Source organism: Dipodomys merriami, unplaced genomic scaffold (assembly GCF_024711535.1).
Source record: "Dipodomys merriami isolate MVZ:Mamm:240054 unplaced genomic scaffold, mDipMer1.0.p SCAF_19, whole genome shotgun sequence".
NCBI lineage: Eukaryota > Metazoa > Chordata > Mammalia > Rodentia > Heteromyidae > Dipodomys > Dipodomys merriami.
In genome coordinates, this window is record NW_027203270.1 from 31938759 (window position 1) to 32007318 (window position 68560).

Here is a 68560-nt window from a genome sequence, read left to right on the forward strand (position 1 = left end):
AAAATTCCAGGAGCGACTGGGTGCCAGTGGCTCACACCAGTAATCGTAGTTCAGGAAGCTGAGATCTGATGATCACAGTTCAAAGCCAGCCTGGGCAGAAAAGTCACCGTAAGACTCTTATCTCCAATAAACTACTCAGAAAAAGCCAAAGTGGTACCATGGTTCAAATGGTAGAGTGCTAGCCTTGAGTACAAAGAGGCTCAGAGACAGTGCCCAGGCCCTGAGTTCAAGCCCCAGGAAAAAATAAAAAATAAAAACAAATCCAGGAGCTAGGAATACAGTTGAGTAGTAAAGTATTTGTCTAAAGTGTATAAGCCCCTGAGTTCAATTCCCAGCATTGCAAAAGAAAAGAAAAAAAAAAATTTTTTTTTGGGTGGGGGGTCAGTCTGGGCCTGAGCACTGTCCCTGAGCTCTTCAGCTCAAGGCTCCACCACTTGAACCACAGTGCCACTTCCAGTTTTCTGGTAGTTAACTGGACATAAGAGTCTCACAGACTTTCCTGCCTGGGCTGGCTTCAAACCATGATCTTCAGATCTCAGCCTCCTGAGTATCTAGGATTACAGGCATGAGCCACCGGCAACCAGCTAAGAAAAGAAATTCTAACACACACACACACACACACACACACACACACACAAAACACATGGAACAGATTACAAAAGTAGGAGAGATATTTTACTTTTCTTTTTATATCCTTTGTTCTTGTTGTGCTGGGTGGGTTTTTTGTTTGTTTGTTTGTTTTTGTCTTTTGGTCAGTTGTGGGGCTTAAACTCAGGGCCTGGGCACTGTCTCTAAGCTTGTTCACTCAAGGTTAACACTCTACCACTTTGAGCCACAACACCAACTGTGGTTTTCTAGTGGTTAATTGGAGATAAAGAGTTTCACAGGGACTTTTCTGCCCAGGCTGGCTTCAAACTGCAATCCTCAGATCTCAGCTTCTTGAGTAGCTAGGATTACAGGTGTGAGCCACTGGTGTCTGGCTTTTAAAAAAAAATATCATATACAGGGTTGGGATGGTGGCTCAGTGGTAGAGTGCTTGCCTTGCATGCATGAGGCCCTAAGTTCCATTCCTCAGCACCACATAAGCAGAAAAAGCTGGAAGTGGCACTGTGACTCAAATGGTACAGGATTAGCCTTGAGCTGAAAAGCTGAGGGACAGTGCCCAGGCCCAGAGTTCAGGCCCCACGACAAACAAACAAACAAAAAAATCATACACACACACACATATGTATATATACACACTTATATATACACACTTCCACTTCTGGCTTTTTGGTGGTTAATTGATGTAGCAGTCTCAGCAACTATTCTGCCCAGGTTGGCTTTGAACTTCAATCCTCAGATTTCAGGCTCTTGACTAGCTAGGATTATAGGAGTAAGCACCAGAGTCTGGCTTTATTTTATAATTTTAAAACAGGTTTAAGTTAGGAAGGAAGTGATAAATAAGGTTCTTAGAGGCAAGTGAGAACAAAATAACAAAGAACCTAAATTAAAATGAGCTCTGATTTCTCACAAATATCCAAAGAAGTAAATGTCAATTTTATTTTTATACTGACTCATCCTTAGAAATACTTTTCTCTATAGCCTATTTATATATTTTCTAAGAAGGATAAAGAACATAAAAGAAACAAAATGTCCCCTTTTCCAAGCATCTTTAGATATTCACGATGCAGAACGTGTCCTTACTACACAGGGTACATGCTAGTATTTTCTACTCTTGTCTGTACTGTGTTATGTTTTAAAATTCAGTCCCAATTCATTAAATAGACTAGGTTGTGGCTGCAGTTCCACGTACACCAATCTAGAAAAAACTTGAGAAGCCATATTGTTATTCATGTATGAAGACAACAAGAAACCTCAGGTGTGGAAGTTGCTTAAAAATTAATCCCTCCTGAATACTCTAAATCACTTGAAGAGGCAAGCTAGAAAACAAGGGGAAAAATTAGATGCAAGAATGAAAAAAAAAAACAAACAAAAAACGCCAAAACCTCAAGAATGAGCTAGAGGGTGGTAAAACACTCCTATAATCCAGGCACTTGAAAATCTGAGGCCTGAGAATAGAGAGTTTGAGGTCAGCCAAGCTACATAGTGAGATTCTGTCTCAAAAAAAAAACTTAAGAATGAAAAAACAAAATCCATCTTGAAGCACCTGCTTAAGGTTTAGGAGAATACACCTCCTGTATGTATGTATGTATGTATGTATGTATGTATGTATGTATGTATGTATGTATGTATGTATTTATTTTGCCAGTCCTGGGACTTGAACTCGAGGTTTGGGTTCTATGCTTGAGCTTCTTTTTACTCAAGGCTAGCACTCTAACATTTGAGCCACAGCAACACTTCAGATTTTTTCTGAGTAGTTTATTGGAGATAAGAGTCTCACGGACTTTCCTGTCCAGGCTGGCTTCAAACCACAATCCTCAGTTTTCAGCTTTCTGAGTACCTAGGATTACAGGCATGAGCCACCAGCAGCCATTTCCTTCCTGTATTCTTTTTTTTTTTTTTTGGAGGGGGGTCCAGTCGTGGGGCCTGAACTCTGGGCCTGGGCACTGTCCCTCAGCTCTTCAGCTCAAGGCTAGGGCTCTACCACTTGAACCACAGTGCCACTTCCGGCTTTTTTTGTTTTTGCTTATGTGGTGCTGAGGAATCGAACCCAGGGCCTCATGCATGCAAAGCAAGCGCTCCACCACTGAGCCACCTTCCCAGCCCCATTCCTGTATTCTTGAAAGAATTGGAATTGTTGGTACCTCCTTGCAATCTCCTGGGAATATCTTTTAAAACTGAGGATGACAAAAAAAAGTCTACATAATATTAAAAATAAAGTCAACAGTGTGAAAGGCCTAAAACTCAGTACCAGTCTTTGGTTGATTTGGTTTTGCTTGTTTGTTTGTTTTTTTGTGCCAGTCCTGGGGCTTGAACTCAGGGCCTGGGTACTGTCCCTGAGTTCAAGGCTAGTGCTCTACCACTTGAACCACAGATCTACTTTTGACTCTTTGCTAATTAATTGGAGAAAAGTCTCATGGACTTTTCTTCCTTGGGGCTGGCTTTGAACTGCGATCTTCAGATGTCAGCCCCCTGCATACCTAGGGTTATAAGTATGAGCTCCCAGTGCATGATTGTGTGTGTGTGTGTGTGTGTGTGTGTGTGTGTGTGTGTGTGTGTTTAAGAAAGGGAGTTACTATGTATCTTAGGATAGCCTTAAACTTGTAATCCTCCAGCCTCTTCCTCCCAAGTGCTTTGATCACCATACCCAGCCCCTGGCCCAGTGCTAAATATTGACAGAGTGCAGCTGAAAGGCCTCAAGCTCTCCTCCAGCAGAGTGGGGACTCTGCTTCTCTAGAGAAGTTTCCCTGGTAAGCAGCCTCTATATTAAGGGACCAGGCATCCATCCTGCTTATTCATGGGCAGCAGGCTTGGATTCCCTGCTGGCCTGAAGCCTGAGAAACTATTCAAATGGGTCCCTCGCAACTTCCTGTGGCAACACCATCCTTTTGTACTCGCTTCTTCACTCTCTTCTCAAGTGCAATGCAATATGGCTCTGCTTCGTGTGTGGTTCATAGTGTCACTGCCCCTGAGGCAGTGAGCATTTGGAACTAATACACTTTTTAAATCTCATGTGCTTACAATCAAGTCTAGTGTCTTTAGCCCTCCCCAGATCCCAGGATAGGAACACCTCTCACAATGGGGTGAGGAGAAGGGGATTCAAATATAAGACAATATTAAACAGAGGGCATTAAAGAAATTGTGCCAGTCCTGGTACTGTTGAGAAATGTAATATTTTACCAGTTCAACAGAGGAAAGGAAAGGAGAAAAAAGTAAAAGGACTATGAGCAGACAATATAGAACTATAGTAACAGCCAGGCACCAGTGTCTCCTACCTGTAATCCTACATAAACAGCCTGAGGTCCAAAGATTGAGGTTCAAATCAAGTCTAAGCAGGAAAGTCCAAGAGACCCCCATTTCCAGTTAACTAGCACAAAGTCAAGTTGGGGTTGGGTGGTGTAGCTCATACTTGTAATCCTAGATACTCAGGAGGTTGAGATCAGAGGACTGAGGTTCACACCAACTTTAAACAGAAAAGTTCAAGAGATTCTCTTTCCTCCAGCAGAAACAAAGCTAGAAGTGTGGCTCAAGTGGTAGAGTGCCAGCCAAGCAAATGTGAGGCCCTAATATAAAACCACATTATTGAAAAAAAAGGGGGGGTAATAGGGAGGAAAAGCTGTTGATGTAGATCAGCAGTAGAGTGCTTGCCTGACATGTGCAGGGCCCTGGGTTCAACCCTAGCAACACATGTACATACACAGATGTGTGATTGCTGGTAACTAAGAAATAGGATAATTCCTTCACATGAAAAAGGTTTTGTTGGAGCTGGGAAGGTGGCTCAGTGGAAGAGTGCTTGCTTTGCATGCATGAGGCCTTAAGTTCAATTCCTCAGCACCACATAAGCAAAAACGCTGGAAGTGGCACTGTGGCTCTAGTGGTAGAGCACTCTCCTTGAGCTGAAGAGCTGAGGGACAGTGCCCAGGTCCAGAGTTCAGGCCCCACCACTGGCAAAAAAAGAAAAGAAAAGAAAAAGGATTTGTCACCCAGTGCCAGTGGCTCACACCTGTAATCTTAGCTACTCAGGAGGCTGAGATCTGAGGACTGAGATTCAAAGCCAGCCTGGGCAGGAAAGTTCATGAAACTCTTATCTCCAATTAACCACCAGAAAACCGGAAGTGATGCTGTGGCTCATGTGGTAGAATGCTAGCCTTGAGCTGAAGGGCTCAGGGACAGTGCCCAGGCCCAGAGTTTAAGCCCCACAACAGACAAAAACAAAAACAAAAATTTAGAGGCTGGGAATGTGGCTTAGTTGTAGAGTGCTTGCCTATCGTGTGTATGAAGCCCTGGGTTCAATTCCTCAGTTCCACATAAATAGAAAAAGCTAGAAATGGCACTGTGGCTCAGGTGGTAAAGTACTAGCCTTGAGCAAAAGAAGCTCAGCGACAGTGCCCAGACCCTGAGTTCAAACCCCACAACTGGAAAAAAAAAAGTTTTTTTAGAGTAGGCTTAAAAAGCCAAAGTACAATGGTAAGTTCAAAGGAACTTTAAACTTTAGATTTAAAAGATTACAATTGATAAGAAAAGACAATTTAATAGCAACAAATTAATTGTGGAGAGGTGATTCTAGGAAAGAGCAAATCCAGTCAATAAGCCAATTAGCACACAGTGCCCAGCAGAGAACTGCAAATTAAAAAACAATGAGGTCACTTCTCACCTATGAGATTACCAAATTTACAAACAGAATCACACCTGCTGCTGCTGGGGATGCAGAAAAATAAAAACCTCACACATCCTTGACAGAAATGTGAGTATCACAGGACATTCTGGCTCACACCTACCAGCAAAAAAATCCTAGAGACTCATCTCTACAGAAAAACCAGGGCGTGGTGGTGCGTGCCTGTCAGCTCGACTAAAACACAAGGATCAAACTCCAGGCTGGTCCAGGGGGGAAAGTAAGGTATTATCTCAGAAATAACAAAATAAAAAATGGGCTAGTGGTATGGCTCAAGTGGTAGGGGGTCTGCCTAAGGCAAAGCTGAGTTTAAATCCTTCTGTGTGTGTGTGTGTGTGTGTGTGTGTGTGTGTGTGTGTGTGTGTGTGTGTGTGTGTGTGTGTGTGTGTGTGTGTGTGTGTGTGTGAGATGGCATTTTGGAGAAGCAATCTGATAGTATTTATTAAAAATTTTTTAAAATCCCTTTTCCCCAATAACCCCATTCTCAGAAAAACCACCAAAGAAATAAAAACATCCATCATCACGATAGGCACAAAGGCATGTTTATTATAGGCAGTGGCAAAACCTGGAAACTTACTAAACACCCATTCAAGGCGGGAGTAGAATATTATATGGCCATTTAAAAGAATGAATTAGGGCTGACAGTGTAACTCAGGGGTATAGTAAAGCATATGGAAAGCCCTTTATTGGATCCTCAGAAATGCATGTGCATGTATGTGCACATGCACGCGCGCACGCACATGTGCGCACACACACACACACTCTGAATGAGTGAGACTTGTTCCCTTACAGGAACTTCCATTGTATTTCTACATGTACTTACATTAAAAGAAGAAAGTAAGGTGGCTGGGAAGGTGGCTCAGTGGTAGAGCACTTGCCTTGCATGCTCGAGGCCCTGGGTTCGATTCCTCAGCACCACATAAGAAAAAAGCCGGAAGTGGCGCTGTGGCTCAAGTGGTAGAGTGCTAGCCTTGAGCTGAAGAGCTGAGGGACAGTGCCCAGGCCCAGAGTTCAGGCCCCACGACCGGACCCAAAAAAAAAAAAAAAAGAAGAAGAAAGTAAGATGCAGAAACATATATATAATATGACCCAGCTTTTAAAAATTAATGGCATCCCCAAAATAAAATAATTAAATGACTCCCTCCAAGAATAAAAATCTGTGTGAGTGAAAAAGACAAAGAGAGAAATATTTAGACATACTTTTGTATAGAAGCAGAAGCAGAAGCAGAAGCAGAAGAAGAAGAAGAAGAAGAAGAAGAAGAAGAAGAAGAAGAAGAAGAAGGGCTGGGAAGGTGGCTCAGTGGTAGAGCACTTGCCTTGCATGCATGAGGCCCTGGGTTCGATTCCTCAGCACCACATAAGTAAAAAAAAAAAAAAAGCTGGAAGTGGAATTGTGGCTCAAGTGGTAGAGCGCTAGGCTTGAGCTGAAGAGCTGAGGGACAGTGCCCAGGCTCAGAGTTCAGGCCCACGACCAGACCCAAAAAAAAGAAGAAGAAGAAGAGGAGGAGGAAGTGGAAGAAGAGGAGGAGGAGGGGTTGGAGGCAGTAGGTAGAGTGTCAGCCAATGAGCAAAGCATCAGGTACTGAGTTTGAGTCCAAGTCTTGGAATGACAACAACAAACACACACAAAAGGGCTGGGAAGGTGGCTCAGTGGTAGAGCACTTGCCTTGCATGCATGAGGCCCTGGGTTCGATTCCTCAGCCCACATAAGCAAAAAGAAAAAAGCCAGAAGTGGCGCTGTGGCTCAAGTGGTAGAGCTAGCCTTGAGCTGAAGAGCTGAGGGACAGTGCCTAGGCCCAGAGTTCAGGCCCCACGACCGGACCCAAAAAAAAAAAAAAAAACCACACACAAAAAAACCAGGCTGAGCCGGGCGCTGGTGGCTCACGCCTGTAATCCTAGCTACTCAGGAGGCTGAGATCTGAGGATCGCGGTTCAAAGCCAGCCCGGGCAGGAGAGACCGTGAGACTCCTATCTCCAATAAACCACCAGAAAACCGGAAGTGGCGCTGTAGCTCAAGTGGTAGAGCGCTTGCCTTGAGCTGAAGAGCTGAGGGACAGCGCCCAGGCCCAGAGTTCAAGCCCCACGGCCGACAAAAAAAAAAAAAAAAAAACAGGCTGACCCTGGACATCTATAATAGTTCAAAGCCAGCCCAGCCAGATAAACCTGAGAGACTCTTAGCTCCAATTAACCAACAAAAACAAGCTGGGACCAGAGGCACATATGATTCAAGTGGTAAAATGCCAGCCATGAGCAAAAAAGCCAAGCTAGAGCTTCAGGCCCAGATTTCAAGACTCACTACTAATGTATGCACACACACACACAAAGTAAATAAATTTGTCGCTGGTGCCCAAGGTTCATACCTGTCTGTAATCAATCCTAGCTACTCAGGAGGTGGAGATCTGAGGATCACAGCTTGAAGCTAGCAAAGAGGGGCTGGGGAGAAAAGTCCATGAGACTCTTAACTCCCAATAACATATTCAGAAAACACTGGAAGTGTTACTGTGGCTCAAGTGGTAGAGCACTACTGGCCTTGAGCACAAAGAGGCTCAGGGACAGTGCCCAGGCCCCAAGTTCAAGCCCCAGGATTGGCAAAAACAAAAAACAAAACAAAACACAAAAACAGTGCTTGAGCTGTGACCCCCCCATACACACCCATGCAAAATTATGTGTACATAAGAGATGAGGAGAAGAGATAACCGTGGGGGGAGGTGGGGGCTGCAGGTAACCTTTGCTTTTGTCCTTATACTTTTATGTTTAAATGTTATATAGTGGTTATATGCTATTTTTATAATAAAGGGGAAACAAAGCCATTTTCCTTGTTGGGGGAGAACTACCTTGGCAGGTAGAGGTCCCTTGGGGCTCTGATTTAATGAGTACACAAGATCGATATTTAATTAACATATCAATTGCTGGCATGTCAACTGATGTTTTCCCAAATCCTTGAAGTGTAGGCTCTCTTAAGTAGCCTGACTATCATTTGAAACATTGTTTACCATTCTCCTATTGAACTAATGTTGAGGAATGGACTGATTACAGATGCCCAGGTACAGGAGAGGAATAAAGGAAGTTTTATAAAAATGCCTCAAATATGACTGCTATGCTCAGCCCAGTTACAAGTCCTTCACCAAGTAAGTATTGAGAGACCCTTCTGTCCTTTTTGTTTTGTTTTTTGTTTTGGCCAGTCTTAGGGCTTGAACTCAGGGCCTGACCACTGTCCCTGAGCTGCTTTTTGTGCTCAAGGCTAGCACTCTACCACTTGAGCCACAGCACCACTTCTGGCTTTTTCTGTTTATGTGGTACTGAGAAATTGATCCCAGGGATTCATGAAGCATGCTAAGCAAGCACTCTACCACTAAGCCACATTCCCAGCCCACAAGAAACTCTTCTTTAAAAAAAAAAAAGTTTAAAAAAATTACAAATTGCCTGGTGTTAAGTGGCTTGAACCTGTAATCCTAGTTAATCATAAGGCTGAGATCTGAGGATTGCAGTGAAAAGCCAGCTAGGGCAGGAACATCCATCAGACTCCTATCTCCAATTAGAATTAGCCACCCAAAACTCCAGAAGTGGAGCTGTGGTTCAAGTGGTAGAGCACCACTGAGAGGAAAAGGGCAAGGAACCTTGCCTAGGCACTGAGTTCAAACTTGTCTCAGTGCACGTGCATATGTGCGCATGCCTGAACACACACACACACACACACACACACACACACACACACACACAATTTGTAAATCTTTTATCTCAGTTTCACCATATATATCCATTTTGCACTACTTTACCTCTAGGTTCGGGGTGGCCACAGGTATTTAGTCCTTGAACATCATCAGGCTCTGAGGAAGTGTTAGGGTCAGCTGAGTAGGCAGAAAGTTAGGATCCCCTAGTTCTTTCTAGAGTCCTAGGAGAGGATAGAGAGAAAGACGAATTCAGTATGATCCCAGGGAAATCACAACCAGATGTTCAAGTCTCCAGTGCTGGAAATGCACAGGTGAAGATGCGGGTGATGGGGTGTGGGGGAGGGGCGCAGCTGCTAGGTCTGGATGGAGAGAACACCACCCTATGCCACGATCTAGTGCTTCTCCAAGTGTGGTGCCGGCCTGCAGCATCACTATGTCCCAGGACTTGTTGAAAATTCGAATTCTCAGGTTCCATCCTCTACCTAAGAAAACGGAAACTGCTAAGGGCAGGGACCAGCGCTCAGCTACATTAGTTCTCCAGGTGATTCTGACGCACGCTGGAGTTTGGGAACCTCAACTATGGTAGAGGCCTGGGAGGCTGCAGGGGAGGGACAGAGCACCTTCCCTTCTTTGGGAAGGGCCTCCGAGGTCGTCAAGGGGTTGGTTATACTTTGCCCTGAGATGCGGCCTGCGGGATTTAAAGCAGGGCCCTGTGTCATTCACGCAGCCTCTCTAACTGGCGTTTTAGGGGGCTCCGGCATTCTCCGTGATCCTAGGAAGGGGAGCTCCCCGGCGGGCAGGGCTGAGTTCCCCCCCCTCCCCGGAGGCACCAGGCGAAGAGAGAGGCGGGGCTGCAGACCCTTCGCGCCCCAGTCCCACGCACTGGCTGCCCCGAAGGAGGTGAGCTCACACGGGGGCACGCACGGAGACGTGGAAGGCTCGCCCCAGTGCAGACCTGACCCGGGAGGCGAGAGTGGAAGAACTGCGCGCGGCCACCCGCGGGTAGCACGCGGGACGACCACAGGTTTAGCCTCCCAGGTCCCCGCCGCAGCCTGGAAGTCGCCGTGCTCCGGCCCCGCCCCGCGCCCCGCCCCGCGCCCCGCCCCGGCGTGCGCCCGCCCCGCCTCCCTAGGCGGGGAGGGCGGGAGTCTCCGCCCCGCGCCCGTGCGCACGCCCGTGGCCGGGTTGCAGGGCTGGGCGCGCGCCCCGCGTCCGGGGCAGGAAGATGGTGGCGAGCGCGCGGGTGCAGAAGCTGGTGCGGCGCTACAAGCTGGCGATCGCCACCGCGCTGGCCATCCTGCTGCTTCAGGGCCTGGTGGTGTGGAGCTTCAGCGGCCTGGAGGAGGACGAGCCGGGCGAGGTGCTCCGACGGCCGGGCGGGCAGGCGGGCAGGCCAGGCGCGGGGGTGCGAAGGGTCCTGTTGGGGCTGCAGGCGGCCCCGGCCAGGCTCGTGGGGCACCGGCCTCGAGCGTGAGGGGCGCAGGCAGAGACGCCGCGAGCCCGGCATCCGGCCCCTGGCTCTTCCTTCCCAGGCTGGCCTGGCAGGCTGGGCACGGAGGCGGTGCGTGACCCGGAGGCCTGGGCGGCGGGCAGACTGGGAGCCCAGGCGGGAGGAGTGGGTCGTGGTGGGGTGGTCTCCGGTCGGGGGAGCCATGAAGGTCAGGCGCGGGGATTAGGTCTGGAAGGTGGGGCCAGGCCCAAGCCTGCTGCGAGGCGGGGAGCCCCAGGCCAAACTTTCTGAAGTTGGGAGGGGGCGGGGGCGGTGTGCGCCGTGGGCGGAGGAGTGGGGCCCAGGGACCCGGAGCATCGGTGCCCAGCTGCACCTGAGAGGCAGCGACCGGTGGGGAAGTGGAAGTCAGGGGTGGAGTTAGGGCCTACGACAAAGTGCATACCCGGGAACAGTGGGAATAGAGAGTGACCCTGAGGGAGAAACAGGCATGTCCTCAAGGTGTGGCTTTCTCAGCCTTGGGTTGGAAGAACCTGAGCAGGTCTTCGGGAGGGGAAGTAGCTGATGAGTTGGGCTTGGGACATTTAGAAGTGTGGTAGATGGCTCTAAGGAAATGGGGACAGCAGCAGCTGCTTTAGCAGAGCCCCAGCCCCCCCCCCCTCGCCCCAAGGGTCTTTCTCACTTGACTGGTGCCGATTCAGCTGCAAATCCAGCCACAGGATCCCTTGTGTGAATAGGAAGGGTCCAGTGAGGTCTGAGTCCATCCTGGAAGGTGCAGAGGTTGGGCCAAACCATATCCCAAAGTTGTGGCAGAAATCAGGGCTTCCCCGCTCTCAAATGCCCGCTCTCAGAGCCTCCAGGGCTCTGGGCCAGAGGCTTGCTTGGCATGTCTTCCTGGGCTTCTCTACCTGGCAGGGTGAAAGCCAAGGGACCCTGGAGCTACCCTTGCTATGGGGGAGAAGCAAGAGGCTGGTGTGGTGAGGGAAGCAGGAAAGAGTCATGTGAGACCCTGGGAACTGAGGGTTTAAGACCCAAAAGAAGCTGAGGATGGCTATGGAGGTGGCTGGTCTCTGTGACTTCTGAAGGGAAGAAGCTTGTTTTGTGTGGACCAGTGAAGAGGAGAGAGTTTCAGCCCCGAGTCTCTGAAAAGACTGGATATCTAAGATGGAATGGGCTGAAGAGGCACTTAGGCAGCCTTCAGACCCTTGTGGATGGGGGCAAGCATGTCAGAGCACTCCAAGCCTGTTAGAAAGGCCCTGTGCTACATCAGTGGACTGAGTCTCTGCTGCCCCGTCCACAGCCTGAAAACTCAGGCAGCAGAGGGGGCAGGGATGCCTACCCCCGGCCCACCTGCTCCTCAGGCTTCTTAGCTGAGGTGAAAGGAATCCTGGACCAGGATAGGAAAAGATCCCCAGTGACCAAAAGATTGTACAGTTCTGGCAGCCACTGGAGCTTGGACCCCTCACCAGATTGGGGATTTTGCAAGGCCTTATAGTGTTGCGCTTAGGAGGGCAAGGGCTGAAGCAGGATCATCCTCTACATGTGCCTTTTTTTTTTTTAATGTGCCAGGTTGGGTCTTGAACTCAGAACTTGGGCACTGTCCCTTAGTTTTTTCAACTCAAGGCTAGTGCTTTACCACTTGAGCCACAGCTTCACTTTGACTTATTGGTGGTTAATTGCAAATCTCGTCCAGGCTGGCTTCAAACCACAGTCCTCAAATCTCAGCCTCCAGAGTAGCTAAGATTAAAATGTGAGCCACTGGCACCTGACTGGCTATACCTTCTTCTTGGATGATTAAAAAGACAAGTAGAAAAGCTTCTGCCTGTGAGCACTTGCAGGAGTTCTTGGCACAGGATAAGCTGTCAAATACATAACTCTTATTGTCTCAGCACTGAACATTCATTCAGTCAACAAATATTTATTAAGCCCTGTTTGTACCAGACAGTGTGGTAATACTGAGGGCAGAGAAGTAAAGAATGGATGAGGTCCTGGCCCTTGTGGAAAGACAGTCTATTGGGAGAGACAGTGAAGAGGAAACCCACCAGAATAACAAGGAAGCCAGTTTAGATCAGGAGATGGGAAATGGCCTCCTGCAGGAAGAGATGCAAAGGGGAGTTTGGGAAGAAGACCCTAAGGAGAATGGGCTGAGGAATGGATAGGAGGGTGGGGCATTTTCCCAAAGATGGTTCCATTCTGCATGGGCAAAGGGAGCATAGCGCAGGGCTTGGATTTTACTCTAAGTGCAGTGGGGAGAGTGCACAGTGGGACCTAGCTTACATTTATGGCCAGCACTCTGCTGCTTGTGGAGAGGTGAAAGCAAGTACCTGGGATTATCACTAGCCTCCAAAGAGCCCCTTGATAGTTTTCAAAGCTTTCATAAACCATCTCTCATTGCTGTTTTAAAGCTAGTTTGTGAGGTGGGGGAAGGGGAGTGGGGCAGAGTATAGCATTTCTTTGTCTACTATCTCTGTGTCTCAGAGAAAGATTTCAGAGGTTCTCAGTATTCTGAAGTGGTGTAACACTTTTAATGCCTCCTTGCTGGGGCATAAGTGGGTAGGGAGGGGCTGAGGCCAGAATACATCAGGCGGAGGACCAGTGCTTACCTCAGTAATCAGAGGGGATTCTGACCCCAGAAGCTACTCAAGGCAGCTGCTCTAGGGACATAAGCCTCCAGCCCTGCTGGGGCTCTCTATGGACATGACTGGGAAGGATGGGTGGGACTTGCTCATTCTTCACTGCTGCCTTCTCGTCCTGGGCCTCCTCTGGGATTGTCCTTCTCAGGGTCAGCCAGCTCCCTGCTGCAGTGCAGGGCACCAACATGCCCGCCTCCTCCCACATCCTGTCCCCCACCACAGCCAGCCTGGCTCAGTGCCCTCCTGCCCTGCCCTCCTGACCAGCTTCCTGACTTGCTGAAACTGGCTTTGACCCCAAGAACCCACACCTCTCCATCATCTCTATCTATGTAAGCTTGGGCCTGGCTTTCTTTGCTTGCTGTAGGGCCAGGTTAGAAGCCACGAATACCCAGCTCAGTGGGGGCCTGCCCAGCCCAGGGTGCCCTCCCCTATGTAGGTATAGAACAGGTATCTATCTTCCAGATAAGGATGGACACCTTAGCTCTCACAGGATTCCTCTCAAGATATTAGAGGGATGGGTGGGTGCCAGGCACAGAGGGTCTGAATGCCAGGTTATTGGGATAGGGCTCTGTCCTGAAGGTGGCTGTCATGTCCCTGCTAAGTTCTAGTGGGGGACTGAAGAGAAAGTCTTAGGGAGGTAAGGGGTGGGAAGAACTCACTTTGGGCTCTAGATTTGACTCCCTCCCTTCCCAGTAATAATAAGTTTTGTTGTTGTTGTTGTTGTTGGTGGTGGTGGTGGTGGTGGTGGTGGTGGTGGTGGTGGTGGTGGTGGTGGTGGTGGTGGTGGTGGTGGTGGTGGTGGGTGTGTGTGTGTGTGTGTGTGTGTGTGTGTGTGTGTGTGTGTGTGTGTGTGTGTGTGTGTGTGTGTGTGCACGTGCATGCATGTGTGCTAATGCTAGGACTTGAACTCAGGGCCTTAAGCTCTATCACCTTTCTTGCTTGCAGTTGGTGCTCTACCACTTGAGTCATGCCTTCAGTCCTGCATGCATTCTTTCAACCAATACTGATTGTCTAATTCTCTAATACTCTGTCTCCTGAGCATTTCGAATATGCCAGCCAACAAAACAGCCAAAAATCACTGCTCTTGTAGAGTCTGTTATGGCATGAGGGACAGCCTGAGAATAACAATACAAACAGTAGGATGGTAGAAAGTATTGTCCTATTCCTGTGGGGGAAGATAAAGCAGAGGATTAAAGAGGGCTAGAGTTTTAAATACAGTGCCCAGGGCAGGCCTTACTGAGAAGCTGCCATCTGAGCAGAGAATTGAAGGAGGCAAGAAATCAATGATGTTCCAGACCTAGGGCACAGCCAGTGTCAAGCTAGAGCCAGAAGCACCAGGGGAGATGGAGGGACACCAAGCGGGCCATTGTGACTGGAGGAGAATGAGGCCAAAGGGTCCATGGAAGATACTGGAAGGGGCAGCTCAGTTTTTTCTTTTTCTTTTCTGTTTTTTTTTTCTTTTTGCCAATCCTGGGCTTGAACTCAGGGCCTGGATGCTGTCCCTGAGCTTTTTTTGCTCAAGGCTAGCACCCTACCTCTTGAGCCACAGCTGTACTTGTGTCTTTTTGGTGGTTAATTGGAGAGAAGAGTTTCACAGACTTTCCTGCCCAGGCTGGCTTCAAACTACAGTCCTCAGATCTTAGCTTCCTGAGTAGCTAGGATTTCAGGTGTGAGCCACCTGCACCTGGTGGTAGCCTGGTCTTAAGAGGGGAAGCTACAGCAGTTTAGAGCAGAGGAATAGTAGGGTGGGACTTAAATTGTAACAGGAACACTAATGGCTGTGTTGAGAAAAGACTGGGAGAACAGAGCTGGAGCAGGCACCAAAAAGAAGGAGGAGAAGGAGAATGTAATGTGTCTGGTGGAATGAGTGGGTCTCAGTAGAGGCATCTCTGTTTTCTTTAGGCTCTCTGCACCTTTCTCTCTTTTTTTTTTTTTTTTTTGTCGGTCGTGGGGCTTGAACTCTGGTCCCTCAGCTCTTCAGCTCAAGGCAAGCGCTCTACCACTTGAGCTACAGTGCCACTTCCGGTTTTCTGGTGATTTATTGGAGATAGGAGTCTCATGGTCTCTCCTGCCCGGGCTGGCTTTGAACCGTGATCCTCAGATCTCAGCCTCCTGAGTAGCTAGGATTACAGGCGTGAGCCACCAGCGCCCGGCGCTGCACCTTTCTCTTGGAATATGGGTGGGTGCTCATGGCTTAACGCTGCTGAAGGAAAAAGCATTATGTGAATCCAGAGCATAAAAAAGTTCAGTGTGGGACTGAGAATGTGGCTTAGTGGTAGAGTGTTTGCCTAGCATGCACGAAGCCCTGGGTTCGATTCCTCAGTACCACATAAACAGAAAATGCCGGAAGTGGCGCTGTGGACCCAGTTGTAGAGTGCTTGCCTTGAGCTAAAGAAGCTCAGGGACAGTGCCTAGGCCTGAGTTCAAGCCCCAGGACTGCCACCACCACCCCCCAAAAAAAGATAATAAAAAAGTTCAGTGTGGTGTGATCTGAGAGCTTATGGGGTACGTGGGTGCAGTGGGGTGATGCAGGGAGGGCTGAGGCCATGCCACTATCTGATTCAGGGGCAGTACTATTTGCACAGAGTTCTCAGGCAAGCAGGACTTTATTTAGTTGAAGGGTGGGAAGAAGCATCTAGGTCGGAGGGTACCCCTGGGCCAAAAAGGAAGTGAGCAAATGCCCTATGATCTTTGTCTGTGTATCTGTTACAGAAAGGAAGGCAGAGGAAGCCACGGCCACTGGACCCTGGAGAGGGTTCCAAGGACACGGACAGTTCTGCAGGGCGCCGGGGCAGTGCAGGCAGAAGGCATGGACGTTGGCGGGGCCGTGCTGAGAGCCCAGGTGTACCTGTTGCCAAGGTGGTACGGGCAGTAACCACTCGGCACAGAGCCAGCCGGCGAATCCCACCTGCCCCGCCCCCAGAGGCCCCAGGCCGCCAGAACCTGAGTGGGGCAGCAGCTGGAGAGGCACTGGCTGCTGGCTTCCCACCGCATGGAGATACAGGGAGCGTGGAGGGTGCTCCCCAGCCCACGGACAATGGCTTCACCCCTAAGTGTGAGATCGTGGGCAAGGATGCACTGTCTGCACTGGCCCGGGCCAGCACCAAGCAGTGTCAGCAGGAGATCGCCAATGTGGTGTGCCTGCACCAGGCTGGGAACCTCATGCCCAAGGCTGTGCCTCGGCACTGCCAGCTGGCTGGTGAGGGACAAGGGAACCCGGGTTCTTCCTGGGTGTGGAGGTGGGAGATGGCATGGTGCAGATCTTTACCCTCATTTTCCTCATCCTTGTGGTCCACCTTGTTGCCTGAGCTGGTATTAAGTGAATGAAATTGCAGAGAGGGATCTGGGACTCAAGGCTCCAACCCTGGGCTGCCCTTCCTCCCATCGCACCCCTGCTCTGTGGTCTCAGGTGGGTCTCACGATTGCTCCTGTTCATCCTCTCAGGGAAGATGAGTCCTGGCATCCAGTGGGAAGAGATCCGTGCCCAGCAGCCTGTGGAGGGCCCCCCTGTACGCATCGCCTATATGCTGGTCGTTCATGGCCGTGCCATCCGCCAGCTGAAGCGCCTCCTCAAGGCCGTCTATCATAAGCAACACTTCTTTTATATCCATGTGGACAAGGTACTGTTGGTGGGAAAAGCCCAGGGGATGTGGGATGACTCTGAAGGTCTCTTGGCTACTGAGACCTGGCACTGGTATCCTAAAGCCAGGGAAATTAAGACTCAGGCTGGTGGAGCATCAGGTGGCATGGCCCGTGAGACGCCAAGCCCTGTCTTTGCTGTCTCTGCTTCCTGGGCTGGGATGGGGAATTATAATCTGGGGCCTGGCTATGTATGGTGAGTATCCCCTCTTCCATAGCGCTCCGACTACCTGCACCGCGAAGTTGTAGAGCTGGCCAAACAGTACGATAACGTGCGGGTGACACCTTGGCGCATGGTCACCATCTGGGGTGGGGCCAGCCTTCTGAGGATGTACCTGCGGAGCATGCAGGACCTGCTGGAGGTACCTGGCTGGGCCTGGGACTTCTTCATCAACCTCAGTGCCACTGACTACCCAACCAGGTGTGGGGATGGGGCTCTGAACCCTCTGGGTGGGAGTGGGGCTTCATCTGGGAACTTGGGTTTAGAGGGCCCTAATGGGCTCTTTTTCCTCCCCTAAGCCTCATTCTGGGATTCACACAGCCCTCTTGGCCCCAGCTATGTGTCAGTGCAGGGCTGGTAAAGGATGAGCCATGGATTGGGCACGGTAAGAGATGGGGGCAGGGCGGAGGGCCCAAAGGCCCATACCTGGGGTGCTGAGGCAGACAGAAGGAGTGGAGGAAGGATCAAGTCTTGCTTGGGGCTCTCAGGTGCCACCGAGCCAGAGCACCAGCTAAGGGCACATGACGTGTGGAGAGCTCTCAGCAAGTAAGGCATGTCCAAGGGGCAGAGGTGAAAGTGTGCTAACCGGAGTCTACTCTGGGTCAATGACTGAGAAGCTGCCCTGCACACCTCTTCCCTCATCAGGACCAATGAAGAGTTGGTGGCATTCCTGTCCAAGAACCGGGACAAGAATTTCCTCAAGTCGCATGGTCGGGACAACTCCAGGTGAGGGAAGTGGGGAAAGAGGCCCGGGGCTTGTCATTACCCATCACAGATGGAGTAGTAATTGCCCTGTCGGTGAGAGCCTGGATCCTCCTCTGCCACCCACAGGTTCATCAAGAAGCAGGGCCTGGACCGGCTATTCCATGAGTGTGACTCTCACATGTGGCGCCTGGGCGAGCGGCAGATCCCGGCGGGCATTGTGGTGGATGGTGGCTCCGACTGGTTCGTGCTGACACGCAGCTTTGTGGAGTACGTGGTGTACACAGATGACCCACTTGTGGCCCAGCTACGCCAGTTCTACACATACACACTGCTCCCAGCTGAGGTGGGTGACTGGGCAGGTATGAAAGCCGTGTGTGTGTGTGTCATCCGTGGCTCATCACCCTCTCCTGTAACTTTCAGTCCTTCTTCCACACGGTGCTGGAGAATAGCCCAGCCTGTGAGAGTCTTGTGGATAACAACCTGCGTGTCACCAACTGGAACCGCAAGCTGGGCTGCAAGTGCCAGTACAAGCACATTGTGGACTGGTGTGGCTGCTCTCCCAATGACTTCAAGCCACAGGACTTCCTCCGGCTACAGGTGTTTTTCCCAAGCCTCTCCAGCCCAGCTTTCCTCATGAGCAGGATGGGGCAGGGGCCACCTCAGTAAAGTACCCACTACCAAGCACAAGGCCCTGAGTAAGCCCCAGTACCACTACCATTACCAAAAAAAGAAAAAGGCAGGATGGCCATCTGCCTGGAGCACACTGGGGGCTGGAACTACAGCAATAGCTGGAGAATCCCTGGGAGGCTGAGTGCAGGCCCTGCTGAGAGGGGCCAGCCACCTGTCCTGCCTCCAGACCCTTTCACACACATATATACACACACACACACCCTTTCCTTTCCCTCTCCAGCAAGTCTCCAGACCCACCTTCTTTGCTCGGAAGTTTGAGTCAACGGTGAATCAAGAAGTCCTGGAAATCTTGGACTTCCACCTGTATGGCAGCTACCCACCTGGCACCCCAGCCCTTAAGGCCTACTGGGAGAACATCTATGACATGGCCGATGGCCCCAGTGGGCTTAGTGACGTCATGCTGACTGCTTATACAGCCTTCGTACGCCTCAGCCTGCGCCATGCTGCCACAGTTGCACCCCCACAGGCTACCATACTCTGCAGGTAAGACGTCCTTCTGACATAGAAGTCCCCTTATGGGGAGGCAAATCAGGACAAGACAGCCCCCATCCCATAGGAATCCCCAGTCTGAGATAGAGAAAAATGCAAGAAATACTACTGCTATGGCAACTAATAGTAATAGGAACAAAAAGGCAAAAGCCAGGCACATAGGTGATGTAGAGTGTAAGATTTGGGGTCAAGAAGTGCCTGGGGACGGGACTCGCAGTGCCCCCTCCCTGGGACTCCAGGCTGAATCAGGTGTGCTGATGGCATCTCCCTTTCTCCCTGCTGGAACCTTCTTAGGTTTGAGCCCAGGGGTTTGCCGTCCAGTGTGCACCTGTATTTCTATGACGACCATTTCCAGGGCTACCTGGTGACGCAGGCCGTGCAGCCCTCAGCCCAGGGGCCAGCAGAGACGCTTGAGATGTGGGTGATGCCCCAGGGGTCACTGAAGCTGTTGGGGCGCAGTGACCAGGCCAGCCGGCTGCAGAGTTTGGAGGTGGGACAGGTCTTTCCCCTTTGCTTTCTTCTGACCCCTAGCAAGATGCAGGAAATGGGAAGAGAGGGACAGACACCAAGGGAAGGGTAAGGACTTTGTCCCACCTTTATGTGCGGGTCCACTGTGTTCTTCCTTGCCAGGAGTGGCACATGCCCATGTCATCCCTGCATGTGTACACTGAGACATCCTCCCAGATGGAGGACCCAGAGGATGTTCAGTGAGTAGGGAGGGGATTTTTCAGTTCCATTACAAACCCAAACTTATAATCTACAAGGATTCTAGAGACTTGGGCATCCCATTGGGTTATAAAGGTTGAGGGTGGGGGTCTCTTCCCCAAAAGCTTTGGCTTCATAATGGGATTGTCTGCCCTATTCTGGGCATCAGTACTGCAGAGAGAATAGGAGAGAGATTCAACTTCTAGTCTGACCCTCTTTCATTTGTAGCTGGGGAAAGTGAGGCCCAGAAGGAGGCAGTGAGTAGCCTGCATCAGAGTAGAGAGAATATTTCTTCCAGGCTCTTGCCCAACTGCTTCCTTCCCTACAGGTTGGCACTGAGTGGGACCCCAAAGAACGTCTTTTCCGGAACTTTGGGGGGCTTCTGGGACCACTGGATGAGCCTGTAGCCATGCAGCGCTGGGCGCGGGGCCCCAACCTCACAGCTACAGTGGTCTGGATTGACCCAACCTATGTAGTGGCCACATCATACGACATCACGGTAGATGCAGACACTGAGGTCACACAATACAAGCCCCCTCTGAGCCGGCCCCTGCGGCCAGGAGCCTGGACCGTTCGGCTGCTTCAGTTCTGGGAACCTCTGAGTGAGACCCGCTTCCTCGTGCTGCCCTTGACTTTCAACCAAAAACTACCTCTCAGGAAAGGTAAGGATCTAGAGTCAGAAGTGTAACAGAATGGCATTTATCAAGAAGACCCCCAATCTCAGAGAAGAGCGAGGACTGGGGCCTTTGTCTTCTATCCCTAGCATGCTAGGGCCCTACAGTGTGGTAGAGTGGGAAGGAGGCTTTCTTCCCTTCCTCCCTCCTTCCTTCTGTTCCTTCCTTTATTCCTTCCTTCCATGGCTCCCTCCTTCCCTCCCTTCTTTTGCAGTGCTGGGGATGGAAATCAGCCTCATTGCTCTATTACATGAGCCATGTCCCAGTCCTTTTGTCTTTCAGATACTAACTTGGCCTCAGACTGCAGTCCTCCCTCCACCTCCCAAGTAGCAAAGATTTTAAGTGTATGCCCCCTGATCCGTACTGTTATCTTTTTTAAAGTGCCTTGAACCTACTGTTTGACTTAATCCTAAAGTTAGGAGTTAAGAGATTGCTACTTTTGTTTTATATAACTAACCATTTTATAGACACAGGCTGTCTTTTTGATTAACCCAAGGTCACACCACAAGATAGGCTATAGTAGTGGTAGGGTTGGGATAGGAACTGGAGTTTCCAGCTTTGACTTTGGGAATCTAGCCTCCATGAGATACTTACTGCCTGCTCTCTATCCCTAGATGATGCTAGCTGGCTGCATGCAGGACCACCCCACAACGAGTACATGGAACAGAGTTTCCAGGGGCTGAGTGGCATCTTGAACTTGCCTCAGCCAGAGCCTATGGAGGAGGCTGCACGGCGGCACAAAGAGCTCACAGGTCCTGCACTCGAGACCTGGACAGATGGGGAAATGAGTGGCTTCTGGTCTGTGGCGGGACTATGTGCCATGGGCCCCTCCTCCTGCCCTTCCCTGGAGCCCTGCAGACTGACCAGCTGGAGCTCTCTGTCTCCTGACCCCAAATCAGAACTGGGGCCTGTCAAAGCGGATGGGCGACTCAGGTAGCAGGCCCCAACCAACACACCCGGAGGACCCGGGGAATTGCACCTTACAGACAATGGAGGGATGTCCTCTCCCACAGCCAGAACCAGAGGCCTAGGCAGTATACCCATTCAGCCATCAAGAGCCACACCCACAGCAGGGAAAGTGGGCGCACACTCACTACTGCTCATGGCTCTGCTAGGGACCAGAGCTTCAGTGGGAACTCCAGGAGGATGCTCCAGCAGCGCTCCACGCCGGCTCTTCCTCTCCCTCCTAATTTGTACTTGTTTTTTTTATTTAAAATGGGTGGGGGGAGGAACTAGAAACAAAATATGTGCAATAAGGCTCAGAGCAGCCCCCAGGAAGGTGGTCATGGCTGCAGGGAGGAGGGCCTACTTCACCCATCTGCCTCTGCTCTGGGAAGGCTGGGTCTGCCTTGCTCTCTTGGGCCTGTGGTGCTCAGGGCTGTGGCTCTGCTGGTACAAGTGCCCTGCCAGGCTCAGGCCTAGAAACAAGTCATTTGGGGGCCAATGTAGAGCTGGGCTTTAATGGGACAGCCTCTCCTCTGGTAGCCAGGGGGCCCTAGAGCGGGGTGGGGCTGGCTCTCAGGCTTTTCAGCCCACCCTGCCCCATGCCAGGAAAAAGGTGAGGCATCCAGGCCTACTGAGACACGCAGTTTCCCAGGTACTCCTAGGTATGCCCTGCACAGGTGAGCCTCACAAGCAGTATAGGAAGACTGTTAGGGCGCTCAGAAGAACCTGGAGTTCGCATTGTGCCTGAAGTGTGGTGTGGAGTCTGAAATATGCAACAGAGGAAATATATCTCTATCTCTCTAAGCTGGGCCTCTTGTGTTTTTCTACCTGAGTGTTCGTGAACCATTGTTCCTTGGGGCTACATGGGAGTTTTGTGAGTTGGTTTTTTATGCTGGTACTGGGGCTTGAACTCAGGGCCTAGGTACTATCCCTATGCTTCTTTTGCTCAAGGTAAGGACTCTACCACTTGAGCCACACTACCACTTTTGGCTTTTTCTGAGTAGTTTATTGGAGATAAAGAGTCTCACAGACTTTCCTGCCTGGGCTTAGTTTTGTACTGCAATCCTCAGATCTTAGCCTCCTAAATAGCTAGGATTACAGGCATGAGCCACTGGTGCCTGGTAGGTTTTACACTCTTGCTTGGCTTTTTTGCTCAAGGCTGGAGCTCTACCATATGAGCCATAGCTCTACTAGATTTTGCTAGTTAGTTGGAGATAAGAGTCTCTTGGGTTTTTCTGCTTAGGCTAGCTTCAAACTTCAGTCCTCATGTCAGCCTCCTGAGTTGCTAGGATTATAGGCCTGAGCACCCAGCCACCTAGGGATTTTCACTGGTACTATTTTGATAGAAAAACAAATGCAAGCTAGGTGCAAGTGGCTCACACCTGTAATCCTAGCTACTCAGGAAGCTGAGATCTGAGGATCAGGGTTCAAAGCCAGCCTGGGCAAGAAAGCCAGTGAGACTCTTATCTCCAATAAACCATTAGAAAACCAGAAGTGGCGCTGTAGCTCTAGTGGTAGAGTGCTCCCCTTGAGCTAAAGAGCTCAGGGACAGCGCCCAGGCCCCGCGACTAACAAAAAGAAAAGCAAATGCGGAAACAGTTGAGAATCTATCCAGGAATCAGAAGGAATGGAAAACCTCTCAAGAACTGTGACCCTGCCACTGAGCCAGGTTGCTTCCTACCCCAGCCCCACCTTTGAGGTATCCCCAAGAATAGTGACTATCAGACATGGTCTGCTAGTTACCACCAGAACATGTATCGGTAAAGCAGGGATGAGCGCTCTAGTCACTGTCCTGGGACCTGGGAGAGGTAACCCTAAAATGTTTAGCACCTTCTCTCCCTTTCTCAGATCCCTAGCTGCCTCAGAATTTGTTCTGTGTACCTACCTTACATGGTGTGGGAGCAAGAATGAGGTTTGTAGATACCAAAAATTGCCCTATCAGCTAGACACTGGCTTCATTTCAGCTCAACTCAGTTCGGCTAGGGAATAAAAGGCTGCCCCCATCAAGATTTCCAAGTTGCCAGAAGAGGGAGCCCCTGACTTCCACTAACAGCACAAGGTGTTTCATAGCCATTGCTCAGATCTGGCTACCAGTCTCAGTCCTCACAACCCTCAGAGGCAGGCACTTTTAAGATCTTTGTGTAGCTGATCAGAACACACATTAAGAGCTGTGATATGTTGGGGATGGTGAGAGCATGTTTCAGAGGGAGGCAAGAGGAAGAGCCCCTCTCACTGAGCACTCTTCTCAGTGCATGGCTGAACATGTAGCCAGGAAGAACTAAGAGTAAGAGTACCCAAGTGTTTTGGTCCCAAAGTGAAGATGGTTATTTTTCCCCTCATTTAGTGAGTATTTGTGGTTGTACTCTAGTCTACAATGTTGAAGGTTTTGTTTCCCAACATCAACTTTTAGGTCAATAAAAAGAAAAACTGAGCCAGGTATTGGTGGTTTATGCCTGTAACCGTGGCTATTCAAGAGACCTGATTGTGGTTCAAAGCCAGCCTGAACAAGAAAGTTTGTGAGACTCTAATCTCCAACTAACCCTCTAAAAGCCAGAAGTGGGACTGTGGCTTAAGTAGTAGAATGCCAGCCCTGAGTAAGACCAAGTTAAAGTCCCAATATTAGCATACACACACAATTCTTTTAAAATTACTAACTGGGTTCAGTGAATACCAGAACAGGTAGATTACTGGCCCAGAACTCACAAACCAGCAGTTACTCAAGCCATGGCTATGCGGTGTTAGGTACAGTGGTTCTGAGAGCACTGGTTTGCTAATTTAAATGGCTCACACTTTATCTTCCCCTGCCATTCTTCATCGTATCAGATCCATACTGCTGTCACTTGCTGCAACTATTCCAAATTTATGTTCTTGTCTAGCCCATAGATTGCCCTTAGTCTGATTTTGTCAGCTGGAGGCTTCAACCCTGCCATAGTGTGTTTTTAAAGCTTCTTAGGTGATATTTGTTTGCTGACGAGTAGAAGGGAGGATAGCCCCAGCCCCTCTACTCTGGCAAGCTTGTCTTGGCCTTACTAAGTTTTGCAGGACCTGGGATCAGAGTCCGTGTCTCAAATTCAGAGGGAGGCTTCAGTAGGAAGCAAATCTGCAGGATGAGGTCCTCGGCACTGTCCTCTCCCGAGTTCATGTCACTGAGGCACTACTGTGAGAACTCCTGACATTGTTCTTATTTCCTTCCTCTGTGGTTAGCTCAGCCTGCAGCCATAGGCTTTGAAGTTTCTCTGCAATCCCCCAGAAGTCAACACCAGAATTTGGGCCAGGCTGGAGATGGGATGTGAATGGGTTGCAGTACAGGCAAGCAGGCATCAGAGCTACATAATACTTGCCCTGGAGAGCCTGGGCTGAGGCTTTTGTATTTTGTTACCCATGTGCTTGGTTTCTAGGGCAACCATTAGAGGTAGAATCCAGACCAAAGAACAGCCAATTGGCACCAAGAACTCAGTTACCTAGGCCAATGGGAAGTAAGTTAGAAGGCCTTCTGAGACTGAGAACACAGATCGGAGCAGCTGGAACTCCCCTAGTTAGTGATCAGGCTTAACAGAAGCTCAGTCTGTTCCAGCCAAACCCTTTTCCTGGGGGTGGAAGAGAGGCCCTTGTGGCTGCCAGGCACACAGGCTACAGGATACTAGGTCATAGCCTAGTATCAACCAGGACAAGCAGAACAGGAGGGGCGGAGAACCCAGAAAGCTGTACATGGCTGCCTGGCTCTAGAGGTGGTGGACACTCTGGACTGGGATTCCTGGGATGGATATGGTGCCAGTGAGAGGCTAGCCTGAAGTCTTCTGGCTGCCATCAAAGTCAATGTCCTTTCTTGGCCCTACTTCTCCATGTAATGAGCAAAAGCTTCCTGGCCATAGTTGCAGGCACTGGCCAGAACCTACTGCCATTCCAAGCCACAGGGTTCGGGCAAAAGTGCTCTTGGTGTCTCACCGTGGGCTAGACAACCAGCCTCGTCAGTAAAGTCATCTAGAGCACATCTCTCCCAAGCCACTTGAGAAGAATGTGTGTATGGGAGCTCAGTGACTCTGGAGTACCAAGATCTACGCTGCCCATCTTTTTTTTTTTTTTTTAATTGATCATAAGGCTTGAACTCAGGGCATGGGTGCTGTCCCTGAGCTTTGTGCTCTAGGCTGGTGCTGTACTTCTTTAAGCCACTTCCAGTTTTCTGGTGTTTAATTGGAGATGAGTCTCACAGACTTTCCTGCCTGGAGTGGCATCAAACTGGGATACTCGGATCTCGGCCTCCTAACTGGCTAGGATTATAGGCATGAGCCCTTGGCGCCTGGCAGTATTGCCAGCTTTGAATAGCAGAAGGCTGGGTTCCAAATATTCTCATTTGGGCTTTTAAGTCCTCTCCTGCCACCTCAGGCCCATTCCATTCTGTCCTGGGGTGTCTGCTCCTTCCCTTCTCTAAGGTGTCCCTTTGTAAAGTATTCCTTATACATATAGCTCCTTTACTGGGCTAAAGCAGCTCTGCTCTATCCCAGGGAGTTGGTGCAGGAACAAAAGGGGGGGTTGTCTGTGCAAGCCTTGGGCAAAAAAGCTAAGTGACACACCCAGGCCCCAAGTTCCATCCCTAGTACTGGCACAAGGAAAAATTAAGAACTCAGGAGAGATGAAGTGGTCATGGATTAAGGACACCTAGAGGGGCTTCTTGAAAGGGAGAAAGGAGGATGGGACCTCCAGTTTTAGGCTCACAATGCCCTTGGTGAAGATAGGTAAGGGTGCTGCATGATTCTGAGTCTAGGCCCCTTTGATATAGGAAATCCTAGAGGGATGAGGTATTCCGTGTGTGGCTGTCTAGGAATCACCAGCTGCCCTAGTGGCAGTCAGCTTGCCTGTCCTGCTCTGAGTGTTTCATAGAGGGCCCACAACAGAGTTGTCAGCTGATTGTACTACTTAAAGCTTTGGGCCTACAGAGGTGAAAGAACAGCCTTGGGTGCCCTGAAGAATAGAGCTTTTTCGATACAATGGCCCCATTAGAGCCCCCTAGACAGAACAAGCTAATGGCTACTAGTTGAGTTCCCTATGACTCAAGTGAAGGCCCCAATTTACCTCTTTGTATATAGGGAAAGTATAACCTAGCCTAGGAAGGCCTATTGGGCTCCTGCAAGGGGCTTTCCAAGAAGCCGATGGCTCCAGGAACCTCTTGTTTCCTATCGCTGGGGGAAAGGCTCTCTTATCTCTACAGCTGCCACCAAGCTATGAGACTGAAGTACTGCCTGGACCACTATCCAACCATCGCTCTACTCTCTCATTTCAGGAGCAGCTCTGCCCTGCTCAGAAAGACACTTAGGCAGGAGGGAGTAACCACTTGTCCTGCCCCTACCTCTCTTTCCTCAGATGACTGGAAGAACCTCCACTCAGCTAAGCCTAAGCACCTGAGACCCTAAAGGCAAGACATCTAAGTGACCCCCACATATCCAAAGCCATGATTGCCAAGAATCTTCAGGAAAGACAAGAGGGACATAGGCTTATGACACTGAAACGAGTGACATTTTCAAAATACAATGGGCAGGAAACCCTGCCTGCAGGTAGAGCAGTCCTTAGAAGGACTGGAACTGAACACCAGCTTTGGGGTTTAATAAATCATAAATCAAGAGCCAGAAGCCAGGTGCTGGTAAATCACGCCTATAATCACAGCTATTCAGGAGGTTGAAATCTGAGGATCACCGTTCAAAGTCAGCCCAGGCAGGAAAGTCTGTGAGACTTTTACTTCCAATAAATTACTCAGAAAAAGCTGGAAGTGGTGCTGTGGCTCAAGTAGTAGAGCCTTGATCACAAAGAGGTTCCAGTATAGCCTGAGTTTAAGCCCCAGGACCAGGAAAAAAAAAAAAAGATCCAGAAAAGAAAGTAGGTTCAGTATGTCCAGTTGTTCAGGGGCTGGAAGAAGCCATTTACTTCTCAGCCATGGCTGAGGCAATTTGCTACCTCACCAGTGGAAAGACCCTCATTTTCAATCAGATGGGTGCTACATGAGCCTGCTGCTTGAGCCTGCACAGGTGGGGGGGGGAGGGGTACCATGTAGCTATCCTTGCAGGTACAGCCTGCTCCCTCTGCATGTATCATGTGAAGAACATAGGTGTGTTGCTTCCTCTATTGCCCCCTCCTCTCATAGACCAGACCCTGGACTTTTAGGGGATCCTTGAAGGAAGAAGCAATGACACTCTAGAGACCAACTATCCTCTTCCTTCCCTGTAGGGGACAGTGCCAGAGCAACCTCCTATACACAACCACTTCTCATTTCCTCACTGACAGGCCCCCTTCCCACTTTACCCCCTTGATGTACATAAGAGGATAAGACCCAACAAAGCAGTAGGCAGCCCATCTAGGTTTGTCCCCAAAGCACACTGGGGACTCCAGTCAGCTTTATTTAGCTTCAGACCTCCTAGGGTTTCCCTGCACTGCAGAGTCCCCCACAGCCACCATCTGGCAGACCTCTTCCTTGGAGGCCTTGGACTTCTGATGTTACTCTCTCCTGTCACCTGGATTCTAGTCTCTGTCCGAAGGCCCCAGAACTTCACAGCATGTCTACCAGTTTGAAGGTGCCCTCAGGTTTGGCAGGAACCACGTGGACAAAAGTCTTGTAGAGCACAGCACCCTTGGGTAGCCTGGTGACCATATCCACAGCCTCCAAATCATTGGGGTTGGGCACATACACCTCTTTAGTGTAGCGGACTATCCCTTCTTCCAGGGCATACAGGTACTTCTTCTTCCCCAGCCCTACCTGTAACACAGACCTGGTTAGCTGGAGAGACAAGTGGTCCATCCCAGAACCTCCAACTTTGACCTCAGATCAGGATCTGGGGCAGAAGGAGAGGTAGAGATCACCATCTCCAGGTTCCTTTTCCCACTGTTTGGTACTTCTTTGCTTCTACTTATTTACTGACTCCATAACAGAGAGAGAAAAAGAAAACAATCCAGGTGGCTGTTCTATCCCAGAGGGCTAATACTGTAGTCATGTCTCTGCAGCTGGTCAGAGCCACACTGGACAGCTTCTAAAACCAGGCATAGGAGGATGCTGCCAATTCACAGTCCCTAGAAACATGCTTTTAGACTTAAAGCCAGGTTTACACACACCTGTAATCCCAGCACTAGGGATTTTTTTTTTCCAGTAGGTCTCAGGGCCTGGATGCTGGCCTTTAACTATTCTGTTCAAGGCTAATGCTCTACCAATTTGAGCCAGAGTACCACTTCCAGTTTTCTGGTGGTTAATTGGAGATAAGAGTCTCACTGACTTTCTTGCCCGAGCTGGCTCTGTACCGTGATCCTCAGATCTCAGCCTCTTGAGTGGCTAGGAAAATAGGCATGAGCCACTAGCACCCAGCTAGGGAATTTTTTGTTTTGTTTTTTCATCTACAAATGGGGACAATACTTTTATAGGGTTCTCTTAAAGATTAATAGCAATCATAAAGATCTTAGAATACTACTTAGCTCAAAATTCTTTAGCTTATACTATTATTTCAGTAAACTTTGGATCACATATCCAACGTCACATATATAATCAGTTTGTATCCAATTAGCTTCTTTGAAATAATTATAAGTTATAGTAGTCCTTCTTTATTAAATTGCCAAAAAGTAGTTTGGACATGGTGAGTGCTACTTAATGAGAGCACTTGCCTGGCATGAGTGAAGGCTCTGGGTTTTTGATTCCCAGTACAGAGAAAAAAAATTACCGAATGAGGGGGCGAAAACTGGTTACAAAAGGGAAGGGTAGGTGTCTTTTGGAAGGAAAAAAACAAAACTAATACTTACTATGAAGAAGACAGTTCTGTTTTAACGAAGAACTTCTTTACCTTATGAAGAAATCTCTATCTTATAGAGCTCTACTTTTTTTTTTTTTTTTTGGTAATGGGGCTTGAACTCTGGGCCTGGGGGCTGTCCCTGAGCTCTTCAAGCACAAGGTCAGCACTCTACCACTTGAGCCACAGCACCACTTCTGGTTTTCTGGTGGTTTATTAGATATAAGAGTCTCACGGGCTTTCCTGCTCGGGCTGGCTTTGAACCTCAATCCTCAGATCTCAGCCTCCTGTGTAGCTAGGATTACAGGCGTGAGCCACCAGCGCCCAGCTGAGCTCTAATTCTTAATTAAAAATTTTTTTAAAGATAAGGTCTTGAGGCTGGGAAGGTGGCTCAGTGGTAGAGCGCTTGCCTTGCATGCTCAAGGCCCTGGGTTCGATTCCTCAGTACCACATAAGCAAAAAGAAAAAAGCCGGAAGTGGGCGCTGTGGTTCAAGTGGTAGAGTGCTAGCCTTGAGCTGAAGAGCTGAGGGATAGCGCCCAGGCCCAGAGTTCAGGCCCCACGACCGGACCCAAAAAAAAAAAAAAAAAAAGATAAGGTCTTGAGTAGGGATGGGAGGATGGGGGAGGACAAAGGGGTGACACTAACAAAGGAGCACTATACTCATAACCTGACGTAGGGAATTAGACATCCTTTATACAACTACTTAATAACAATTTTTTTTTTTAAGATAAAGTTAGCCAGGCATGGGTGGCTGATGCCTGTCATCCTAGCTACTCTGGAGGCTGAGATCTGAGGATCACAGTTCACCCCAGGCAGGAAAGTCCATGAGACTCATATCTCCAATAAACCACTCAGAAAACCAGAAGTGGCACTATGGCTCAAGAGGTAGAGCACTAGCCTTGAGCTGAAGAGCTGAGAGGCAGTACCCAGGCCCAGAGTTCAAGACCCATGACAAAAAAAAAATGAAATAAAAAAAGACAAGGTTGTGATACTATGTATGCTAGGCTGACTTTCCTTTCTTTTGTTTCTTGTCAGTACTGGGGTTTGAACTCAGGGCTTTATGCTTGCTTGGCTGGAATTCTATCACTTGAGCTATGCTTCTAGGTTGGCCCTAGCTGGCTTCTGTTATACTTCAGATCTTAGCCTCCTGAATAACTATAGACATGAGCCACCAGGGTCCAGCTACACCTGGAATGCTTGATCCTTCAACCCTTCAACCTCTGCCTCCCAAGTGTTGGGACTATAAGTATGAGCTACCATGCCTGTCTGGGTCTTACTTCTGATGCACACACAAAATTTTATTAACCTCAAGCTACCTTTCAACCAACTAAAAAAATTATGCAAAAGAAAAACTCTTAGAAACAATGAAAAGTAAGTATATTACAGTTATTTTCTCAAGACTCAAAAGAATTTCTGAAATTACATCTCATCCTCCAAGAATTGAGAGAAAGGAAAGGTAAAAACAGAAGGCTAACACTACACTAAAGGCAGAATATATATTAAAAAATATATATATATATATATTATATATATACAGACCAAAATCTGTTTTTGTTGTTAATTTTAGTAGAAGAATTTATTGCAATTTAATGCATTTTATTGCATTTAAATTCTAATAGAATTTAAAAATTCCTTTTGAGTTATAAAAAGGGAAATGCTGGCCAAGTACTAGTGGCTCACATCTGTAATCCTAGCTACTCAGAAGCTTAGATCTGAGGACTGCAGTTCAAAACCAGCCAAGGCAAAGAAGTCTAAGAGACTCTTACCCCCAATTGACTAGCAAAAAGAAGCAGAGCTGTGGCTCAAGGGCTAGAATGCTATCCTTGAGCAAAAAAGCAGCTCAGGGACAATTTTAAAAAAAGAGGGGAGGATGCTTATTTTATTAAAATTATTGATTAGCTGGGTGTCTGTGACTTATGCCTATAATCCTATCTACTCAGGAGGCTGAGATCTGAAAACTGTGGCTCAAAGCCAGCCCAAGTAGACAAATCTGACAAAAAGGATTAATAAAAACACTGTAAAATACATAGCATTTTGGTAGTTCACTCTAACTTCAACATATTGCTTCTTAATCCTCAAGCAGCTGCAGTTGCCTCACATGTACATTATTCAACCTACCTCCATTTCCCAATGAAGAGAAAAATGGTCATACAATGTGCAATGATCTAAATCTCAGCTATTATTTTGGCCCTGCAACTCTCTTAAGAGTCTCTAGTGTTTCACCTGTAAAGTGCAGATGTGATAATGAGATAAAGCAGAAATAGCATTTAGCACAATGCTTGGCATATGGTAATTACCTAATAACTGCAACTGTTTCTATTATTACTATGCTTAAAAGTATGAAAAGGTTGCCCTAGAAAAGAGACAAGGGGGGGGTCACAGAGCAACTCACATGAGCACCTGGGTGCCAGCGGAAATGGCGCTGAGTCCCAATGATATTGCCAGCATGAACATAGTGACCTAGAAGAGAAAACGACAGGTATGCTGAGCCCAGATTATAGCTACACAGCCTACTGCTAAGAAAACATGTCCAAATGCTAAGAAAACATGTCCAAGTGCTACAGACAACCTCTAGGCCTGCTCCTGGTCAATAACAATTCTGTGATTGTGTAACACAAGCAACACCCCAATCTCATCTCGGACCTCTTCCCTAACTATGGCTCACTCCTCCTCAGGCACTCTCACACCTCTCAGAGCTTAATGCCCCTTCAATATAGAGCCAGGTACTACGTGAAGAAACCAGCCCAGGTACACTTTCATTGTTCTCTAGCTCTCCTAAGAAATAGTAGGGGCAGGTCTGGGCCTAGCATGCATGAAGCCCTGGGTGTGATTCCTCAGTACCAGACAAACCGGAAAAAAAAGCCAGAAGTGGCACTGTGGCTTAAGTGGTAGAGTGCTAGCCTTGAGCAAAAACAAGCTCAGGGACAGTGCCCAGGCCCTGAGTTGAAGCCCCAGGACTGGAAGAAAGAAAGAAGGAAAGAAGGAAAGAAGGAAAGAAGGAAAGAAAGAAAGAAAGAAAGAAAGAAAGAAAGAAAGAAAGAAAGAAAGAAAGAAAGAAAGAAAAAGAGAGAGGGGGGAGGGAGGGAGGGAGGGAGGGGAGGGAGGGGAGGGAGAGAGAGAGGGGAGGGAAGGGGAGGGAAGGGAAAGAGAGGGAAAAAGAGAAAGAGAAAGAGAAACAGAGAGACAGAGAGACAGAGAGACAGAGAGACAGAGTAGGGGCAGAGCAGGGGGCAGCTGACGCACATACTCACCTTCCATTTTCTTGATGCCAAAGCGTTTGCCTGGTGATTTTCCACCCAGGTTTTTGGAGCTACCACCTGTCTTCTTGGATGCATATCTAACAGCAAGAACTGTAGTTGGACTGGAACTAACCAGAGCTGTAACTACCAAGAAAATAGAGACTGTTCACACAGGCCCCTAAATATATTCTTGACCTCTCTACAGACCTTAGGCTAAATTTACTGGTGGCAAGGGAGAAAGATACGTAAGGGAGACAAAAAATGTGGAAGTACTTCTTCTCTAGAACCTGGCTCAACATTTATTTGAAAAGGAAAATGAACTACAACATTTGCTAACATGGAAGCAGAACACCTAACAGAGATGGCTTGTGGACCAGGGTCTTTAGAGAGGCTTTGAAGGTGTCGGAAGCCTAAATTCAGAGTTCCCATTGCATGGGTTTCTCAAGTTTTCATCAGAACACAAACTGGTTGTAACAAAGGACCAGAGATACCTTACAAAGAACCCAAGCACCAGTAGTAGCTCATATCTTTAATCCTAGCAACTCAGGAGGCTGAGATCTGAAGACTTCAGTTCAAAGCTAGCTAAGGGCAGAAAAATCCCCAAGATTTTTATCTCCAATTAATCAGCAGAAAACAGTAGAATTAACCAATAGAAGTGTGGCTCAAGTGGTAGAACACTAATTTAAGCCAAAAAGCTATGTAAGAATATAAGGATCTGGGCTGGGAATGTGGCTTACTGGTAGAGTGCTTCTTTAGCATTCATGAAACCCTGGGTTCAATTCCTCAGTATCACATACATAGAAAAAGCCAGAGGGGCTGGGAAGGTGGCTCAGTGGTAGAGCACTTGCCTTGCATGCATGAGGCCCTGGGTTTGATTCCCCAGCACCACATAAGAAAAAAGAAAAAAGCCGAAGTGGCACTGTGACTCAAGTGGTAGAGCGTTAGCCTTGAGCTGAAGAGCTGAGGGACAGTGCCCAGGCCCAGAGTTCAGGCCCCACGACTGGACCCCCCCCCCCAAAAGAAAAGAAAAGAAAAGAAAAAGCCGGATGTGGTGCTGTGGCTCAAGTGGTAAAGTGCTAACTTTGAGCAAAAGAAGCTCAGGGACAGCGCCCAGGCACTGAGTTCAAGCCCCAGGACTGGCAAAGGAAAGAAAGAAAGAAAGAAAAAGAAAGAACGAAAGAAAGAAGGAAAGAAGGAAGGAAGGAAGGAAAGAAAGAAAGAAAGAAAGAAAAATATGGCTTGAGTGAGTTCAAGTTGTAGTACTGGGATGGGTACACACACACACACAAATTATTAACCGCTCAGCACCAGGACCTACCTACCTTTTTTTTCTTTTCTTTTTCTTTTTATTCTTTTTTGTTGGTTGTGGAGCTTGAACTCTGGGCTTGGGCACTGTCCCTGCCCTCTTCAGCACAAGGCGAGCGCTTTACCACTTGAGCCACAGTGCCACTTCTGGTTTTCTGAGTGGTTTATTGGAGATAAGAGTCTCACAGACTTTCATGCCCAGGCTGGTTCTGAACTGGAATTCCCCAGATCTCAGCCTCCTGAGTGGCTAGGATTTTAGCCGTGAGCCACCAGCGTCCAGCCCTACCTACCTTTAAACATCTATTCATTCACTTATGAATGAGTGCTTGGGACTTTGATTTTCCTACCTTACCTTCCTACTCCCCATCGTTCCCCTCAGTGTGGATGATCTAACCAGCTGCTATGCAAAAATTAGGTTTTCCATCTGGTTTCATGCATTTATATATTTATTCATTCATTCTGCACTTCTGGGGATAGAACCCAGGGCTTTCTGCATACTAACAGGCACTCTACCACTAACAGGCACTCTACCCCAAGCCTGTTCCCGACCCTCCTTTTTTTTTTTTGGGGGGGGGTCCGGTCTTGGGGCCTGAACTCTGGGCCTGGGCACTGTCCCTCAGCTCTTCAGCTCAAAGCTGGCGCTCTACCACTTGAGCCACAGTGCCACTTCTGGCTTTTTTTCTTTTTGCTTATGTGGTGCTGAGGAATTGAACCCAGGGCCTCATGCATGCAAGGCAAGTGCTCTACCACTGAGCCACCTTCCCAGCCCCTGCCCCTCCTTTTTTATCTAGGCCTGGGGCTTGAACTCAAGGATTGGGCACTGTCCCTGAGCTTCTTTTGCTCAAGGCTAGTACTCTAACACTTGAGCTGCAGCGCCACTTCTGCCTTTTTCTGTTTATGTGGTACTGAGGAATCAAACCCAGAGCCTCATGCGTGCTAGGCAAACACTCTACCACTAAGCCACATTCCCAGCCCCTCCCAACACCTTTTAAATTTATAAAAAGAACAGTTTGCTTCTCAAAAACATAATATTGGGCCATGCACCAGTGGCTCATGCATGTAATCCTAGCTACTTTAGTAGGCTGAGATCTGAGGATCAGGGTTCAAGACCAGCCTGGAAAATCCTTGAGACTCTTACCCTCTCTGGTCAGGGCTAGGCCTCCCAAAATCTTTTCTAGGTTGTAACTCAATTATATCCTCAGAGCCCTTCTTTTACCATTTAGCGGAAAGAGCCACACGCTCATCTTCTCCTTCTTCACAGCACTGTAACTTCCCATTATTTTATTTTTATGTAGCTAATTTCCCAGAAAAGAGCAGACCAGGAGTTAGAGAAGTCTGCAGGATTGGCCCAAAGTCCGTCTTAAATCTTTTAAATGAATTAACTGTTAAAAGTTAAGTCTTCTACATAGATGAAGGAATCCGCATAAACCGAGGCTCCGGCCCCAGCCACCAGGGAAGCCAGCAGTGACCACCCCCGACCCAAGTCGGTCGACCATGGAAACCCCGCCTGGCCCCGCCCCCGCCCCTCCCCTCTCTCCATCCCGCCCCGCCCCCTCCACCCCGCATCCTCCCTCCACCCCCGCCCCGCCCCTCCCCTCCCTCCACCCCGCCCCGCCCCCGCCCTCCACCCCGCCCCGCCCTTCCCTCCACCCCCGCCCAGCCCCCGCCCCGCCCCGCCCCCTCCCTCCACCCCGCCCCCGCCCCGCCCTCCACCCCCGCCCCGCCCCGCCCCGCCCTTCCCTCCACCCCCGCCCCGCCCCCTCCCTCCACCCCCGCCCCCGCCCCCGCCCTTCCCTCCACCCCCGCCCCGCCCCTCCCTCCACCCCCCCCCCCCCGCCCCGCCCCGCCCTTCCCTCCACCCCCGCCCCGCCCCGCCCCCTCCCTCCACCCCGCCCCCCCGCCCTCCACCCCCGCCCCGCCCCGCCCCGCCCTTCCCTCCACCCCCGCCCCGCCCCCGCCCTCCACCCCCCCGCCCTCCACCCCCGCCCCGCCCCCGCCCTTCCCTCCACCCCCGCCCCGCCCCTCCCTCCACCCCCGCCCCGCCCCCGCCCTCCACCCCCGCCCCGCCCCCGCCCTTCCCTCCACCCCCGCCCCGCCCCTCCCTCCACCCCCGCCCTGCGCAGGACGCGGCACGTGCCCAGCCCCAGCGCCCTTCAAACCCCGCTCGTCCACACCCTCCCACTGGGACCAGCTCCCACCCACACCCCCAATCCTGCCTCTCTACTAGTTCGCTCCGTGATTGCTACGGCGTCCGCTTACCAGCTGCTCGCGTCCTCAGCGCCAGCACGGCCGACGCCATGTTTGACCGACACTCACGGCCTGTTTGGAAGTGTACTTCCGCTGCCGGGAGGTCTACTTCCGGGCCGTGCGTGGCTGTTGAAAGAGTGGCGGGAGAAGCTGCAGGTGAGCGCTGTGGACCGCAGCGGTGCGCCGGGGCTTGGTGGCCGGGGCGTCCCGGGACTTAGGCACCGGATCGCCGGCCTCCGAAGGTGGAGCGTGGCTGTCGGCGGTTTGCTTAAAGCTGGCTTTGCTGGCGCCCGCGGAGGCCCAGGGTGGGGTCGGGGGTCCCTTCCACGCTGCTCGGCCGGATAACTGGGTGCCATACTCGGTGCCCAGCGCGGCCGAGGCGTTATTGTTAATTCTCACAGACCTGGAGTGGGTATTGGACTAATGAAACGGAAAGGTTAGGTGGCTTACCAGGGCCACACCCACAGTACCAAAGAAATGATCATCCTTGGTATGACCCAGCGATTCCAGTCCTCCGCATTTACACCAGAGAATTGTGAAAATGTGCCCACCCAAAAGCTTGTGCCGGAATGTTCACAATAACATTATCCATATAGTTAAAAAAAATGGAAGAAAACCAAGTAACAAGTGATGGATGGATAAATGAAATGTGGCATAGCCATGCAAGAGAATATTTTATCCAGCTGGGAATAACAAAAAGGTATTAGTGCATGCTGCTGCTGCAACCCAGATGAACCTTGAAAAACATGAAGCTAGGCATAAAAGACCACATAGTGTATAATTGTGTTTACATGAAATATATATATATATAATTTATAATTATGTTTACATGAAATATCCAGAATAAGCAATAGATGTTTAGTTGAAGAGAAGAGGAGGAATGGGCAATGACTACTGGCTATAGGATTTCTTATTGAAGTGATAATGTTCTGGAATTAGTGGTAATAGTTACACAACATTGAATATACTAAAACTCACCAAACAGTATTTTTTTGCTTTTGTTTTTGTGGGGATTGAGCCTGTAGTCCTGTGCATACCAATCAAGCACTCCACCACTAAGATATACCCCTAGACACTTAGCTGTAAGGTCTTTTTTTGTTGTTGGTCATGGGACATGAACTCACCCTGGGCGCTGTCCCTGAGCTCTTCAACTCAAGGCTAGTGCTCTACCACTTGAGCCACAGCGCCAAGTCCAGTTTTCTGGTGGTTAATTGGAGATAAGAGTCTCACAGAAAGCCAGGCACCAGTGGCTTATGCCTGTAATCCTGGCTACTCAGGGGGCTGAGATCTGAGGATTGAGGTTCAAAGCCAGCCTGGGCAGGAAAGTCCATAAGACTCTTGGTTTTTTGGGGGGGTTCCAGTCATGGGCCTGAACTCTGGGCCTGGGCGCTGTCCCTCAGCTCTTCAGCTCAAGGCTAGTACTCTACCACTTGAGCCACAGCACCACTTCCAGCTTTTTTTTTTCCTGCTTATGTGGTGCTGAGGAATAGAACCCAGGGCCTCATGCATGCAAGGCAAGCACTCTACCACTGAGCCACTTTCCCAGCCCCAAGTCTGTGAGACTCTTATCTCCAATAAACCACCAGAAAACCGGAAGTGGTGCTGTGGCTCAAGTGGTAGAGTGCTAGCCTTGAGCTGAAGAGTTGAGGGACAGTGTCCAGTCCCCAAAGTTCAAGCCCACACTGACAAAAAAAAAGTCTCACAGACTTTCCTGCTCAAGCTGGTCACTGTGATCCTCAGATTTCAGCCTCCTGAGTAGCTAGGATTATGGGTGTAAGCCACCAGCACCCAGCTAGCTGTCGGTCTTTTAAATGATAAATATTATGTGAATTTATGTCAGTTTGAAAAACAAGATTTGTATTGCCTCATATTAATTGTATAAAGGCATTTCATTGTGAGATGTCTTAACAGGCTTCTAATGTGTTTTGGCCAAATTCACCCCATCAATCAGTCTTTCTTCCCTTCTCCCCACCTTTTGTAGAAAAAAAAAAGTTTTTAATAAATTTTACATTATTGGGGGCTGGGAAGGTGGCTCAGTGGTAGAGTGCTTGCCTTGCATGCATGAGGCCCTGGGTTCGATTTCTCAGCACCACTAAGAAAAAAGAAAAAAGCCGGAAGTGGCCCTGTGGCTCAAGTGGTAGAGCGCTAGCCTTGAGCTGAAGAGCTGAGGGACAGTGCCTAGGCCCAGAGTTCAGGCCCCACAACTGAACCCCCCCCAAAAAATTTACATTATTCTGTTTTCATAACATACATTTAAAGTGTGTCAATCGTGTTCACCTCATCACTATCACCTTTCAAAAGGTGACTTTTAAATTTTATATTTCTAGCCAAGTGTTAGTGGCTCATGCCTGTAATTCTAGCTACTCTGGAGGCTGAGATGTAAAGAAATTAGCAAAAAGGTGGAAGTGGAGTTGTAACACAAGCTGGCAGATTGCCAGCCTTGAGTTTGAAAAACCATGCCCCAGTACTGACACACACAGACACACAAAAAATATTTAAGTTTTCTAATAACAATTCTACTATGTTTATACCTTATCTTGACTTAGGATTTGAACAGGCATCATGTTAGAGTAGACTACTAGTTAGACTAGACTACTATATTCAGTCATGTATTTCCTGTTTCTCCAGTCCCTGCCCCCACCCCTCGTAGTTTGTAGCATTGGGTTTGAACTCAGGGCCTTGAGCCTGATAGGCTAGTGCAACCATGGAGCCAGGCCCCCAGCCTTTATTTCTCTAATTCTCTACATGTCATATTTATCTTTATAAAGCTTGGCTAGAAGAAAACATGAATGTTATCCTCTATGTCTCATCTCTCTTCCTTTTAGGCAACTAATTGGATAGCACATATTGATGACTCTATTACAGCCATCCCTCTCAATGGCTTCCACAGAGAGTGATTCTGACGAGTTGCCAACATTTTCCTTTCTGAAAAAAGTACCACCTTTAACAAAGAGGAGTCAGACTGACAGAGTGGAGAAGATTGTAGTGGTTGAGACTTCAGATTCTGAGGCGTCTCTTCCTCCATCGCCAGAGTTGAAAGATCTACCACGTTTCCCAGACACAAATGAAACATTCACTCAAACAAAGCCCATCAGAGTGCTAAGCAGTGGAAGTGAGGATGAAGAGGAAATTATGCCTCTGGCTGAAAGACTAGCCTGTAAATTTTTGGCACACAAGCAGTCAAGCACTGAGGACTCCAGCTTCCCAATTAAAACTGTTTTGGATCAACAAAATGACCAGAAAAAGCAGCCATTTCTAAAGATCCCTGATGTTCCTCTCCATAATACCTCAAAGAGAGCAACAGATAACCAAGACCCTATTTTAGACAGTCCATGTCATCAGCTCCTAGGCTACCAATCTACCTGTCTTGTCCAGAGCAACAGGTTGGCAGAAACCGAAATGAATTCTGACACCTTCCCACCTCAAAAGAGAACCAAGAATAGTCAGAAGGTTCAGAAAAGAGGGTCTCAGAGATGCCAGCCACAGAAACAAGCAAGCTGCAAAGAAAGCACCCTGAGACAACCAGAAAAAAAGAATGCAGCACCAGCTGACAAGCTGAAAGCTTTGAGGCCAGAGGAATGCTTGAAACACATCATTGTGGTGCTGGATCCAGGTCCTCCTAATATCTGTCTCCACCCTGAGCTGAGCTCTCTGCTTCCTGGACCTCTCCACTGACAGGCCCTTTCCCATCTGTTTCAGTGCTTTTACAGATGGAAGGTGGGGGCCAGCTCCTCGGAGCGCTGCAGTCCATGGAGTGCTGCTGTGTGATTGAATCCCAGGCTGTGCCTTGCAGTATCACATGGCGGAGAAGGGCAGGGCTGTCTCAGGTAGGGGTCATAGTTCTAGCCAATAGTTCTCCCCCGACTCTTTAGAGCTACTGGATAGACTTTTATTTTAAAGAATATATATGTAAATTTGGGGCTGCATCAGGAAAACAGATGGTACTTTGGATAATTTGAGGAGGATTTAATAAAGGGACTGTTTTTCAAGGCGTGGGTAGGGTACTAGGGACAGCACAGTAGCTGCATCTTGATAGCATAAGTGAGGGCTTTTCTAACTCAGTACTGGTGAGATTTCAGATCAGGCAATTCTTTGTTAGGAGCTAGTGGGACTGGGGGATAGAGACCGTCTTATGCACAGTAGAATATTTTAGCAGCATCTGTGGTTTTCACCCATTCGATGCTAATAGTGCCCCTCCCAGGTGTGACAAATATGTCCTTTATGGGGGGAAAATGGCCTTTGGTTAAGACCCACCTGCAAAGCTGTTAATCCCTAAGAGATGAAGGGAGGAAGTAGTTAGCAGAATCTAGAAGAATTAGAGAGGACTACCTTCAGAGAAGCTTTGACCTAGGGTAGGGCAGTCTAGCAAATGTACAGTAACCCCATTGGGAAGGGATTTCACTCTCCGCTTTCCCTCCAGTCTCATACTCAGCTTTATGGCTGGGAAGTGGAGGACATGAGGGCTGTGTAATATTGGTAGCAATTGCCTCCTTGCACCGAGTAGGTCAGAGGAAGATAATCCATCTGTGTCTGATGACTAGTTCTCTGACTGGGCTTTAGAAATTGGGGGCTGTGTTTGGATCCCAGCCTCATGGCTTTATTGTGGCAACTCCAGGCAAGTCATCACTTGTCTTGGTGTCTGTTTCCTTGTGTGAGACAGTGTTATATCCCTGTCAGTCTAGTCCCTGTAGTGGGGACCAGCACCTAGTAAGTGCATGGAACCTGTTCCTTCCCTACCCTGCCCAGCCTTCCCAGGCTAGTGCACTTCCAGTACCTATCCAGTACCTATCTGTGACTACAAGTTCTCTTTATTTTCACAGTTAGGATAAGAAACATTAAGATGTTTTTCTCCCCCCCCCTCTAGTGGGAGGAGGGATCTCATAACTTTTTCAGTATGACGCTTTTCCACATTTACATCAGGTGTTAGCAAACTTTGTATTCACAGTACTTTTTATCCTCCCAAAGCATCACCACAATCTCTTGTTTCAGCTGTGGTTATCCTGAAGGAGGAATTCCCCACAAGTCACAGGTGGAGAAATAACAGTCTGGTTCAGGATCACAGCTGAAACTAGAACCAGAGCTCCCAGTATACTTTGCTGTATTGGGAGTCTTGCTCTTGCTTGTAGGGACCAAATCAGAAAACTGGAAGAAGTCCTGCTTCCCAATCACTATGAAATTGTGCTGCTGTAGGATCTTTGGCCCAGAAGCAGCCTAGGCTTTGCATTCTAGCTCTGATGAAGAAAGAGAAGGTGCTCTCACAGATGGAGGTTTGTCCTGGGATTCTTCTTTCTCAAAGGTTTCTATATATTTGTAAGGTCCACCCAGATCTTAGCATCTGAATTAAGAGCCAGAGTTATTTGTTCCCTCCATTCCTCTATTCAAAATGCATAGAACAACTATAGCCAGAATACTCAATGTACATAGGTGATAAAGTGGGAAATGTGAAATGAGTCTGAGGAGAATGGTGGAAGGGATGACTGATCAAAAAGCATTGGACACTTGGATGAACATGCTAAATTGTGGCAGCCCCCCTCCCCCACACCCTTATATAACCCTTTGAAGCTCAGAGGCTTTTTCTTTTTTTTTTTTCAATGCATAGAAAATAGGCTGGGGCTGGAGCTGTACTGTTAGGAGTGACTGCCTAGCAAACTCAAGGGAAAAATACATACAAAAAAAAAAAAAACTTGGTAGTTACTTCACATCTTTCAACTTGCTAATTTTTTCATCCTCTTCATATGTGTGTGTATGTGAGAAGAGAGAGACAGAGAGAGAGGCTAGAGATCAAGCCCAGGACCTATGCAAACTAGGCAAGCCCTCTACCACTGAGCTGTCTTCCCAGCCTTAGTGATCATCTCTTCCATGTCTCTTGAGATACCATGCACCACTGAACAGTTGAAGACTGGGAAGAAACAGGTTCTTGTTACTATGACGTCAGTCAAGAAGAACAGGATGATGCACGCTGGGTGGGGAGTTTTTCATCTGGAACACCTGGGCCACTCGTGGCACCCTTACCCTTGTTGACTTCTCTCACTGTGCTGTGCTCTGGGCCCTTTGGCAGGATACAGAAGAGTGGGTAGAAGAGCCCACAATCCTGGTGTTGCTCACGGCAGAGACTTTTGAGTCTTTGGTTTACAACTTAAAGCAGGTGGGCAGGGCCAGAGGGATAGGGCTGGGCATGGAACTATGCCCACCTCTTACTGGGGAGCAAATGGTAATACCCTTTCTGCCCCTCCATGCAGGGAACTCCCAACAGCGCTGAGAAAGAGAAGGAAACCCTTCGTGGCTTCGTAACTGACATCACAGCAAGGACAGTAGGAAAAGCACTGTCACTGGTGATTGTGGACCGGGAGAAGTGCTTCAGGTTTGAACTTCCTCTGACATTTAGGTGCTAAAGGGACAGCTTTTGAGTCAACAAGAGTGAGTTTATTCACCCCAGCTACGAATCTTCTGCAAGACAGCAACCCTGACAAGCCCTGTGGGATATACTGAACCACTCTTGTGCCTCTTCTGTCCAAGCTCAGCCTGAAGCTCTGTCCTTTGCTTTATCTCTCCTGCTCCAGTACTCAGAAACCACCAAGGAGAAGGATACAGGGAGTGGCAAATAAACAGACCAAAGAAAAGAAGCAACAGAGACGAGAGGCCAGCACAAAGCCCATGGTGTCCAGGGTAGACATAGAAGAGGTAAGAACTTCCTTTGGCCTGAGTCTTTTGGGTGCACACTGGTCATTTAACCAGATTTCCTACTGAGTCAGAATAAAATGCCCTCTAGAAGCAGCTTGCTTCTGTGTTGGACCTGAATAGAAGGGACCAAACAGGAAGCTGAGAAGTTGGGGTGAAGCCACAGTGGACAGTGAACTAGTCTCTACTTTTCTAACCCATTGTTGCCTCGGGGTTTCTAGGCATTGGTGGATCTGCAACTCTACACAGAAGCCCAGGCTCGGGTTGTACAGAGTTGGAAACAGCTATCTGACTTGGCCTGCACGTTCACAAAAGCTGTGGCTGAGGCGCCGTTCAAGTGAGTGTCCCAGTATGACCAGCCTCTGTGCTGGGTCTAGTCTTTTCCCCTGGTTCTTTCAGACAAAGAAAATGACTCGTTCTCCTAAATTCTGCAGCTAGCCTCTTTGGAGGTAGGAGCTAATGTTATGGTGAGGCTATCTGGTAGAACACTTAAATCCTGTCCCTTTGAAACATTCTCTTATGTGCAGGTATGCATTCTGTAGGTGATGCCTTGTTACCAGGATTCTCTATTGGTTAGACTGCTAATAAGCCCTAGCAAGGCAAAACTGTAGTCTACTTAGTTCAAGGAGTTTTCCTAGTCTGAATTTAAAGTTAAGAGTCCTCAGAGACAGTCTTCTTCAAGTCCCATATTTCATATGTGAAACTGGAAGAGACTGAGAGGTCTAGGCTCTAATTAGCAAATGTGGACCAGAAAACTCCAAATCACCGGATACCCAGGCCCTTGAGCAATACCACTCTCAACATAAGTAAAAGAATCTGGTACCTTCTAATGAAGGACAAGATAATACCTGACCATTCAGTTGTTTCTGTGGTGCTGGGGATGGAACCCATGGCTTTGTGCCTGCTAAGCAAGCGATCTACCATTGTGCTATACCCTCAGCCCAAGTTTGTGTGTATGTATGTGTGCTAGTCCTGTGGTTTGAACTCAGAGCCTGGGCCCTGCCCCTGAGCTTTTTAGCTCAAGGCTAGTGCTTTGCCACTTAAGCTGCAGCTCCACTTCTGGCTTCTTGGTGCTTAATTGGAGATGAGTCTCATGACTTTCCTTCCTGGCCTGGCTACTCAGCCCCGAGTAGCTAGGATTATAGGCATGACCAGTGCCCCGCTCAAGATGTCATTTTTAAGGCAGTTGTAACTAACAGTGTACTTGGCTAAAAAGTAATAAATCACTTAAGACTCAAATTGGTTACACCTAACTATAGGCTTTTCAATCTCCAGTTGAGGAGACAATTGTCAGAGTAACAAGTAACCTAGTTCACCCGGGCTGTTTGCAGGAAGCTTAGAGATCAAACTAGCTTCTCCTTCTGCCTGGAGAGCGACTGGGCTGGAGGGGTGAAGGTGGACCGTACTGGCAGAGGACTCACACTGGTCTGGAGGAGGCAGATTCAGCAGCTGAACCGAGTCAGCCTGGAAATGGCCAGTGCCATTGTAGATGCTTATCCATCCCCACGGCTCCTGGTGCAGGTATGCTGCTTTAGGGGTCGCCACCCCCCAGCTTATTTTGTATTCAGTAGGACCAGATGACTTCATGTTGTTGAGGGCCCAAGAATGTCTTGAAGGTGAGCAGTATGTGTTGGACGACTTGGGTGGGGAGAATAGGTTTTCATCCCAAGCATGCCAACTTCCTGGTTCATGGACAAGTGATGACCATGTATGGTGTAGTATAAAGAAATCATTTACCATTTTCAGGCTTATCAGCGGTGTTGTTCAGATCAAGAACGCCAGAATCTGCTGGCAGATATCCAGGTGCGCCGTGGGGAAGGTGTGACTTCCACCTCCCGTCGTGTTGGGCCAGAGCTGTCCCGGCGCATCTACCTTCAGATGACCACTCTACAGCCAGACCTCTCCTTAGACAGTACTGATTGATGCTAGCCCACCCAGACAGGAGGAAGGCTGGAGCTCTGCCTCTCCAGCCTGGAAACCCAACAGCAATGGACCTGAAGTACCTGCTGGGCACAAGCCTGGGTGATACCTGGTGTTTCCTTCACCAGTTCTGTTCCTCTTCTAGCAAAAATCAGTGCCATGGACAAACCATCCTGCCCACCCAGCTCTCAAAACACATAAGGGCAAAGACAGACCACTCAGACATAGATTTAATAATTGTAGAAATCCAAAACAATCAACATCAAATCTCAAAAGTCAGAGTGAACTCTCACCTGCAGGTTGGCCTGACTAGGTTCAGCCACTGAGCTGCCTCAACCAGCCAAGGAACTATGACACTAGGATGAATTCTACATTATCGTATCTCATCATATGTACTACATGTTTAGTTTTAATAAAGCATTTGTATCAATGGCTCTGGAGCTTAGAGTAAGACTAAAAGAATGTGTAGTGATTCTGAGAAAGGTACAGACCTACGTGGCAGAGCTATGGTTGCAGGAGGAGAGAACAAAGTCCTTTCTTCCAGTATCAGACAGTTGTCATAGCAGACCAATCCAGATGGGCCATTAGGGCTAAAAGCTGGACCCTGCCCTCTGTCTTAACTGACAGGTCCTTACTCTCTCCAGGGAGGAGCTTGAAACTGGGAGTTTCTAGCAATGAGCACCGAGACATGGTCACTTCTGATCCCTTCATCCAGCTATTGTGGCAAGAGAATGCTTAGTGTAGCAGCCAGGAGAATAGGCAGCTACCTCATTTGTGCTACTCTTCAGTTATGCAGTACTTTTCTGCTTCATGAGTTAATGTTTCATTCCTTCCTTTCTGTTGCAGATCTAGGACTGAGCAGTTCTAAATCTGTTTCTATGAAATTGCATTTTCAGGCTGCCTTTGAGGTATTTAGTCACACCAAGTAAGATGGCGTGGTCACAAGCAATGCAGCTTTGCAGAGACCTGCCTCCTTACTAACTGGCAATCAGGGAGTTAATGCTCTAAGACTGAGACAAGGAGCCAGGCCAGCTGCCATTTTGTGAAGCCACAAAGTTTGTGGCAGGATGCCACAGAAGCGGCCCAAGACCCTGATCTGACAGCAGGAGAGCTCTGTGTCATGCATCTGTCTACTGATTCTATATATTGGCTAAAACATAATTCTGATGTGAATTCTGTTCTTATGGATACAAAGGAGGTCAAATGGCAGGGAGGAAGGAAAGAACACAGGAGTAGGAGTTGGGTTCTGTCTCAGTCTAGCTGAGGAGACCACAGGCAAGTCAGGGAAGGCCTCAGTTTCTCTGCCTGCAAGTGTTACATGGAATTAACAGTGAAGTCCTTTTCATAGCCAGATTTTTGTACGGCAGCTAAAATGCTTGAATGCCTGAGGTCCTAACTGGTATCCCCCAATTTAGGTTGGGTTTGCTAATATGTTCCTCTTGTTCCCAGTAACACACTGCTTCCTGATCTGCCCTAGTAAACCCAGGAAAAATGAAAGAGTCTGTGACATACAAAAGTATAAATGACAGCTGACCACTGAGTAGAAATAAACCTTGCCTTTACACAGCTTAGTATACCTACAAAAGGTTCTGTTTTCTCCCCAGCACTAAGCCTATTCCTTTAGGCATGCAGGTAACTGTCCCTTCCCACCTCCCATTTCTCCTCATTCCACCAGAGAATCCTGACTAAGGAATAAAGGAGTCTTACACAGGGCAGGTGCCACTCAGCAGCCATTGGGTGATGGCAGGTAGGTCTGATGCTAAAAAGAGGCTGTGTCCAGCAGAACCCAATTCCAGAGGAATCCAAGCTCCAAGGCCAGGAGGCAGCAGGTGTGGAGGACAAGCTCACTGCTGGGAGTCGGTCTGGAGGACCCACTGCAGGATCTCATGGCGGCGCAGGCCCTGGACAGCATTGTCGTAGATGGTGTTTACACTGGTGCAGAGGGGCTGCTGCTGCAGCCCTGTCACCCGGCATGCAACTACCCCACCTGCCACACACAGCACCAGCAGCAGTAGCAGCAGCTTCAGCACTGCCCAGGACCGAGTATGCTTCCGGGGTGGTGGTTTGCGGGGGCGGGACCCAGACTTAGATTCTAGAGAGAGAGAAAGTCAAAGTTGGCAAAACAAATTGGATCCATTTGAGAAAACTATAATCTATGTCTCTTCTACATGACCTACTTCCCCTCCTCAAGCTCTAAACAAAAAATTGCTTTAGGAATGTCAGAGCTCTTAAAACTTTACTTTCCCAGAGACTGAAACAATCTCTCCAAGGTCTCAAGGGACTGTATTTGAAATGGAAACTCATTTTCCATGTCTACTGTAGCTCAGTCTCCAGGGTCTCTTGGTAACAAGGATGATCTGGATCCCTCAGGACTGAGGCAAGAGGAGCTTATCAGAAGCATATAACAAGGACAGACTGCTGCCTACTGGGGAAATGGCCTAGCTTTACTAATATCATAAACATCATCTATTATATGTATAAAAAGAAAACTTGGCCAAGTGTGGTAGCATTATAACTAATTATTCCCAGCAATTAGGAGGCAGAGGTAAAGTGATTGTTGAGTTCAAGGGCCTCCTCCAAAGAAAAACAAACCTTGAAGTTAATATATCACATTGTAAACATCAATTATTACTGGGAATGGAGGACACGTAACTAATACTAGGATATATGATACATGTATTTTAAATCCTTTGCAATAAACATAGACTGGGTTTATAATAAAAAAAAGTTTTGAGGGGTTTTCTTTGTTGGTTGTGGGATTTGAACTCGGGGCCTGGGCTCTTTTGCTCAAGGTTAGCCCTCTACCACTTTGAACCATGGCTCCACTTTTGGTTTTCTTTTTTTTTTTTTGGGTCCGGTTGTGGGGCCTGAACTCTGGGCCTGGGCGCTGTCCCTCAGCTCTTCAGCTCAAGGCTAGCGCTCTATAACTTGAGCCACAGTGCCACTTCCGGCTTTTTTTTTTTTTTTTTGCTTATGTGGTGCTGAGGAATCGAACCCAGGGCCTCATGCATGCAAGGCAAGCACTCTACCACTGGGCCACCTTCCCAGCCCCTCCACTTTTGGTTTTCTGATGGTTAATTGGAGATGAGTCTCATGGACTTTTACTGCCCAGTCTGGCTTTGAACTGCAATCTCAGTCTCCTGAGTAGCTAGGATTACAGGTGTGAGCTGCCAGCACCTGGCTAAGTTTTTTGTTGTTGTTGTTGTTGTTTTTCTTGGGGGGGGGCCCAGTTGTGGGGCCTGAACTCTGGGCCTGGGCGCTGTCCCTCAGCTCTTCAGCTCAAGGCAAGTGCTCTACCACTTGAGCCACAGTTCTACTTCTGGCTTTTTTCTTTTTGCTTATGTGGTGCTGAGGAATCAAACCCAGGGCCTCATGCATGCAAGGCAAGTGCTCTACCACTGAGCCACCTTTCTAGCCCCTGGCTAAGTTTTGAGATTTTTAAGCAAAATTCTTTAAAACTTGACAACACCTACAATGCTAAGAACAACATGATCCTGTTTTCTCTTAATTTTAACCCTATACTAAAATCAGGCATAATTCCCATTAAATTAAAAAGGTGACTTAATCAAGGCAAGTATGAACAAGCCTCCACCTTTGGCAAGAAGCTTCTTCCCTTTCTCCCCTATCTGTACTCTTCAGAGATCCCTTCTGATCCAGAGTATATGATTCTAAAATACAGAGGTAGACACAATACTTAAATGTGCTTTTAGATCAGTGGCTCCCTGGATGCATGCCAAATGACTCCTCTGATGTTCGCAATTTCTTTCAACTTGGATAAAATCACAGTACTACTGGCTTTATGTGGGACGACACCTTCTACTTAAAAGTCCTATCCAGTCAAGCTGGGCACCAGTACCTCATGCCTGTTATCCTAGCTACTTAGGAGGCTGAGATCTGAGGACTGTGGTTTGAAGTCAGCCCAGGCAGGAAAGTCCATGAGATTGTTTATCAGTCATGGGGCTTGAACTCACCACCTGGGCAATGTACTTACTAAGCCCTTTCACTCAAGGCTAGCATTCTATCACTTGAGCCATAGCTCTACTTCTGGTTTTATAGTGGTTAATTGGAGATAAAAGAGTCATACAGACTTTCCTGTCCAAGTTGGCTTTAAACTACAATCCTCAGATCTCAGCCTCCTGAGTATCTAGGATTACAGCCGTGAGCCACCACTGCCTGGCCATGAGATTCTTTTTTTGGGGGGTGGGCTAGTCGTGGGGCCTGAACTCTGGGCCTGAGCACTGTCCCTTAGCCCTTCAGCTCAAGGCGAACACTCTACCACTTAAGTACAGCACCATTTCCGGCTTTTTCTACTTATGTGGTACTGAGGAATTGAGCCCAGGGCCTCATGCATGCAAGGCACTCTACTGCTGAGCCACTTTCCCAGCCCCCATGATTCTTATATCTAATTAATCAACAAAAAAGCCAGAACACAAACACGAACACACACGAACACACACACACACTACTCAGCTCATCATACTGAAATCTGAAAATCATGGTTCAAAGCCAGTTCAGGCAGGAAAGTGCTCACGACTCTTGTCTCTAACTTCCAAGAAAGCTCAAGTAGTAGAGTGCTAGCCTTGAGCAAAAAGTTCAGGGACAGTACCTGGGCCCCTGAGTTCAAGCCCCAGAACAGGCAGAAAAATAAAAGTCCCCCAGTCAGGTTACATGCAATCTTAGCCTATCTCAGTGACTTCAGAACCTCATCCTACAGAAAGTTAGTTGAGATTCCCTGTTCTGTGAATGCTCTAAGACTCAGCTTATAAAGACACAGGCCCAGAAGTGTGTAGGTACCAGCTTCCTCAGTAAATCCTCCATTCCCTGTAACTGCACTCTCAGGCCCTGCCAGGCTATCCCAGACCTGACAGTACAGTTTGTCTCGTTATGGTCTGTAGGCTCACTCACTCATCCATGCCTAAAAACTCAAGTGTGTGCTGCACTTCTGCTGGAACCTTCAGAAAAGGGCAAACTCACTTGGAGCCTGATTTGTTTCCTTCTTGGGCTTCTTCTCTTGCTCCTTCTTAGATGTTTTAAGGGCATCATACTCTTTTCTCCGACGCTCCTTCTCTTCTGCCTTCTCCCGCTTTCTCAGTTCCCGTTCCTGAGCTTCCTTAGCTCGTTGCTTGGCTTCACGCTTCTTCTCTGCCTCTATAACAAAGCAGACCAGCACAAAACTCTTCTACAAACCCTCCGGCAGTTTGCTCAAGTGATTAAGTATGGATTCAGCTGCCTTTCTCCTTACACCATGGATCACACAAGAAATAGTAGAAAGCCCTGGGCATGGTGCAGCATGCCTAAAATCTTAGCACTTAACAGGAGGAAGACTTAATGCCACTCTGGTCTACAGGGAAACCTGACTCAAAACACCAAAAAAAGAACAAAACAAAAAAGAGGAAGAGAAAAAGAAAAGAAAAAGAAAACCAGACACGGTTCAAGCCTGTAATCCTAGCTACTTGGGAGGCAGAGATTAGAGGACCACAAGGCCAGCCTGGGAAAAATGGCTCAAGACTCCATCTTATTATTATTTTTTTGGTTGGTTATAGGCCTTGAACTCAGGGCCTGCGTGCTGTCCCTTAGTTTCCTTGTGCTCAAGGCTAGCACTCTACCACTTGAGCCACAGTGCCACTCTGGTTTTTGAGTAGTTAATTGGAGATAAAAGTCTCACAGGGACTTTTCTGCCTAGGATGGCTTCAAACTGCAATCCTCAGATCTCATCCTCCTGAGTAGCTAGGACTACAGGTGTGAGCCACCAGTGCCCAGCACAAGAATCCATCTTAACCAATGGTTGGGCATGAATGGGGAGTGGACAATGGTAGGGAGTGTCTGTTATTCCAGCTACAGGAGAAACACAATGGCTGGGCACTGTAGTGCATACCTGTCACCGCCAGCAACATAGGAAAGCACAAGTAAAAGGATTGCAGTCCAGGGAATAAAGCAAGACCCTGTCTTGAAAATACCAATGCAAATGGGCTAGAGGAAAGGCTCAATCAGTAGAGAGCCTTTCAGCAAGCATAAGGCCCAGAGTTCCATCCCTGTTACCACCAAAAGAAAAGAATAAATTCTAAAATGGAACTGCCATACTTCTACTCTACAGCAAGTATACATTTCCTAAACAACAAGCATCTCTCAGGATTTGGACTTGCTTAATAAATTCTTATGTGATTCTTAATTACAAGCAATAGAGAGAAAGGTAACAAGGGGGACCGAAGGAAGGCATGGGTGGTAAGGGTGATATTCCTCTAGAATTAGGAACTAATCCAGAAGACAGAGCAAGTCAGGCACAGTGCTGAACATTGGTAGACCCAGGATTTGGGAGACTCAGGTAGGTAAATCTATGAAGTCCAGAAGTTTATAACCAACTTAGGGTCGGTCTGTGTCGGCTTGTTTCTCACAAACACACATACACAAATACACACACACACACACACACACACACATTTCTCACAAACACACATACACAAATACACACACACACACATTTCTCTCACACACACACACACACACACACACACACACACACACACTAAGTAGATAAGAACAAAAGCAGAAAGCAGAGCAATTGACAGCTACCTAGACCTTAGCTCCGAAAGGAGAAATGGTGGACGAGTTGATTCTATGGAACTCTTATCTTCCCAAGCTTCAGAAATACGTGTGGAAGAGGGCAAGTAAAGATATGAACACTTCCTTTTAGGGTTAACATCAAAGCTATCAGTTTCTAAAACCTGCCAGTCATCTCAGCCAACTCAGGAATCTGCAACACACATTTACCTATAAGCCTAAGTGTGTTTACATGCAGTACCCAACTTCCAAATTATTGGGTTCTAAAAATGCAGATCTAAATTAGTTATTTGGAAGGCTGAAATACATGTTTCTAAAGCCAGAATGCCACAGAATGGTAGTTAAATGTTCTTTCAGAGCTCAGAAGCCTATGCACACCACCACTGAGCTAAACAGTATTTCTCTAAGTCCTGTAGCTTTCCACTGCGGCTCCATCTTCCAGCTGGGCACTGAGGGTGCCAAGAACATGCCACACCCAGCCTCTAGGGACCATGTGCATCAAGGGGAAACTGCAGGGGCCAGAGTACACGTGGCAGGTCTCGCCATGGTGGCTGAGCACAGAAAGGAGAGTTGTGACTAAAACAGAGAGCTCAGGGACAGCCTGAAGTCAATGCTGTGCACATTTCTCTGCAATAGTGGCCCCGTGGTAAGGGGACTCAGAAGTCAGCTAGCCAGGTGCCAGTACCCCATGGTTGCAGTTTAAATAGTAAAAAAAAAAAAAAAGTAGAGATTGAAAATGTTTATACTAGCATAAAAATGTGGAAAAACTTTGACAGCAGATATACAAGTCGAATATCAAATCCCACACCATATGTTAAGAAATAACTAAGTAAATCACATATACCACACCAGCAGGTCAGAAAAAAATCAGTATTAAAGATTTTTGAAGCCAGGTGCTGGTGGCCCACACCTGTAATCCTAGTTACTCAGGAGGCTGAGATCTGAGGATTGCAGTTCAAAGCCAGCCCAGGCAGGAAAGTCCATGAAACTCTTATCTCCAATTAACCACCAGAAAACCAGCAGTGGTGCTATAGCTCTAGGGGGTAGAGTGCTAGCCTTGAGCTAGCACTCAAAAAAAAATTTTTTTTGAGAAAAATCTAGCTGTAGATTTACAGGACAGGTTCTAGTGCCCAAGCCATTTGCTCTCTAGAGGAAGAAGACAACACTCAAGCGAACTCTGTAACACAGAAATATGTGACCTCAGGAAAGAGCAGAGGAGGTGCCAAGGAGTGACAGGCAGGATGGCTACTCGAGTCTAGCTGCTGCAGAGATGGTTAGGGGTGACCTAAGGCCATGATGGGACAGACATGAGGGATCCCAATAGGCAAGCATGTAGAAACTGAGGGGACAGAATCAAGCAAAGTCCCTAAAGCAAAATGGGAGCTACATGCCCAAGCAACAGCAGAGGCTCACATGGTTGAGTTAATATTAATAGCACAGTGCACCCTCATATGCCAGAAAAGGCCAAGAGGCAACAAGTAGGCTTTGGCCACTGTGGACCTCCTGGCCATATTATCGAGTTTAGATTTCATTCTAAGTTCCATGAGATGTCATTAGAGCATTTACAGCACAGAGCAACATCACTCAATCAATGTTTTTTAAAAAGATCTGATGACTCAGACCTATAATCCCAGCCACTCAGGAGGTAGAGACTGGATCATGGTTCAAGGCCAGCCTAGGCAAAAAAGTTGGCAAGACCCTATCTATGGTCCAAGCCACTAGGAGGCCATCAATAGGAGGATCTTGGTCTGAAGCTGGCCTCAGATGGAAACACAAGATCCTACCTGAAAAATAAAAGCAAATATGGGCTGGGGGTGCAAGGCCCTGAGCAAGCACCTACTTTTGCAAAAAACAACAAAAACAAAAAGCAAAAAAAAAAGATTCCCTAGGCTGTTAGGGAGAGGATGATTGTGGAGATGGTAGAGTAATGGAGATATGGTTAGGCAGTGCTGTGGCACTGTGCCACTTTTCAGAGGTGATGCTAGCAATGGAGAAATAGTGACGGAGGACTGACTGATAATAACCTGATGTGAGACCAACTAAGAAAGGAATCACCCGCTCATTTCCTAGCTCAAGCTTAAGGAAAACTACAAGAATGATAATTTCCTACTATGGGGGAACACTGAAAGGGCTGAAGGGCAGGAGGGGGGTCTGTATTAGGCCTGTCTGAGACATCTTTTAACCCTCCAAAGAGAGGATAAGAAGTTGCTTATGACTCTGGAGCTTAGTGGAGAAGCCAAGACTAGAGAGGGAGTCAAAAGAGAAGGATGACACCATCTGCCACCCCATCCTTCGCCCTCCCCCCTGCTCATCTGCATTCTCCTAAGGATCCCAAATCCTGAAATATGAGGCTCTGCTGATTGCGGCATGGACCAGGAAGATGATTAGGAGATGGCCACTGACCTCGTTCCACTTCTAGCCGTCTCTGTCTTTCTCGCTCCTGGTCTGCCTGCACGGCCTTCATGTGCTGCAACACCTGCCAGGGGAAGAAGGGCTCTGAACTACTCGCAGGAGGAGGCTCCACAGCTCATGTTTACTCAGAAGTCTTGAAAAAGGAGGCTGTACGTTTTTAGATCCCCAGTCAGCAGGGGCACCAAAAGCAATACAGAATTAAAGAAGATAATCTTATCTTTGTACCAAAATTATTGTTCCAATCTTACATCATATAAAAGAGGCATAAGAGCCCAATTCATGACTATCAGGATCATGAGTATTGGTGAAACACAATGCCTTCTAGAAACTGAAAAGTTCTACCACTCACAATCACTCTCACCTATGTGATTACCTATAATCCCCCCCACCCCAACACCCCACCTCCAGCAACACTCTGGGGTCCACAGGGCAGCCTTCCCTCCATGCACTCTCCTGACCTCCCCTCCTCTGGCTACCTCAGCCCACCACCTCCCCTCCAGCTCTGTGGAGTCAGCATGGAATTCTGTAGTTCCTTGCTACCTATCTGCTTAGAAATAGATTTCAAGATCCTAAAGAGCAGAACTGTCCTGTCCATACTAGCAGAGTGTGGTTAATCAGAAGTATGTGATGAAAGGCTGGTTTCCCATTACAAAAGGAAGAAAATCAAGACAAATACAGGGCTGGACACATGGTTCAAGTGGTAGGGAGCCAACACAGCAAAAGAAAGTTGAGCAAGTACAAAGCCTTGAGTTTAAACCCAGCTATTGACAAGAAAAAAAAAAAAAAAAACTGTTACAGTGATCGACCAAAAAAGACTGCTACAGTGATCTACCTAGTGCTCATGGTAGAAAGTAGCAAAGCTAAGTCCTGAGCACAAGTCCTCTGAGGGAAGGAGAGCTCTAAGAAAAAGGTGCAAGCAACTACCCAACTTGTACTCTGCATTGAGTCCTTCAAATTGCATGTGTGTGTGTGTGTGCGTGCGTGTGTGCGTGCATGTGGTGTGTGTGTGTTCAGGGTGGGGATGGGAGGGGGGTGCTAGCCCTAGAGCTTGAACTCAGAAATGCTGTCCCGGAGGGTTTTATGCTAAAGGCTAGTGCTCTACCACTTGAGCCAAAGCTCCACTTCTAGCTTTTTTTGTTCCAGTAAAACAATGATCAGCACAATGGCGTTCTGTAGTGTGTAAGCCAAGCAGAAGGTGGTGGTGTTGTGCTACTTGTCAAGTAAAAAAAATGAAGAAGCAAAGAGGTCTGCCTGCCAGGCTAATTCACTCAGACCTTATAATGCTGTAATTAACCCGAAACTGTCAGCGTCCTTGGAGAAAAAACCAAGAAGGGGCAAGTCCAGGGAGAGGGGGAGAGAAACACCTGCGAGCATTGCGCTTACCTTGTTTGCACACTGCTTACACTGCTTTTCATCCAAGCAGTCACCTGCCACTTTGGCCAAGACAGGATCCAGGGGATTGTCCTTCAGGTCCAGCCACTTCAGGTTCTACAAAGATAGGTAAAGAGGCCAGCTATATTCACATACACAGTCTCTCAAGGTAGAGTAAAAGAAGCTGGAAGAAAGCTTCTGGGTTCACTCTGTAACCCATGGGGTGAACCATCTGCCGCAGGGCTGACATGGTGGCATTTCTAACTGCTGTTCTCAAGATCATGCTCCAGCAGTCCCTGGCCCTTGGCCACACAGGCCTGTGCAGCCTGTGTGTGTGGGCATGCGCTTACCTTAAGCTGAGCAAAGCTGACAGGAAGGGTGACCAGCCTGTTGTTGAGGAGATCCAGGTGCTGCAGGTTGACCAGACGGCCGAAGTCTGATGGCAGTTGCTGCAACTTGTTCTTACTAAGATCCAGCTTCACTAGGTGTGTGAGGCCACAGAAATCCGACTAGGACCAGAGGAAAAAAAATGCCAAAACCAAGGGCTCACGTATCAGTAGAGCATTCTAGGAACTCCCGGGCCATTCTAGGAGGCATCCACATGTAAACCTCAACTCTACCTTTACCAGCTATCTCTCCTTGAATTACAATGTGAGGTCCTGCCACTCCTGGGAGTGAATACTGAGTGTGTAAGCACAGAGAGCTTAGCAGAGTTAGCATAAAAGACATGCTCATCGCTTCCTCCTGCTCAGCTTGCACACTGCTGCTAATGTGCAAAGAAGCCTTTTCTGTCCTCCTACAGCACCCCATCACTGTCTTCCCCAGGACCTCTCAAAACAGTGTGCAAGCCACTGCCAGATGCGTGTGCCTAGAATCTCAGCTACCAGGCTGAGGCAAGAGGATTGCTTAAGCCCTGGAGTTTAAGGTTAGTCTGGGCAAACACAATCATACTCAAATCTCAAAACACCAAACCAAAAAATGGGTCTGAGGGTGTAGCTCTGTGGCAAAGTGATTGCCTAGCGGCACAAAGTCCCCAGTCTGATTAAAAAAAAAAAAAGTGAGCTTGTCCTGGGCTTCTACCCCCAATATATCTTCCCCTTCCTATGTGTGATCATTCACCTTCCTAATAAGACCCTCAAGTACTTAGTCTCAATCTTCTTTGCTATTTATAGTACCTAGTACTGTATTCTGCACAGGTGCTAAATGTGTGTTTTCAGGCTAACTGGCTATATGACTAGGGCCCATCCTATGTACAACCTGGCTCTTCTTCAACACAGATCTGACCAAAACAGGCCCAATAATCAACCTTTGCTAAGCACTCCTCTGAAAGTGACATCACAACTCGGCTAATGAGGCACTGTTCTTGCTCCCTGGGGACTTGTAAACACAGTGTATCTGTACTGCAAAGTGAAATGAGTTGTCATAACAGACAACAGAACAAACTCAACTGAAAAGTGGATTTAGGCTGGGCAAGGTGGTGCCTGCCCATGACCCCAAGCATTTAGGAGTTGAGACAAGAGGATCTTTTGAGTTCAAGGCCGGCATGGGCTATATACATATCAAGACAATGGCTCAATATCTAAATGCTGAATGATATCTGGCAAAAGGGTACATCAAGGTGTGAAGCTTCATGGAATTGCTACCCTTCTTTATTAGAACAAAATACTTCCTGGAATAGAAACAGTTTATGATGAGCTGTGTGAGGAATAATGAGAGGGAATGGACTAATGATCCAAAGAGCAAACTGCCAACTTCTGAACTCAGTCCCTGAGCCAGAGCCCAATAGGAAGCTACCCTGGAAAGCAGTAGAGTGGTGTGGCAGAATGAAGGGAGGAAGAGGGTTATACTGACAGCCAACATAGCCTGCAAAGGAGTACTGTTACAGAGAGGGTTGCATGACAGGTTAGGGACTGAGAAATCCAGTGCCTACATAGGTACAGCATAAGAAGAGGGAGTTGTGCAAGAAAAACCAATGATATGACCTAGATTGCATGTGCTATTACCCCCCCCCAAAAAAAAAAGGCAGCACTGCACACCAGTGGCTCATGCCTGTAATCCTAGCTACTCAAGAATCTGAAATCTGAAGATCATGGTTTGAAGCCAGCTTAGGCAGAAGAGTCTGTGAGACTCCAATAACCTATTCAGAAAGTTGGAAGTGTCACTGTGGCTCAAGTGGTAGAGCCCAAAGAGGCTCAGGGACACCACCTAGGACCTGAGTTCAAGCCCCCAGGACCAGGAAAAAGAGGAGAGGGCAGCAAATCTCTAGTAATTCAAATCCTCAGAAGGGAAATGGGGTGCGTTCACAAGGAAGCTGTCCACACTTTCTCCCCACAATTCAGAGCAACTTACACAACCGTCTCTAGCTTGCTCTTTGTAAAAGGGAGGTAAACTGCTTTTCAAAGAACTAAAATAAAGCAGACAAAAGATGAGTCCAGTGAATGACTCTCATCCAGCATCCTGCTGATTTTAGTTTTCTATGGCCTGACTTTCCTACTGTTCTAAAGAATGAGGCCTATACCTCAATTCCCTTCCCTTTGAGACAAACCATCTTTCTCCACCAGTCTCTGACTAACATACTCAAGATTTAGTTGGGGCCTGAATACAGGCCTAATCGGAAATTATACCTATGACACTTCCACCCCAGCAACAAGAAAGAGAGCATTTAAAAGTCCAGGACTCAGTTGCTTGCCAATCTTACCGGTAAAGTACTCAGTTTATTGCAGGACAGATCCAGTACTGTAGCCTTTGGAAGTGCAGCCTAGAAAGGGAGATGAGAAAAACATGTCAAACCAACACCTGCAATAATTCCGTGACAGCTGCTAGTCAAGTATTTTCCAGAGAAACTTCCCATGATTAGAGAAGAAAAACAAAAAACACTATGCCAGGTAAATAATGGTCCACAACTGTAATGCTATCACTCAGAGGCTAAGGTAGGAGGATTATGAGTTCAATGCCAGGCTGAGCTAGGCTGCCAAGACCCTATGTAAAAAAAAAAAAAAAAAAGCATTAAAAATAACAGATAAGAGGGAGAAAAAATGGGCCAGTCAACCAAGATCTAAAGGCGAATGCAAAGAAGAGATGTTTGGGCTATGGAACATCTGAAAAAAGGTAAACTTCAATTCTTAGAAAGTCTCAAGAATGGCTGCACCCTGGTGGCTAATAATCCTAGCTACTCAGGAGACAGAGATCTGAGATTGACGTTCCAAACCAGCCTAGGCAGGAAAGTTCATGAAACTTTCATCTCCAATTAACCACCAAAAAGCTGGAAGTAGAACTGTGGTTTAAGTGGTATAGTACAAGCCTTGAGTAAAAAAGCTCAAGGCCCAAAACAAAAAAGAAAAAGAAAATGAGGGAATGCCAGTGACAGCAAGACCCTCCCAGCTCAGCCCCATTTTTCCATGGTATCCAAAGCTGGGGAAGCTTTGCAAAAATGACCCTTTCGCCCACTAGGCACAGTGCTGCAATGACCAGATGCCTGTAGTAAACCATTTCAGAGAGCAATCCCAGGGCCAGGCTGAAGCCAGGCTGGCTATCTTCCTGGAATGGGAAAAAGAGGCAAGCATTCTGTGAAGGACTCTAGGCCAATTTGCACTTCTCAAATGCCAGAAAGTTCTAAGGGTAAAGTTTGATCAGCTAAAAAAGTTTTGAAGCTGGGTGCAGTAGCTCACGCCTGTAATCCTAGCTACTCAGGAGGCTGAGATCTGAGGATCATGGTTCAAAGCCAACCTGGGCAAGAAACATCCATGAGAATCTTATCTCCAATAAACCACTCAGAAAACTGAAAGTGGTACTGTGGCTCAAGTGGTAGAGCGCTAGCCTTGAGCTGAAGAGCTGAGAGACAGTGCCCAGGGCCCAGAGTTGAAGCCCACAACTAGGCCCCCCCCACCACGCAATTTAAAAAAAAAAAAGTTTTGGATACTAAAGTGGTGAGAAGACTTAACACCCATCAGACTTGCAGCTGTCTTCCTGACATTTGAAATAACAAGGAGGGCTATCAGCACCATTTTATAAATGCGGAAATCTAGACAGAAGGGTTGATTAGCTGGCCAAGGGCACTCAGCTATTGTGCAATGGCACTGTCAGGGTAACCCGGAAAGCCATTGTAAGCACCAGTCACACAGCCACGGTGGAAGGCAGACTGGACCAAGGGCATATGTAAGGAACGTGTAGGTCATTCAAAGTGAGGCCAGCGTCGGAGCTGTGGGTCCCAAGCAGCCACTTGAAAAAACAAAGAGATGGGATCCAGCTCCACGTTGGCAACAAATTAGTTACACGATCTCCCTGGGGGCTCCCCAGCTTTATTCAGTTTTTTTTGGGGGGGGGAGTGAGGGGTGGAGGTGAACCGTGGGCAGGAATTCCCGACAGTCAGCGAGGTTGAGACGAGACCTGGCCAATGAGACAGGGAGCTTTCACTTTGTTCAAAGGAAGGCCGCCTGCGGGAAGGGACGGCCAGGGACTGCCGGCTTCCTAGAAGCGCCCGGGTCCTGAGCCACACCCAGGTCGGCCTGAAGGCCTACTTCCTCGGATCCAGTCATTCATTCATTCATTCCCTAACACAGCCAGGTAACGGCAGCGGCGGGCTCTTCCTTGAAGTCCAGCACGGAGATGGACTCGGTCCTAAACACCCCCCCCCCCCAAAACCGGAGCAGAGTCACTCTTGGCTCTTTCAAGAGCCCAGACGGGGCAGAACCTCCCTGGCTTCTGGAACTTGGCCAGAGTGACACGTGTCCATCCCAAGAAGCACAGCGGGGCCCAGCCAGACCTCCCCGGGGACTTCAGTTATAAAGACGGGGAAACTGAGGCTCGGCGAAGGGGGAGGCCCAGTTAGGGGGGTCACCACCAAGCTCGACGTGAGCTCCGCGGCCACGTGGGATGGGACTGACCAGCTCCTTGACGGGGACCTCGTTCAGATCGCTCAGGCTCAGGTCCAGCTCGTTGCCGTCCAGCTTGTCGCGGAGGTTCCCGCCCTTGTTACTGGTCTTGGTCATGATGACGCCGGCTGAGCGGGCCCGGGCTCCGGGGCTCCGACGGGCGCAAGAGAGAGGCTGGAAGACCCGCTCGGCGGCTCGGCGGACGCGTAAGCCACGGACACGCGGCCTGCTTCCTGCGCCGCCGCCGTGTGGTCACCTCCGCCCCGACGCCCGCCCGCTCGCCCGTCCGTCCGTCAGCCGCACTAGAAGGGCTCAGCCCCGCTCCCGCTGGTGCCGCCGCGACGACGACCACTTCCGTGTCCACGTCACCTTCCGCGACCACTGAGAAGGGCCTGGCCAGAGCGGCGCGAGCGTGTGCGGGCGCGCCCTCTGCAGGCCAGGAGGGTGCACTGCATGGAGACGCCGTGGCCAACTGGGGGAGTCCGGTGCCAGATAGACAACTCGTCTTTCCCCTGTGGCCAGACTCCAAGCTGCTAAAGGGAATAGGACTGCGCAGTGGATGACCTGGTTTCGCTTTCGCATCCAAAACAGCTCTCGTCATCTCACTCCAACCCCCGTGCCCTTTAAAGTAGGAGCAGAAGCTAGGCGTTCTCCAGAATGTCTCCCTCTCCCCTAGTTCCCTCCCAAGTCACCATGGTTTTAATGGATTTCTCGGCTCTCTTCTCCACTGCCTTGTTTCTCTCCCTCTTCATCTATCTTCACACCAAGCTCCCCTTCCCTTCTCCTCCCCTCCCACGGTTTTTTCTAGAAATTTGGCCAAATCTCTCTTCTGCTCCCAACCTCCAGCGATCTGGAGGATGCAGGTCCCCTCCCTTTCTAGGCTAGGTCCTGCCTGCTTGCAGCCCTCTCACCGGCTCTACTCCTATCCTGGAGGCCCCTTCCACACCTCTCCTTCCCAGGCTGAGCCCTGCCTTCCCCACACATTCTCTTCCTGGCTCATGTCTTCCCTCTTGGCCTTCACCAAACATTTCTACCCACCTGAACATACCAGACTGAACACACCAGGTTTCCTCCTCCAGCTCTGATCATGTTAGATTGTGTCACCTTCTACTCAGCAGAACCTCAGGCACTCACCCAACTGGACATTAATCCTGGCTCTGCCACCCACTACCTACAAACCTTAGGATATGGATAGGTAAGAAAAGTGGGTATCAAGACAGTGTTAGCAGGACACCAGTGGCTCATGCCTATAATCCTGACAACTCTGCCAGGAAAGTCCCTGAGACTCTTATCTTCAAGTAACCACCAGAAAACGGGAAGTGGTGCCTCACCTTGAGTTGAAGAGCTCAGGGACAGCACCCAGGCCCAGAGTTCAAGCCCTATGACCAACACACACACACACACACACACACACACACACACACACACACACACACACACACACACACACACACAGATTGACAATGTAAATCACACAAAGAGTTTACAGCACAGACTGGCACTTAGAAAGTGTCAATACATATTAGTTGTAAATCATGATCGACTTTGCTACACTTTATGTGTCTATCCTCCATTGTGGACTGTGCTAACAGAAACTGTCTTAACCTGAATGAATGAGGCACTTTTGCATCTCCAAATCTCAGTTTACTCAATTTGTGTGTGTGTATATGTGCCAGTACATGGGCTTGTACTCAGGTTGGGCACTATTCCTTAGTTTTTTCGCTCAAGACTGGCACTCTACCAATTGAGACACAGCCCCACTTTCAGATTTTTCGTGGTTAATTGGAGGGTCTCATGGACTTTCCTTCCTGGGGTGGTGGCTTTGCATGTCAATACTCAGTTGCCTAGCCTCCTGAGTAGCTAGGATTACAAGCATGAGCCAACATCATTGACTACCCAGCCCTTTTTTGCTTTAATTATTTTTCAGGTAAGGTCTCATGTTTTTGCCTAGGGCCAGCATGGACCACAGCCTCCTCCTTAAGTCCTCTTAGAGTAGCTAAGTTTACTCTGTTTTCATCAGTGGTCTGGTAAAATCTCATTGTGTGTGTGTGTGTGTGTGTGTGTGTGTGTGTGTGTGTGTGTGTGTGTGTGTGTGTGTGTGTGTGTGTGTGTGTATTTCATATGAACCTAGGAAAAGATATGGAAGATTTGTTACAATGAATCTTACTACTTTTGTACTAAATTACAACATAGAAAAGTTCAATCTAAATTAGCAGTTAATGAGTAAATAAAATTATACAGTGAGACAGATCTGAGATCTCATCAGATTCTATTACCTTTAGACATTTTACCTAAGTTCTTCAAGATGGATTTTTTTTCTATCATAAATTTCCATTTGTACAGGAAGTTACTGTGTATGTGTTTGCATGCAAGTGCATGTTTACACCAGTAATTGGGCTTGAACTCAGGATGATTTGAGATATGCCTACATTTCTAGCTTTTTACTGGCTAATTGGAGATAAAAGTCTTGCAGATTTTATGTTCCAGTTGGCTTTCAACTGTGATCCTCAGATCTTAGCCTCCTGAGTAGCTAGGATTACAGGTGTGAGCCACCAGTGCCTAGACTGGCCATCCACAGTTTCTCCTACAATATTCTCCCAAAGATTGATATCCTGACCCACAAAACCCATAAATGCTATCTCCTGTAGTAAAGGGATTTCTCAGAGCCTGAGGTGGAGACATTTTCCTGGTTTATCTGGATAAACCCTAATATATCTCAAGTGTCCTCTAAGAAAAGCAGAAGTAGCCGGGCACCGATGGCTCATGCCTGTAATACTAGCTATTCAGGAGGCTGAGATGAGGATCACGGTTCAAAGCCAGCCTGGACAGGAAAGTCCGTGAGACTCTTATCTCCAATAAACCACTAGAAAACTGGAAGTGGTGTTGTAGCTCAAGCTGTAGAGCACTCGCCTTGAGCTAAAGAGCGCAGGGACAGTGCCCAAGCCCAGAGTTCAAGCCCCACAACCGACAAAAAAACAAAGAAAAAAAAAGAAAAAGGAAGCCAGATACAGTATCTCATACCTGTAATTCTGGTTACTCAGGAAGCTGAGTTCAAAGGATTGTAGTTTAAGGCCAGGGAAAAGTTCAAGAGAGTCTATCTCAACCAACAAAAATCTTGCAGTGGTATGTGCCTCTCATCCAAGCTACACAAAAAGAAATGTAAACAGGAGGAATGAGGTCCAGACTGGCATAAACAGGAGGAATGAGGTCCAGACTGGCATAAACAAGAGACCCTATTTTTAAAAAATAAACACCGAAGTGAGAGAAGGGGTGGGTTAGGAGAGATGTGTGACAATGTTGTCAGACACTTTGTACTTATATACTGTTTTATAGAATGGGAACTTCTTTGTACAACTACTTAAAGGTAATAATTAAAAAAAAACACCAAGAGCTGGGAAGGTGGCTCAGTGGTAGAGCACTTGCCTTGCATGCATGAGGCCCGTGAGGCCCTGGGTTCGATTCCTCAGCACCACATAAGCAAAAAGAAAAAAGCCGGAAGTGGCGCTGTGGCTCAAGTGGTAGAGCACTGGCCGTGAGCTGAAGAACTGAGGGACAGCGCCCAGGCCCAGAGTTCAGGCCCCACAACTGGACCAAAAAATAAAATAAAATAAATAAAAAAACACCAAAACAGAAAGGGTTGGGGGTGTGGTTCAAGTAGTAGAGTGCCTACCTGTCTAGCAAGCATAAAACCTTGAGTTCAAATCCCTCTACTACCAAAGAAAAAAAAGCAAAGAAAGAGGAAAGTAGTGGAGAAAGAAGGAGAGGAGAGGGAGAAAGAATAGAGGAGACGGAGAAAAGAGAGAGAGAAGAAAGGTGAGGGACTGGGTGCTGGTGGCTCATATTTATATTCTTAGGAATATACTCAAGAAACTGAGATCTGAGGATTAAGGTTTGGAGTCAACCAGAGAGGAAAGTCTATCAGACTCTTATCTCCACTAAAAAAGCCAGAAGTGGAGCCGAGGCTCAAATGGTAGAGCACTAGCCTTGACTAAAGAAGCTCAGGGACAGCGCCCAAACCCTGAGTTCAAGCCCCAAGATTGGTGCCAAAGATGGAAGAAAGGAAGAAAGGAAGGAAGGAAGGAAGGAAGGAAGGAAGGAAGGAAGGAAGGAAGGAAGGAAGGAAGAAAGAAAGAAAAAAAGAGGTAAATTGAACACAGAGGTGAAATTACAGTGATGTGACTACAAACCAAAGAGCACCTGGTACCAACACAAGCAGGAAAAGACAAGAATGGTCCTTCCCAAGGAATCTAAAAGGGAACGAGCTCTGCAAAACCTTGGATTTAGTCCCATAAGACTCACTTTAAGCCGGGTGCCGGTGGCTCACGCCTGTAATCCTAGCTACTCAGGAGGCTGAGATTTGAGGATCACTGTTCAAAGCCAGCCTGGGCAGGAAAGTCCGTGAGACTCTGATCTCCAATAAACCACTAGAAAACCAGAAGTGGTGCTGTGGCTTAAGCGGTAGAGTGCTCGCCTTGAGCTGAAGAGCTGAGGGACAGTGCCCAAGCCCAGAGTTCAGGCCCCATGACCAGCCAAAAAAAAAAAAAAAAAAGACTCATTTTAGATTTATGGCTCCCAGAACTGTAGAAGAATACATTTTTAATGTTTTAAGTCATTGAATGTGTGTCATTTATTCCATTAGCAATAGGACATTGACACACTGCTAATTTCTCAAAACTCGCTCAGACTGCCAAGAGATCTCTGCCACCTTCCCAATACCCCTCGCATAGCCCTGGGCACACCATATCACAGGGGCAGTCCCAGGCTTAGGATCATCTAACACTGCCTTGAGGGCAGTACCCTCTCTTTTCCTCTGAAACCATCAGGACTGATACTAGAAGACATGCAGTTGACCCGGGAACTGATGATTATATAAAGGAAGATAAGCTAGATAAATCAGTGATAACACAGAATCTTCCTCCAAAACGGACCAAAAAAAAAGTCAAAGTAAAAAGATAACCATTTTCTCTCCTCTGCAAATGCAAGACTTTCACAACTTTTGGCAGGTGCTGGGATTGTGCTTTTCAATCTGGGGCTATTAGCAAGAAAATGTTCTATTCATTACATTGGTGTATTGGTTTGAACTGTGCTTGTATGTTGGTGCTGGGTGTTGGTTTGAACTCAGGGCCTAACAGTCTTCCTTAGTTTACTGCTCAAGGTGGTGCTTTATTGAGCCATATATAAATATGTACATATCTATTATGTCTATATATTATATAGATGTATTTTATAATACATATATATATATATATATAAACTCAAATTTTTGCTGGTTAGTAAGAATCTCTTTGGTTGTCTGCCTGGGATGGCTTTGAAATGGGATTCTCAAATTTCAGCCTCCTAAGTAGCTAGGATTACAGGTGTGAGCTACTAGCACCCAGCAAAATACTGATCCTTTAAGATCACATCTGTGAGCTAGGAATGTGGCTCAGTGGTATGGTGCTTACCTAGCGTGCACAAATCTCTGGGTTCGATTCCTCAGCACCACATAAACAGTAAAAGCTGAACTGGCACTGTGGCTTAAGTAGTACAGCACAAGCCTTGAGCAAAAAGAAGCTCAGGGACAGCTGCTCAAGCTCTGAGTTCAAGCCCCTGGACTGGGGAAAAAAAAAATCACATCTGCCTGTGTTTGTCACCAGTTAATGCTGAGCAGACTAATGTTACTCTACGTAGCAGTTCAGTCTGTTCCTCATTTTCACTTTCAGTTTGAAAGTGAGAAATACCCATTTTCATAACAAATTTTATCAGTCTTTTTTTGTTTGTTTATGTGGAATTTTCATATTAGCTATTGGATCTATTTGGCTTGATTGGTAGAATTATGTGTCAAATGATTTAAATATCTTCTTCAAAGATGGAAATTCCCTCCCCTCCCTTTCTCCTTTCTATTTTTCTCTTTCTTTCTCTTTTTCCCTTCTTCCCTCCCTTCCTCCCTGCCTTTCTCTTCCTTTCATCTTTCCTTTCCTTTCCTTTCCTTTCCTTTCCTTTTCAGTACCCAAGCTTGAATACTGCCTGGGTGTTGTCCTTGAGTTTTTTGCTCAAGGCTAGTGCTCTACCCCTTCAGCCACACAGCTCCATTTCTGACTTTTTTGGTGGTTAATTGGTGATATGGCTCACAGACTTGCCTATCTGGGCTTCAAACCTCAATCCTCAGAACAGCCCCTTGAGTAGGTAGGATCACAGGCATGAGCCATCAGCACCCATTAGCCCATTCTCTCCACTCATTATGTCTCTGCTATGGCTTGTGTTTCTCTCTCTCCCCTTCCCTTTCCCTTTCCCTTTCCTTCTCCCTCTCCCTCTCCCTCCCTCCTCTCTCTCTCTATCTCTCTTTCTTTCTCTCTCTCTCTCTCTTTCCCTTTTCCTCTCTTTCTTCCTCTTCCTCTTCCCATTATCTTACTATTGTAGACCAGAATGGAAGATCCTCCAGCTTCAGGCTTCTAAGGGCTATGATCACAGATGTGTGCCCCAATACTTAGAAGATTACAGAAATATAGGGAGAATAACTCATTAAAAATAACAATTCTTGGGACTGGGAAGGTGGCTCAGTGGTAGAGAGCTTGCCTTGCATGCACAAGGCCCTGGGTTCGATTCCTCAACACCACATAAGCAGAAAAAGCCGGAAGTGGCGCTGTGGCTCAAGTGGTAGAGAGCTAGCCTTGAGCTGAAGAGCTGAGGGACAGTGCCCAGGCCCAGAGTTCAAGCCCCATGACCAACAACAACAACAACAAAAATTCAGCTGGGACTGGTAGTGAATGCCTATAATTCTAGCTACTAGAGAAGCTAAGATCAGGAGGTTTAGACCAGTCAGGCAAAAAGTTTTCCAGATCTTACCTCAACCAACAAAAATCTGGGTGTGGTGGTGCATGCCTGCCATCCCAGCTACTTGGGAAGTGTAATAAAAGGATTGAGATCTAGGAGAGTCTGGGCCAAAAGCAAGACTCTCATTCCAAAATCAATGAAAGCAAAAAGGACTGAGGGCATGGCTCAAGAGGTAGAGTGCTTGCCTAGCAAGTACAAAACCCTAAGTTCAAACCTAGGTATCATCAAAATAAAATAAAATGGCTATTTTTCACATGCCACAGTCACAACAGAAATTTAGATGAGATAAAGAAGAACTTTTCTCAAGGACATTAACAGAAAAAGCAGCTGACTAGATACTTCTTGGATTTGATTAAGCAACCCTCTGACTCTCTTGTTTCATTGTTCTTTGAGACAAGGTTTTGCTGTGAAGCCTATGCTGGCCCCATTACTTAATCTAGGAGTTGGTCTACACTCTCAAGCCTTTTGCCTGAGCTGATGAGTGCTGGGATTCCAGGAATGTACCACTATATCTGACTGGCCTTGTTTTTCACTGTGAGAATCTCATCAACCTCAGTTCCTGTAACTGATCGATAGCACTTGGCAGGAAGCCTCAATCAGGACTATAATAATAGTTACTCAGGAGGTTCAAAGCCAGTCCAGGCAGGAAAGTCCGAGAGACTCTTAACTCTACTTAACCACCAAAAAGCTGGAGTGGCTCAAGTGGTAGAGTGCCAGACTTGAGCAAAAAAGCTCAGTGACAGTGCATAGGCTGAGTCCAACCTCCAGTAACCAGCACATACGCACACACACAGTTCATTTTCCCAAGCACAGAGACATAGATATTAGGTAAAGCTGGGGAATAGGGCTTTCTCGGGACATCCAATAGCATGAGGTAAATGGAGGGAGGAACTCCTTTCACTTTCCAGAACTGACCCTCAAATATTGTGGGCAGTGCCAGGTTTGTGGGACCTGCATCTACTACTCACAGAACAATCATTTATGCAGTGTCACCCAGCTATCTAGTGACAGAGCCTGAAGTCATGCCTGGGACCCCAGAGTTGGGATACCAGCCACGGTGCCATGTTCCCTGAGCACGATCAGAGACAGTGCATGTGTTTAATTAGTCCTTTCCTGTTTTGTTCTATTTTGCTTGGCTTTTTCACTCAAGATTGGCACTCCACCACTTGGGCCATCCCTCCCACTTGCGGTGTTGAGCTAACTAGGAAGACATCCCTTTACATGCCTCATGATTTCTCCAATTTACTTGCAGCCTTAACAGGAAATAATTTGTCAGGGCTGGGAAGGTGGCTCAGTGGTAGAGTGCTTGCCTTGCATGCTCAAGGCCCTGGGTTGATTCCTCAGCACCACATAAGTAAAAAGAAAAAAGCCGGAAGTGGCACTGTGGCTCAAGTGGTAGAGCACTAGCCTTGAGCTGAAGAGCTGAGGGACAGTGCCCAGGCCCAGAGTTCAAAAAATAATAATTTGTCATATAGTGATCCTGCCCCAGATTTAGAGTTCCAGGGGAATTTGAAGTCACTCTGAGGATCAAAGTGGCACAGAGTGGACTCTTCCTGACCTCAGCTGAGCTAAGGTTCCCAGGGTAGGGCAAAAGTCCCCTCAGGCCAGACTCCACCCTCAGCCATCCCTTCCAACTGGCCCAGCTCCTCCAAGTCAGGAGAGGGCAGGCCACCCAGCCAGGACCTTTCCTCCTCCTCTCAGTGTCTGGAGGAAGAGTCAACCCTAGTCCTAGGCAGTGTGGGACTAGGCGTGTACTTTGTGCCACAATCTTTGCAATCCAGTGCCATCTTTCCTAGCCAGGGCTGTAGAGGGACAGTGGATTCTGCAGCTCTGCACACTCAGTCCTCCACACACTCAGGCCTTAGGGGGGCCAGAAAAGGGTGGGGCAGGAGAAAGTGTCAGGGAGAGGAGAGGAGAGAAGGGGGGGAGGAGGGAAGGAGGAAGGAAGGGAGGGAGAGAGAGAGAGACCTGAGCTGTTCAGGTGTGTTTCCTTCCTGCCTCGGTCAGCTCAGGAAATTGCACGTGAGGCCCAAGTTTAGGGCCAGCAGAGGAACGATTATGGACACAGATCCCAATCTCCCAATCTCCCACACTACTTGACCCTGGAAACCCCACTGGAGGATCCAGGCAGAGACACTGGGGAGGGATGGGAGGAAGCCAGTGTGTTTGGAGTGACCAACTAAAGTTTACTTAGCCGGAACTTGGCGCCCCAAGATATGATACTCTTTGTTCCAGCTGTCTTTCTGCCCCCCCCCCGGCCCCGCGGGGTCCCCCTTCTATCTGGCAGGCTTTGG

The 68560-nt window shown here is 48.1% G+C and overlaps 4 protein-coding genes across 6 annotated transcripts; 2 read left to right on the forward strand and 2 right to left on the reverse strand.

Moving 5' to 3' along the window:
- The first annotated feature begins 10086 nt into the window (after positions 1 to 10086).
- Positions 10087 to 21897, forward strand: Xylt2 (xylosyltransferase 2). Its single transcript, XM_070028334.1, has 11 exons — positions 10087 to 10306; positions 15739 to 16225; positions 16471 to 16646; positions 16884 to 17086; positions 17531 to 17611; positions 17717 to 17933; positions 18011 to 18187; positions 18501 to 18763; positions 19064 to 19259; positions 19803 to 20136; positions 20763 to 21897. Exons 1-11 carry the CDS (start codon positions 10172 to 10174, stop codon positions 21083 to 21085), a joined length of 2592 nt encoding a protein of 863 aa, XP_069884435.1. The 5' UTR covers positions 10087 to 10171; the 3' UTR covers positions 21086 to 21897.
- Positions 21898 to 27437: 5540 nt separating this feature from the next.
- Mrpl27 (mitochondrial ribosomal protein L27) lies at positions 27438 to 35724 on the reverse strand. The gene is made up of 4 exons (XM_070028340.1): positions 35656 to 35724; positions 32104 to 32235; positions 31245 to 31312; positions 27438 to 27835 (listed from the first exon to the last, which is right to left on the reverse strand). The coding sequence occupies exons 1-4, from the start codon at positions 35693 to 35695 to the stop codon at positions 27629 to 27631; spliced, it is 447 nt and encodes a 148-aa protein (XP_069884441.1). The 5' UTR covers positions 35696 to 35724; the 3' UTR covers positions 27438 to 27628.
- On the forward strand, positions 35707 to 44460 carry Eme1 (essential meiotic structure-specific endonuclease 1). Of its 3 annotated transcripts, XM_070028335.1 has the most exons (9): positions 35707 to 35799; positions 38469 to 39256; positions 39343 to 39470; positions 41702 to 41788; positions 41883 to 42004; positions 42204 to 42324; positions 42543 to 42658; positions 43653 to 43842; positions 44068 to 44460. In XM_070028335.1, the coding sequence occupies exons 2-9, from the start codon at positions 38494 to 38496 to the stop codon at positions 44242 to 44244; spliced, it is 1704 nt and encodes a 567-aa protein (XP_069884436.1). In that variant the 5' UTR covers positions 35707 to 35799; positions 38469 to 38493; the 3' UTR covers positions 44245 to 44460. The 3 variants fall into 3 exon arrangements, with proteins under 3 accessions (XP_069884436.1, XP_069884437.1, XP_069884438.1); XM_070028336.1 differs by lacking the exon at positions 41702 to 41788; XM_070028337.1 differs by lacking the exon at positions 43653 to 43842 and having other exon boundaries at positions 44068 to 44236.
- Positions 44454 to 59814, reverse strand: Lrrc59 (leucine rich repeat containing 59). The gene is made up of 7 exons (XM_070028338.1): positions 59466 to 59814; positions 57281 to 57340; positions 54933 to 55091; positions 54595 to 54699; positions 53203 to 53275; positions 49216 to 49389; positions 44454 to 46333 (listed from the first exon to the last, which is right to left on the reverse strand). The coding sequence occupies exons 1-7, from the start codon at positions 59568 to 59570 to the stop codon at positions 46086 to 46088; spliced, it is 924 nt and encodes a 307-aa protein (XP_069884439.1). The 5' UTR covers positions 59571 to 59814; the 3' UTR covers positions 44454 to 46085.
- Positions 59815 to 68560: the final 8746 nt, after the last annotated feature.

Coding starts and splice junctions, on each gene's coding strand:
- Mrpl27 (XM_070028340.1), bottom strand. CDS start 35,695: ATGGCGTCGGCCGTGCTGGCGCTGAGGACGCGAGCAGCTG. Junction 31,313..32,103: donor TGGCATCAAGAAAATGGAAG/GTGAGTATGTGC, acceptor TTTCTCTTCTAG/GTCACTATGTTCATGCTGGC. Junction 27,836..31,244: donor GCTGGCACCCAGGTGCTCAT/GTGAGTTGCTCT, acceptor TCTGTGTTACAG/GTAGGGCTGGGGAAGAAGAA.
- Lrrc59 (XM_070028338.1), bottom strand. CDS start 59,570: ATGACCAAGACCAGTAACAAGGGCGGGAACCTCCGCGACAAGCTGGAC. Junction 55,092..57,280: donor ATAAACTGAGTACTTTACCG/GTAAGATTGGCA, acceptor CTCTGGTCCTAG/TCGGATTTCTGTGGCCTCAC. Junction 49,390..53,202: donor ACGGCTAGAAGTGGAACGAG/GTCAGTGGCCAT, acceptor GCTTTGTTATAG/AGGCAGAGAAGAAGCGTGAA.
- Eme1 (XM_070028335.1), top strand. CDS start 38,494: ATGACTCTATTACAGCCATCCCTCTCAATGGCTTCCACAGAGAGTGAT. Junction 39,257..39,342: donor CATTGTGGTGCTGGATCCAG/GTCCTCCTAATA, acceptor CATCTGTTTCAG/TGCTTTTACAGATGGAAGGT. Junction 43,843..44,067: donor CCCCACGGCTCCTGGTGCAG/GTATGCTGCTTT, acceptor TACCATTTTCAG/GCTTATCAGCGGTGTTGTTC.
- Xylt2 (XM_070028334.1), top strand. CDS start 10,172: ATGGTGGCGAGCGCGCGGGTGCAGAAGCTGGTGCGGCGCTACAAGCTG. Junction 10,307..15,738: donor AGGAGGACGAGCCGGGCGAG/GTGCTCCGACGG, acceptor TATCTGTTACAG/AAAGGAAGGCAGAGGAAGCC. Junction 16,226..16,470: donor TCGGCACTGCCAGCTGGCTG/GTGAGGGACAAG, acceptor TCATCCTCTCAG/GGAAGATGAGTCCTGGCATC.